The sequence below is a fragment of the Nicotiana tabacum genome, chromosome 16 (assembly GCF_000715075.1).
Source record: "Nicotiana tabacum cultivar K326 chromosome 16, ASM71507v2, whole genome shotgun sequence".
Classification (NCBI taxonomy): Eukaryota; Viridiplantae; Streptophyta; class Magnoliopsida; order Solanales; family Solanaceae; genus Nicotiana; species Nicotiana tabacum.
Window position 1 is genome coordinate 145,864,083 of NC_134095.1, and position 72,089 is coordinate 145,936,171.

A 72,089-nucleotide genomic window follows, 5' to 3' on the forward strand; every position below is an offset into this window, starting at 1 on the left:
TACGGGCATTATGAGTTCTTGGTTATGTCATTCGGGTTGACAAATGCCCCCGCAACTTTTATGGATTTGATGAACCGAGTGTTCAGGACTTATTTGGATTTGTTCGTGATAGTCTTTATTGATGATATTTTGATATATTTCTGCACCCTAGAGGAGCACGAGCAGCATCTTAGAGTGGTTCTTCTGACCTTGATGGATAGTCAGTTATATGCTAAATTCTCGAAGTGTGAATTTTGGTTGAGTTCAGTTGCATTCCTGGGTCATGTTGTGTCAGCAGAGGGTATTCAGGTTGATCCGAAGAAGATTGAGGCAATCAAGAACTAGCCTAGACCGGCATCAGCTACAGAGATTTGGAGTTTCTTGGGATTGGCAGGCTACTATCGTCGGTTCGTGGAGGGGTTTTCATCTATCACAACCCCGATGACCAGGTTGACCCAGAAGGGTGCCCAGTTTAGATGGTCGGACGAGTATGAGGCGAGCTTTCAGAAGCTCAAGACAGTTTTGACTACGACACCGGTGTTGGTATTGCCCACAGGATCAAGGCCTTATAGAGTTTATTGTGATGCTTCCCGTATTAGGCTTGGTGCAGTGTTGATGCAGGATGGCAAGGTCATTGCCTATGCTTCACGGCAGTTGAAGATTCATGAGAAGAACTATCCAGTTCATGATTTAGAGTTGGCAGCCATAGTTCACGCATTGAAGATTTGGAGGCATTATCTGTATGGCGTGGCATGTGAGGTGTTCACGGATCACAAGAGTCTTCAGTATTTGTTCAAGCAAAAAGAGCTAAATTTGAGGAAGAGGAGGTGGTTGGAGTTGTTGAAGGATTATGATATCACTATCTTATATCACCCGGGAAATGCCAATGTGGTGGCCGATGCCTTGAGTAGGAAGTCAGCCAGTATGGGCAGCCTTGCTTATATTCCAATCGGTGAGAGGCCGCTTGCTTTGGATGTTCAGGCCTTGGCCAATCAGTTTGTGAGGTTGGATATTTCTGAGCCTAATCATGTATTGCCTGCACAGTCGCTCGTTCTTCTTTATTGGAGCGTATCTGTGATCAGCAGTATGATGATCCCCATTTGTGTGTCCTTAGAAACACGGTGCAGCGCGGAAGTGCCAAGCAGGTTACCTTAGATGATGATGGAGTTTTGAGATTGCATGGTCGAGTCTGTGTGCCTAATGTGGATGGGCTCCGAGAGTTAATCTTAGAGGAGACCCATAGCTCCTGGTACTCTATTCATTCGGGCGCCGCGAAGATGTATCAGGATTTGCGACATCATTATTGGTGGCGGAGAATGAAGAAGGATATCGTTGCATATGTAACTCGGTGTTTGAATTGTCAGTAGGTTAAGTACGAGCATCAGAGGCCTGGTGGTTTATTTCAGAGGAATGATCTTCCCGAGTGGAAGTGGGAGCGGATCATTATGGATTTCGTTGTTGGACTCCCGCAGACTAGGAGGAAGTTCGACGCAGTATGGGTCATTGTTGGTAGGCTGACAAAGTCATCGCATTTCATTCCTGTGGCAGTCCCCTATTCATCCTAGAGGTTAACTGAGATCTATATCCGTGAGATTGTCCGTCTTCATGGCATGCATGTGTCTATTATTTTGGACCGAGGTACGCAGTTTACCTCGCGTTTCTAGAGAGCAGTTCAGCGAGGGTTTGGTACTCAGGTTGAGTTGAGTACAACATTTCATCCTCAGACGGACGGGCACTCCGAGTGAACTATTCAGATTTTGGAAGATATGCTCCGAGCTTGTGTCATTGACTTTGGAGGCTCGTGGGATCAGCTTTTGCCTTTAGCAAAATTTTCCTACAACAACAGTTACCAGTCGAGTATCTAGATGGCCCCTTGTGAGGCTTTATATGGTAGGCAGTGTCAATCTCCGGTTGGATGGTTTGAGCCGGGAGAGGCTCGATTGTTGGGTACGGATCTGGTTCAGGAGGCTTTAGACAAGGTCAAGATTATTCAGGACAGGCTTCATACAGCTCAGTCCAGGCAAAAGAGTTATGCAGACCGCAAGGTTCGAGATTTGGCATTCATGGTAGATGAGCGGGTATTACTTCGAGTGTCGCCTATGAATGGTGTGATGAGATTTGGGAAGAAGTGAAAGCTTAGCCCTAGGTTCATTGGCCCGTTTGAGATTCTTGATTGAGTGGGAGAGGTGGCTTATAGACTTGCATTGTCGTCGAGCTTATCAGTCGTGCATCCAGTGTTTCATGTGTCCATGCTTCGGAAATATCACGGCAATCCATCCCACGTGTTAGATTTCAGCACTGTCCAGTTGGACAAGGACTTGTCTTATAAGTAAGAGTCGGTAGCTATTCTAGACCGGCAGGTTTGTTAGTTGAGGTCGAAAAGTTTTCATAATGTTTGTTTTCAGTGGAGAGATCAGCCTCCTAAGGCATCAACCTGGGAGTCCGAGTCCGATATGCGAAGCCGTTATCCCCATCTTTTTCCCGACTTAGGTACTTCCTTCTTCTGCCCATTCGAGGACGAACGATTGTTTTAGAGGTGGAGAATGTGATGACCTTTTTAGGTCATCACTTGTTTTAAAACAAAATTTCCGTGTTCTCAGGCCTTGAAAGCCTCATTTAGAGCCACCTCAGTTTGCGTGCGCAGTCTGAGTGCATAGCCGGAAAGCTTAAATATGATAATCTAAGAAAAATGGTAAGTTTTGATTATAAAATGAGCTAATTTGACTCCGATCAACGTTTTGGGTAAACGGATCCGGACCCATGATTTGACGGTCCCCGAGGGTCCGAAGGATAATATGGGACTCGGGCGTATGTCCGGAGTCGAATTCCGAGGTCCCAAGCCCGAGAAATGAATTTTTAAAGGAAATTGTTTTCTGGAATTGTTTGAAGAAATTTGAAATGAAATTTGATTAGAACATGATGGTATCGGGCCCGTATTTTGGTTCTGGCGCCCGGCATAGGTCTTATATATGATTTAAGATATTTTTGTGGAATTTGGTGAAAAACGGATGTCACATGACGTGATTCGGACTTAAATTGCAAATTTTATGTTTAAAGAAGTTTTGAGAAAATTTCATTGATCTCAAGATTTAATTTGATGTTCATGAGGTTATTTTGATAATTTGATTACACGAGTGAGTCCATATGATATTTTTGAGTTAGTATGACATTTGGTTTGGAACCCCGAGGGCTTGAGTGAGTTTCAGGATATTTTTACACTTAGGAAAAAGTTGCAAATTCGGAGAAGTTGCAGGTCAAAGAAGCCAGGTCTCGCGGTCCGCGGTGGAAGCTTCGCGGCCGCGGTGGGGACTCTGCAACTGCGGTGGGATTTGTGCGGTCCGCGGTGAGCAAGGTCAATCCTTTGCGGCCGCGCTCGAGTTCTTGTGGTCCGCGGTGGAGCTCCGCGGTCGCAGTCTTTTTTATGCGGTCCGCGGAAGGGTCTTAGAGGAGTATATTTAAACAGACTTTTCAGTTATTTTTCATTTTTCAAAACCGCAAAAAAATATAAGAGGCGATTTTTCAAACAAAATTTCTTCTCCAAATCAATTGTAAGTCATTTTTAACTAGTTTCATTCAATCATTAGCATCTTTTAACATGATTTCAACTTAAAATCAAAGATTTTCATTGGGAAAATTGGGTGTTTTGGGTAGAACCTAGGTTTTTCAAAAATTGGGGATTTGGAACTCGATTTGAGGTCCGATTTCAAAACAAATCATATATTTGGGTTCGTGGGGGAATGGGTAATCGGGTTTTGGTTCGAATCTCGGATTTTGACCATTTGGGTTCAAAACTCATTTTCATGCATTGGGGTTGATTCATTTAGTATTTATTGATGTAATTAAGTAATTTTTGACTAGATACGAGCGAGTTGGCGGTGGAATCAAGGGGTAAAGCTATAATTGAACCTTGAGTTGTGTTTATGGCATCGAGGTAAGTGTTTGTCTAATCTTAGCTTGAGGGATTAGGAGTTGTGTCATATTTGCTATTTGTTTCTTGTTGAGTACGACGTATAGGCATGTTGACGAGTATCTATGCGTTGGTGTCAAGCATGACCGTGAGTCTTATATTGTGATTTTCATGATCTCGTTGTATTATTCATGCCTTGGCGAAGATTTCTATTTGTTATGTAAAGTTGTGGAAAGAATTGTGACCTACTAACATTGAGGAGCATTGGCTCCAGTTGTATAACGAATTGTGAAAGTATAAGTGATAATCGAAACTCTAAAGCTTTGGCTCGAGTTTTGAAGTGAATTGTGAAGTAAAAGAGAGAAAGAGAAGAGATCATTATGTTGCCCCTTACCGAGCTATTGTTGAGTTGAGGTTCCCTTGTATTGTGTTCTTAATTGATATTACGGACGCTTAGGTTGATAATTCTTCGTGTTAGGTGTTGTAACAAGTTTGGTTATAGCTGGGTAGTTAGGTGTTGTAACAAGTTTAGTTATAGCTGAGGTAGTTAGATGTTGAAACTTGTTGAGTTATAGTTGAGATAGTTAGATGTTAGAACAAGTTTGGTTATGGTTGTTTCTCCCTTGCCGGGACGTATATACTTGTACTGTTGAGTTCCCTTGCCGGGATAGTGTAGTCTATTGTTGATCCCTTGCCGGGACGGTTAATTATGATTATTGTTGACTGTATATTTGGAACGGGTTGCACACCGCAACAAATATTATATTTGATCGGGTTGCACGCCACAACAGTTATATATGTGGATCGGATTGCACGCCGCAACAATTATATATGTGGATCGGGTTGCACGCCGCAACAATGTTAAATGATAAGGGATCGGATAGCACGCCGCAATAGTATTGTCATTGTATTGGTTGTAGACATCAAGTGTTCTTTCTTACTTTATTAAGTTTCTGATAGAATTGATATGTTTCCCCGAAGCATGTTTCCCCCTCCCTTTTAAACTGTTATTACCTGTTTATATTTCTGTTGTATATTATATAACTGCACAGGTTTATCTGGAGTCTGGTCCTAGCCTCGTCACTATCTCGCCGGGGTTAGGCCATACACTTACCTGCACATGGGGTCGGTTGTGCTGATGCTACACTCTGCACTTATGTGCAGATACATGAGCGGCGTTTGGTCAGCAGCATTAGAGGAGCCAACCTTCAGTCCATCGAGACACCGAGGTAGCCTTGCAGTATGTTCTGTTATCTCATGTAACCGAGACAAACAGTGTTATTCTTCTTTCAAACTGTTGTATGTAGTACTCTTAGTAGTCTGTGGATATTGTGACACCAGTTTCTGGGTAGAGGCATGTGTTGACTTTCGAAACATTTTGATTTTATATTTATTTAAGGCTTCCGCTTAAATCTCGTATTCTGCTGTCATTTAGATGTTCATCACTTGTTAATATAAGTTGTAAAAAGGATTAAAACAGAAAAATTAAAGATTTCTACATTCGTGGCTTGCCTAGCTTCTACGAGTAGGCGCCATCACGACTCCCGAAGGTGGGAATTCCGGGTCGTGACATACACATGTGCATCGAACTCCAGTATATTATGTTGGACCGGTCTCTGTTATAGCAAAATAGTGGCTATTTTTTATTGACTTCGTAAACGCTAGCTATTTTTGAATGACCAGTCTAAAAACTGGCTATACCGTGCTATTTTTACAAATATTTGGGATCCTATCATGTGTTAACCTTGAAAGTGCACATTAACGAAAACTATTGTTAGACGACTAAGAAAATAACTATCATGTGTTACTAAAAAATTCTCCCATTAGAATATTTTAATAGATCATATATTTTGTCAATTTTTTCAATATTTACTAAGTATATATTCACTTATCAAAGCTTTATTTATAACTTTAACAAAGTAAGATTGAAATAATATTCATGTAACAAAAAACTTGAAAACCCGACAAAACCGAATCAATCCAAACCGATATAGTTAGTTTGATTTGATTTTGATAAAAATTGAACCAATCTGGTCCATGTACACCCCTACATTAGAGCCAATGGCCAAATCATATACTTCAAATTTGAGATCCAACTCTAATCATTATAAACATACTTGATTTTAGTCTTTGAAATATAAACTAATTTACGTTAAAACACCTTTGTCCTTAGTCGGGTAGTATAACCTTCACCTACATGATTGGGGGATTTGTATTTATACCCGCTTTTTGGGTCACGTTTTAACTTGTGCCCGCTTTGCAAAAAAAATGCAAGTGTACCTACTTTTTTCGCGTAACTTCAGCATACGGGGCTGAAGTAGCAAAGGCAGTCACGCAAAACTTCAGCATTCTAGTAGACGAGGTTGAAGTAACAAGTGTGCTGAACCAAGTGTGCTGAAGTTTTTGTTTGTAATTGCTGAACTTAAACATAGTAGCTGAAGTTTTGTTCTCTATTTGCTGAAGTTTTTGTTTGTAATTGCTGAAGTTTTTGTTTTTGTAACTGGCAAACTTCAGCTTTAGAGGTGAAGTTTTTGTTTTGTAATTGGCAAACTTCAGCTCTATAGCTGAAGTTTTTGTTTTTGTAACTGGCGAACTTCAGCTCTAGAGCTAAAGTTTTTGTTTGTAACTGGCGAACTTCTAATATGATTTTTTTTATCTAACTTGGTTTTGGTTTTTCTTGTTTCCTCAAGATTTTAATGATTCGTTTTTGTCTCAAAACACCATACCAAAATCAATACCAAAACAAAATCTAAAAAGCCATTTACTATTTCAAGGATCTCACTCGTTATAAATTTCCAATTCCTTGTAGAAAAGGAAAATTTCACTCCCCTGGGTAGTAGGAGTCGGAGTATAAGAATTAGTACTAGTATTAATAGTTCATGCAAGTATTACGAAGTTGTCTGCTTTTGCTAAGTGGTGAAAAGGTTATGGAAATTAAGATGGCGAGTTTGTCAAGCAGGAGAAGGGGGAGGAGAAAAGGGGATGGAATTGTTTAAAAAGTGGGTACAAGTTAAAACAGTTAAAAATGGGTATAGGCTAAATGGGGGTGACCAAATAGGGCGCCCCGTGCAATTTTTACTGCATGATCCTTCAGAAATCAAAAAACCATGGAATAAACTGAAATTGATATATATTCCTTAGTAATGTTATATGTCACGACCCAAACCGATGGGCCACGACGTACGCCTGTCTCCTACCTATCAAATACCCCTAAGCATGTGTTTAAGCTATAAACCTGATTAACATCTGTTGAATTACGAAAATAACATACATGAAGGAAACCTGACCAAAAGATACACACACACACAGGTATATATATATATATATATGCAGAATATAGTGGGCGAGCCGGCAAGGCCGCTATAGACAACTATATACCCATAACTGAAAGCCGATAAGGCTATATATTATCTAACTATACATAACTGTCTACAGACCTCTAATCGAAATACAATTGTACAAAGACGGGACTGAGCCACGTCATACACATGTATGTATACAAGCATATCGTACCAAAATAAAAAGCAGCTCCGGATCAAGTGGAGTACGCCAACTCTCGCTGATCAAGGATCCTAAGAAGGGGGACCGTCAACTTGCCTACCTGCACCTGCGGGCATGAACACATGCCCCGTGAAATAGGGCTTCAGTACGAAAAATGTACTGAGTATGTAAGGCATGAAAATCTGTACATAAAAGACATAGATGAAACCTGGAATAAAGAAATTCATCTGTCAATCTGAATAACTTCATAAATTCTGAAACATTTATAATGTCATGTCATGCATATGTATAGGTGTACATAATATCATCAAGCCTCTAAGGGCATCCCATCATATCGTCTCGGCCACTGTGAGCAACATCATCAACATATACCAACTGATCAAGTAGTGGTGCATATATAACGCCGTAACCTTTTCCCATATCCCATATATATATATATATATATATATATATATATATATATATATATATATATATATATATATATACGCGTATATAACGCCATCTAGTCATGGGTTAATGTACATGCATAAATGAATAAAACACATAAAAATATGTTAAAATCTCAATATTCTTTTCGGATAAACTTTATCAACTACGTATTATTTTGAGACCCATGAACAGAAGATATAACAATATGTCACATGGGGAATCAAGGACAAAGAGACCCCTAGTATTTATATGAATAGAGTCGTTTATGAAAACTGTGTGTTTGCTCATTTCTTCTGTATAATTTGGATCATGCCTAAAAGAAAGAAGGGACGGCCTTAACATACCTGGAGTAGGGAAAAATCCATATAATGTTCTTGGAAAAAGTTGCACCGTACTTCTTTAGAACAACAAAATTTCTCCGTTGCTAAAACTCTAAAAATTCTCGCTAGAATTGTTGGAATTGTATAAGTCACGTTGATAAGGTATAAATCTGATCTTAAATAATTTTGAGAATGGAAGGTTGAAGGAATTATAAGGATGGATAACGTTCTTTTCACCTTTTAATTGAAAGACTTTGATATACAAAGTCTTGGAAATGAAAAGAATAGGTAAGCTTATGACACCTAATTAAGGAATGACATTTAGTCATTTCCTTATAGTGTGGCTAGCTGCCACGTGGGGAGGGGGTGGGATATTTAATTTTTATCCACTTATTAGTTAATTAGGTAATGTCCTGTTACCCAGTAATTAATCAATTACACGCAAAATTAAGAATTGTCTCAAATTACTTAAAATTCTACTTATTTTAATATACTTTATACATTATATTATCACGATCATATGGTTCCTTGTATGGTACTAGTCCATAACTATCGGATATTATAGCCTGGACCGTATTTAATCCCAAATCGACAACCTTCAACGAAGCTTATTTTCTTTAATTCGTGTACTATTTCCTTTATGGCACTTATTTATTACTTATTATAAATATCATAAATATGTTAACATCAAGATAATCTCATCCCCGAGTTTATGTCAATTTATTGAAGACGAAACTTTAACGTACGAAAAACGCGAGATGTAACATCATATTCATTTCAAACTTGATATTCCTATTTCCTAGATACTCCTATAATTGGAGGTGTCAAATAAAAGGGTTGGGTTAATTTTGGGTGGCTTAAAATGGACTGAGTCAATAAATAACTTGCCCAAATATTATTTGGACTGAGATAAGCTGGGTCAAGATAGGCTAAAATTTGGTTCATAAGCCCAACCAACCCAACTATTACCAAGTTTTAATTAATGTGTTTTGTTTTCTTATTAATTATTTTATTATAAAATAAGGTTTTTCTTTTATTATGGCATTTATACATGTCAAACAAAAAAGAATTATTTTAAAGATATTTTAACAAAGTTGTTCTTAAATCAATTTGGACTAAAATTAGCTCAAAAGTTAGGCTGAGATGAGCTAGGCTAAGATGGATGATAATAGGCTATATAGACGATAGCTACACCCTAAATGTACCATGCTTTATTGTTGTTTTAAAGGCTAAATGATAACAAAATACTCTAATTGGTGTTCTTTTGCTTCGCATGGACTAATCCAAGTTAGGAAGAGACTATGGAGTGTTTTGGAGTCAATAATGTGGATAAAAGGTTAATCAAGAAGAACCCGAGCAAAAATAAGCAAGAAAGAGTCAAAGGAGGACTGGGCTAAAAGCCACCGCGACCGCGGTCGACCGCGGCTAGACCGTGGTAGGCCAAGAAAGCGAGGCAGAATGTTTATGTTTCACCGCAGTCGCGTCACGTTCTGCCGTGGCCGCGGTCGACTGTGTAACTGCCACAAATTGTGGGACTAAAGTGTAAATCGGAGGAAACTTATCCTAACCCCTTATAAACTCAACAAACTCGCCCAAGAAAAGGTTAATCTTATTTTTAGACTGATTTGGAGGCAAGAACAAGTGTGAGAAGAGCAACATACCATTAGAGTTTTTCTATCTTCTCTTTGTTATTTCAATTGCACATTATAAATACTTTTGTAGTTTTATCTTGCTTTGCTATGAGTAGCTAAACATTTAATCTAGGGTTGATGGAACCAATTGTTAGATGAAGTTTTGACTCAATTTTGTCATAATCGGGCCGTGTTTATTATATGATTGTTCAACTATGTGTTGTATGGTGATTAATTGAATGAGAACTTGATTAATCGTGTCTAATTGCGTTGTGTTGCTTGAGAAAGAATACTAGGTTAGACTGCTGTTGAACAACACCACTTTTGGGTAATTGAAGAGAATCATTACTTGAACTTAAAAGTGAGGTTAGAGATAACGAAATGATGGTGGGATAATTTAGAGCTGCATAAATTATCAGCTAGAGTAGTTCGAGAGAATGCTCTAGTAAATTATCGTAGTTGATCGAGAGATAATTGCGATAACCCATAGCTCATAATCCTCATAGATTATTACGGCGAGATTATAGTAAAAGAGTTAAGACTTAAACTAGCAATTGGGGAAATCAATACCCTAGACCTTTTTACCATTGAATTATCTTTGATTTATAATATTGTTAGTTTTAATATCATTTTGAATTAGTTAAACAAAAACCCAATATTATTTGATAAAAATCTTATATCTGGAAATTATTTGAGCTGGTAATAGCATCACCAATAGTTGTAATAGATAGGTTAGTTCCTTGAGGATTCGACTCCGGACTTGAAAACTGGATTGTATTTGTAACGACCGCTTTGTCTTTTATAAGGCATAGTTGTGCGTGATCAAATTTTGGTGCCATTGCCTGGAAATTAACGATGTTATTTATTATAACTTAGAAGTAGTGCTAGAATTATTAGCTTAGATCAATTTTCTACGGTGTTAAATAATTATTTTCATTGAAATTCTCACGTGTGAACTCTTGTGTGATTCAGGTGTATGCCTAGAGATTCTTCGAAGACTGGTGAATTGCTTGAAGGACTCTCAGACCCCGAGAAAATATTCAGGGCGTTAAACCATGCCAATAAGAAGAACAAACAATCACAACAAACACACCAACTTGAAATTGAAATGGGTGACATATATAGCGTCAACGGAAACATCAGGGATGATCAAGTTGACCCAAACGTCAGAGTGGTGGCACCTCTTGTGCTAGAAGCTGCACTTTATGATTGGGCACAACCAACAGCTGAAAACCTGGCCACAACCATTGTTGTGCCCCCAATACAAGTAGAGACATTCCAGATCACCAATAACATGCTGCATCTTCTGCAGAATAAGGGATTATTCTCCGGGTCACACATTGAGGACCCTCAAAAACACTTGAAAAATTTTCTGTTGATTGTGTGACCCAAAGGCAGCCAAATGTGACCCCAGAAGCCATCAAACCGTTACTGTTCCCATTAAACCGGGGAAGCCCAAACTTGGCTGAATTCACTTCCAATAAATTCCATTGTCACTTGGGAAGAATTAGTCAAGCAGTTCCTGAACAAGTTTTACCCGCCCAACAAGACTGCAAGATAGATTGATGAGATATTGCAGTACAAGCAGTAGCCTACTGAGATCTTGCAGGAAACTTGGGAAAGATTTAAAGGGATGCTAGTGAAGTGTCCTCATCATGGTATTCCAGACCAGATGCTCGGCCAGAGATTCTACATGGGGTTAGCAGATAATTTAAAAGCCAATGTAGATGCTTCAGCTGGGGGTGCATTTTTGAGCAAGACATTCACAGAATGTAAAATCCTTCTTGACAAGATGTCCCAGAATTTGGGGTGGATGGCGAGAGGTATGACCCTGACACCAATAGTGCATTCAGTTCCTCTTGACCCAGATAATTCGCATGCAGAGAACATAGCCACACTCATGACTCAGATGAGTATATTGACAAAGAAGATTGATGAGATGGGTACAAAGCAAGTGCATATCATTGACACAACAAATGGAGGACTGTCTACACCTTGCATTAATCAGTCTTATGTGTGTTCATAGAGTAGAGAAGGTGCCAACCAAGGGTTAAGGGAGGATATGAATTATTCAGTGGAGACCAGCACCCAATAAGCAGTACAAACCAAACATGCCACAACCTGGAGGTATGCAGCCCCAAAGCCAAATGGTGTCATATCAAAGCCAACATGGATATCCACAACAGAACCAACAATAGTTAACATATCAGCCACCTCCTCAGCAACAGGATGGCAACATGGTAGAAATCAGGGGTATGCTTCAACAACTCATTGGAACAAATGGTAAGATACGGGAAAAGTTGGCAGTGCATGACTCACCAATAAAGAATATTGAAACTCAATTGGGGCAGCTGTCCGTGGCTTTAAATAACCGTCCCTAGGAAACATTGCCAGCTAACACGAACATTAACCCCAAAGAGCAAAACCCGAATCAGCTGATGGCAGTAAGTCTTCGGAATGGAGAAATTTAGGCAGGGAGCAAGAAGTTGCGCAATCCAGCAGGGAGACTACGCCAGCCACTCCAGTTCCATTGGAGGTAGATGAATCAGTAGAACTTACTAAAGTGGTGGTTGAACGGGTTCAGGATGATAAGGGTAAGCCTAAAGAGAGTGAACAAGCTGCAGAATAGGTGGTACCTCTTGTGCCACAAAACCCCAACAAAGAGAAGCCAACAAGCAGTGCACAAAGGGTGATACCTGCACCATTCCTTCAGAGACTGGCAAAACAAAAGAAAGAAGATCAATACAGGAAATTCATGGAGATGCTTCGTCAAATTCAATTGAATATTCCTCTAATATGCTTTGAGGGAAATTCCAGGCTATGCAAAGATGATGAAAGACCTAATGTCACGAAAATTTGACTTTCAGGACCTATCCACAGTAACTCTGACATAGACATGCAGTGCAGTAGTGACAAAATCCATGGCTTAAAAGATGTCTGACCCAGGTAGCTTCACTATTCTGTGTACTATTGGGAGTTATCCCTTTGCAAAAGCATTGTGTGACTTAGGAGCCAGCATAAACTTGATGCCTTTGGCAATATATACAAAACTAGGCATTGGCAGAGCTAGACCGACTTCGATGCTGTTGCAACTAACTGACCGCATGGTTAAAAGGCCGACAGGGATTCTTGATGATGTGCTGGTACAAGTGGGAAAGTTTGTATTCCCTGCAGACTTTGTTATTCTGGATAGCCAGGTAGATGAGGAGATACCCATCATTCTAGGGAGGCCATTCTTAGCCAATGGGAGAGCATTGATTGATTGTGAAACTGGGGAATTAAAAAATGAGGTTGAACGATGAATAGGTTATATTCAACATTCAGCAATTCATGAGGAGACCCAGTGAATATGCTAATTGCTCCCTAGTGGAGGCAGTGGATGTGATCCTGCATGAAAATGATGAGATCCTGAATGCTAAAGATCCATTGGGAGCTTGCTTGACAAATTTAGAGGAGATGGATGGTGAAGGGTTGGCCAGAGTGGGTCATGGAACTTGAAGGCCAAGGATTCTAGAAGAGGGAACCTTAGTTCGAGTACCTTGAGTTAGAAAAGAGAGCTACACTACCGGCAAAACCATCAGTAGAGGAAACACCCCGATTGGAGCTAAAATCGCTTCTAGCTCACCTCAGTTACGCTTTCTTAGGGCCTAATTCTACTTTAACTGTTATTATATCATCTGGTTTGCTAGTTGTGCAGGTAGAGCAACTCCTACAGGTGTTACAGGAATGTAAGACTGCCATTAGTTAGACCATGGCGGATATAAAGGGTATCAGTCTAGCATTTTGTATGCACAAGATTTTCTTGGAAAAAAGGCACAAACCTTCCAGAGAACATCAATAAAGGCTGAACCTGAATATGAAAGAGGTGGTGAAGAAGGAAGTGATCAAATGGTTAGATGCGAGTATCATCTTCCCCCATCTCCGATGGTAATTGGGTCAGCCCTATACCAAAAGGGAGGAATGATGGTCGTACAAAATGAGAATAACGAGTTGATCTCGACTCGTATAGTCACGGGATGGCGAATTTGCATGGATTACCGGAAATTGAACACAACCACTCGGAAGGACCATTTTCCCTTACCATTCATTGACCAAATGTTGGACAGGTTGGTTGGGCAATCTCACTTCTGTTTCTTGGATGGATATTCGGGGTACAATCAGATCTCAATAGCCCCCAAAAACAGAGAGAAAATATCCTTCACCTGTCTGTATGGCATCTTTGCCTTTCGGAGAATGTCTTTTGGGCTTTGTAATGCACCGACTACATTCTAACGGTGTATGTTAGCCATTTTCACGGACATGGTTGAAGACAATGTGGAGGTATTTATGGATGATTTCTCCGTGGTGGGGGATTCATTCGAGGACTGTCTTCAACAATTTAAGAAGAGTGCTCAGAAGATGTGTGGAGACAAATTTAGTGTTGAATTGGGAAAAGTGCCATTTTATGGTACAAGAAGGGATAGTCTTGGGGCATCGAGTGTCTAGTAAAGGAATCGAGGTTGACCATGCTAAGGTTGGCGTGATTGAAAAGTTGCCACCGCCTACTTCAGTCAAGGCAATGAGAAGTTTCCTTGGGAACGCCGGGTTCTACAAGCGATTCATAAAAGATTTCTCTAAAATTGCTAACCCTTTATGTAAACTCCTTGAAAAGGATCAACGCTTTGTGTTTTCTAATAATTGCAGGTTGGCATTTGAGGAGCTGTAGAAGAAATTGGTGACTGCACCCATCATTGTTGCACCCAACTGGGAGCAACCATTCGAGCTCATGTGCGACGCAAGTGACTATGCTATAGGATCAGTCTTGGGGCAGCGAAAGGATAAACTGATGCACCCAATTTACTATGCAAGCAGAACGCTAAGTGGTGCACAACTCAATTACACCATGACAGAAAAAGAGATGTTAGCTGTCGCTTTTGCATTTGACAAATTCAGGTCATACTTGATTGGTTCAAAAGTTATTATTTATACTGACCATGCAGCAATTAGGTACTTGATAGAAAAGGAGTCAAAGCCACGCTTGATTTGCTGGGTTCTTTTGCTACAAGAATTCGATCTAGAGATCCGTGATAGAAAAGGGACAGAGAACCAAGTAGCCGACCACCTCTTAAGGTTGGAAGGAGCTGAAAGGAAGGTAGAGGTTGAGGATATAACAGAGACATTCCCGGAAGAACAGTTACTACCAGTGCCAATGGAGGAGACGTCGTGGTTTGCTGATATTGCTAATTATTTAGCAAGCAGTATTGTACCTTATGAACTCTCTTCAATTCAAAAGAAAAATTTCTTTCGCGATTATTGGTCTTATTATTGGGATGAACCTCTACTGTTTAAAATATGTGTAGATAACATGATCCGAAGGTGTATCCCTGAGAAAGATCAACATTCTGTTTTGTAGGCTTGCCATGCTTCACCATATGGTGGACACTTTGGAGGAATTCGGACAACAGCTAAGGTGTTGGAATTGGGTTTGTATTGGCCAACTCTGTTCAAGGATACCTATGCTTGGGTCAAAAGTTGCGATAAATGCCAAAGGACAGGCAACATATCTCGCCATCACGAGATGCCAATGACCACAGTTCAAGAGGTGGAGGTTTTTGACATGTGGGGGATTGACTTTATGGGGCCGTTTGTCAGCTCGTATGGTAACAATTCCATATTGGTAGCGGTTGACTATGTCTCCAAGTAAGTCGAAGCGGTGGCTCTCCCAACCAATGATGCAAAATGGGTAACAAGCTTTTTAAAGAAAAACATCTTCACACGTTTTGGCACCTCGAGAGCTATAATCGGTGATGGTGGAACCCATTTTTGCAATAGAGCATTCGCACGGCTGTTGGAAAAGTATGGAGTTCATCATAAAGTGACCACCCATTATCACCCACAGTCCAGCGGGCAAGTTGAAGTGTCAAATAGGGAAATTAAAAGTGTCCTTACAAAAACGGTGAATGCAACAAGAACTGATTGGGTGAAGAAGTTGGATGATGCATTGCGGGCATACCGCACAACTTTCAAAACTCCAATTGGTATGTCACCGTACAAGTTAGTGTTTGAAAAGGCATGCCACCTTCCGGTAGAGCTTGAACATAAAGCACTTTGGGCATTGTGGCAGTTGAATTTGGATATGGAGACAGCATCCACCAGTAGAATCACTGGGTTACATGAGCTCGAGGAATTCATGTTCCATGCATTTGAGAGTGCTAGATTATACAAAGAAATGATGAAAATAATGCATGATAAGCATATCTTGGATCGGAACTTCAAATCCGGAGATCTAGTGTTATTATACAACTCGATATTGAGATTGTTTCCCAGTAAGTTGAAGTCCCGATGGTTAGGACCCTTCAGAGTGGTGAAAATGTTCTTAAGTGGAGCTGTAAAGATTAAATCAGAAGATGGGACGAATAAGTTCACAGTGAATGGGCAAAGGTTGAAACATTACCTTGGAATGGCTGAAGAAAAAGGGGATAGAGAGATAATAACTTTGGAAGAGCCCCAGTATGCGAATGAGGAGTGATTGTCAAAGCCTGCGTCATGCTGCGACGTTAAATCAGGCGCTTTGTGGGAGGCAACCCATGAATGTTGTTGTTTTTGTTTTCTTATGTAACCTTCTTATGAAAAAAACTCGTGACCGTGACCGCGGCTCGACCGCAACAAAAGAGGAGTATTCTGCCTCAGGCTTACGTGATCCACCGCGACCGCGGTAAAATGTAAGTATTCTGCCTCAAGCTCTTTTACTCACCGCGGCCGCGATGGGACCACGGTCGACCGCGGTGAGACGCGACGTTCTATCGCCCAGGTAAGTTAGATTTTTTTAGTTATTTATTTTCCCTTCTTGTCTACCCCCCCCCCCCCCTTAATAAAATTAAAATACTGCCCCCTCCTTTACCCATCTTCTCTCTAACCCTAACGCCTCTCTCCTCTCTTATTCTTCTTCTTCTTCACCTCTCTCACACATAAACCCATCTCCCCCAACCTCCATTCCTCTCACCCTCTCCTACATCCAGGCATGGCAAGCTTCTCTCTCTCTTCTCTTGTATTTTTGTTTTGGTTCTATGTTAGTTCATGCTTTAATTATGTAGTATTTCTAGTAGATTTTTCTTTTTGATTTTCTTTTCTGCTTTTTAATGGGTTATGTACACAATGTTGTAGAGAAGTGTGTGCACAATGTTGTAGAGAAGTGTGTGCTTGTGTGTGTAAGACTAATTGTTATGGGGTGGAATAGTGAAGTACAAATTATTGATTTGGGGGAAGAATTGATGTTTCCATGAGGGCTAATGTGTTAGGATAGTGCCTTGCTCACAAGGTGTTTGTGGAATTGCCCCAATGGAGTTCTAAGGGCTTATACGACCATGGTAGTGGTGAAGTCTGAGTAACCACCCAGGGTTCACACAACTCAAACCCTTACTGATAGGAGACTCTGTTTTTTTGGCAGGTACCATGCATCCATCGAGGAAAAGACGTACCACAGGGTCCTCCGCTAGTGGACTGGGCAGTTCTTCGAGAGCTCGGGGTCAAGCTAGTGCGGAATAGTTTGACCGCGCTAGGTTTGTCTCCAAACCAACTGAGGACATGTATAATGCCAAGGCGTCCAAGAAATTGTTACCTAAAGTGCATATTGATCGGGAAGCCTTGCAAGTGGAATGCCCAAATATCTTTGCTGAGTTGAGAAGGTGTCAGTTGGACATCTTCTTTGAGGAACCGAAGGAGGCGGTTAGGAAGTTCTATGCTAACTGCCTGGAGCATGAGAATGGGGTGGTCACAGTACGAAACACCCGGGTAAATGCATCCCTTGAGGCCATCCGCCGAGTGTATCGGCTGCCAGTATTCACTGGGGATAGAGATACTTACATTGCTTCTCATCGCCCAACTATCTGGTGGGAACCAATTCTAGAAGCAATATGTGTGCCTGATAGGGACCATATATGGATAAAGCATCGGATCACATTGAACTTTCAGTCTCTCAATTGGGAGGCTAAGTGTTGGCTCACAATTATCAACAGTCGGTTACTACCCTCCAGCAATACTACCAATGTCAATGGGCCACGAACAACAGTTATCTACTCTTTTATGACCCACCAGGATTTTGATGTCGCCAAGCTCCTCCATGATGAGATGTTCATTCGCTCCCCAGAGGTACTCAAAAGATTTTACTTCCCCTTTCTGTTGACCAAGTTGTGTCGTGCTGCAAGAGTTCCGAAAAATCCCAAAGTTGATGGGAAATTGCCATTGAAAACCCCATTCCGGGCTAGCAAAATCACAATTGGGAGAGAGCTGGTAGTGATGGTTGAGGATGATGATGAATCTGATAAGGATGCTGAGGATGCTGCTGTTCCACCACCTCCGAGAGCTGATGAGGAGGGCCCACCACAGGCCCACCTGAAGTACCCACATGACAGCCATGGAGCAAGAAATGGCTGGTCTCCGCACTTCTGTCACTGGCCTGGGTACCAGAGTTGACACTTTGACCACTCAACAGGCCAAGTCGGAGAAAAAGATCATGGGATGGCTCCGGGCTCTAGGACGAGGGTGTCACCTCGATCCTAGCATCGTCTCTGATCAGGAATGAGCACCAGGAAAGTCCCCTTCCCTTACTGTGCTTTATATTTGTTAACATGGGGACATGCCAAAGTTATAAGTGTGGGGTGGGGGATGGCTGTTGTTGTAAAAAAAAATTGTATGGTGTTGTTTTCTTTTTGTTTGTTTGGTATTGTTGGGTCATGTTAGTTAACTTTGACTTGGCCCGAAGACGGACACCTCTCGATAGGTTTCTTGAGGGATAAAAGTTGAACAAAAAAAATCAGGAATATGGGGACTCTTCCTGATGACGGATCTTTTAGACAGTTTCCTTGAGGGAAATAAGTCTAAAGAAAATACAAAAAAGATTTTTTTGTTTTAGGTAGTGTAGTAATTCCCTCTTGGTTTTTCTTTGGGCCACGGTTCTTTTTCAAGGGTTTAGCTTGAACCGGGTATAGGTAGTTTTTTTTGTTTATTTTGTTTTTATTTTTTAGTTAGTATTGATGGGCTACGAGCTGAAATAGAAAGAGAAACCCTTGGCATTGATACACCTGAACACAGTAGATACTAGAGTGTAATACTTAGTCTCAGTGGTTGACTCTTGCTAAAGTGCCTTAAATTGTATGTTTGTAACTGACTTAAGCACTCAAAAGAGAGTGTCTTGATAAGCCAATCTGGAGTAAGTCATGTGCCATGTGTGTGTGAGTTGTACTGAATTCTATGCTTTACATTTGATGCCTAGAACTTGCCCCGTGTGTTTGCAAAGCGAAATAGTAGCTTCATTCAGTCTTAGAAGTGATATAGGCATTTCTTTGTTAAGCCAGATATATAAATAGACCCACCTAAATGTAATACATCGTAGTCAACCCCGTTGAGCCTATAAAGCCTCTTTCTTTGGCAACCATATTGCGAACCTTACCCAATTGTTTGAATGGCCCATCTGTTTGAACCCCTTTTACCTCCCATGAGCACTTAAATGGCCTTGAAATATGCAAAAGCTAAAGTGTGGGGGGGTTTGATTTTTTAGTGGAACCAATAAAATATAGGAAAGGTGCAGTTTTTGGAAAAGTAAAAGAATAGGCACCACATAAAAAAAAAGAATGAGTAAATATAGTAGTTGATAAGTGGTGACTTGATACAATTGCACCTAATGGAGTGGGATGTTATAAATAAAAATGTGGTGGAATGTCTGGTTGACATAAGTATGATTTTGAAGGTTAATGTGATTGTATTAAAAGTGCTTAGGGAGGTTAGTCACTATATCCAAATATATCCTACCCGTCCCTTAGCCTACATTACAACCAAGTGAAGTCCTAATTGATCTTAGACTGAATAGGCTCGATTAGTAGAGTAGTACACTACGGGCAAGCCTATGGTGCATCTTTGTGGCATGTGAATGTTCTTTTTGAGAGTGAGCGAGTTTTGTCCATCTGAGTTCCTAATTGTTCTTACTAATATTAACTGTGAAACTACTCTTTTGTGTGATGAGAGGGCATGTGATTCACGAAGGAAAGGTAAGTCTTGACTTCTGTATAGAGTAGTTTGAGTAAGTACGAATATCGCACGGCACGTGAGATTTGATTTTTGAGGCAAAGGTTATTCACTACTAGGCGCAACTTTGGTGAGTTGTTCTTGGTGTGATACGTTAGGGGAAAAGCTTAGGGAAGGAACTCTTATAGAGTGTGGTGGATTGCTCGAGGGCTAACAATGATTTAAGTGTGTGGTGTTGATAATAAGCTATATAGACGATAGTTACACCCTAAATGTACCATGCTTTATTGTTTTTTTAAAGACTAAATGATAACAAAATACTCTAATTGGTGTTCTTTTGCTTCACAGGGACTAATCCAAGTTAGGAAGAGACTATGGAGTATTTTGGAGTTAATAATATGGATAAAATGCCAATCAAGAAGAACCCGAGTGAAAATAAGCAAGAAAGAGGCAAAGGAGGACTGGGCTGAAGGCCACCGCGACCGCGGTCGACCGCAACTGGACCGCGCTAGGCCAAGAAAGCGAGGCAGAATGTTTGTGTTTCACCGTGGTCGTGTCGCGTTCTGCCGTGGCCGCGATCGACTGTGTAACTGCCAGAAATTGTGGGACTAAAATGTAAATTGGGGAAAACTTATCCTAACCCCTTATAAACTCAACAAATTCGCCAAAGAAAAGGTTAAGCTTGTTTTTAGACTGATTTGGAGGCAAGAACAAGTGTGAGAAGAGCAACATACCATTAGAATTTTTCTATCTTCTCTTTGTTATTTCAATTGCACATTATGAATACTTTTGTAATTTTATCTTGCTTTGCTATGAGTAGCTAAACATTTAATCTAGGGTTAATGGAACCAATTGTTAGATGAAGTTTTGACTCAATTTTGTCATAATCGAGTCGGGTTTATTATATGATTGTTCAACTATGTGTTGTATGGTAATTAATTGAATGGGCCCTTGATTAATCGTGTCTAATTGCCTTGTGTTGCTTGAGAAAGATACTAGGTTAGACTGCTGTTGAACAACACCACTTTTGGGTAATTGAAGAGATTCATTACTTGAACTTAAAAGTGGGGTTAGAGATAACGAAACGTTGGTGGGATAATTCAGAGCTGCATAAATTATTAGCTAGAGTAGTTCGAGAGAATGCTCTAGTAAATTATCGTAGTTGATCGAGAGATAATTGCGATAACCCATAGTTCATAATCCTCATAGAGTATTACAGCGAGATTATAGCAAAAGAATTAAGATTTAAACTAGCAATTGGGGAAATCAATACCCTAGACCTTTTTACCATTGAATTATCTTTGATTCAGAATATTGTTAGTTTTAATATCATTTTGAATTAGTTAAACAAAAACCCAATATTATTTGATAAAAATCTTGCATCTGGAAATTGTTTGAGCTGATAATAGCATCACCAAGAGTTGTAATAGATAGGCTAGTTCCCTGAGGATTCGATTCCGAACTTGAAAACCGGATTATATTTGCAACGACCGCTTTGTCTTTTATAAGGCATAGTTGGGCGTGATCATAAGCTCAATAATAGGCGGGTCAACGAACAGCTCAAACTTGAGAAACATATCCAGAAGCTAGGTATCCATTAAATGCATGGGAGTAGCAATTGTTTCCATGTTACAGCATGTTAATGATTTCTTTAGAATTTGTTTCTATTATAAGTGGAATGCCATTTGTGTTGTAAAGCAATGCCAGACGTAATCCCTGTTCAGTTCTAAGACTTTGAGATTAAGCAAGTTAGTACTTTATATTATATGAAAGAAATGAGGTGTGCATGTGTGAAAAGACACATTCTTTTTGTTCACTTTATTTGATCAATCGGTCGAGCATTGTAGTAATTCAGTTATTTTAGTGGTGCAAGAATATTAAAAATTAAAGGGACAAAAAAATATTAAAGAGCACTAAGATCTCAGAAAATCTCTTAAACAAAACTCAGCCAAACAAGCCAGTGAGTTGGTTTGAGACATGCATTGGCATGACAATCCTACTTAAATATAAATGGACGGATAGGATATTTTCACAATTAATTAGAGGTCTCGTATTTGAGTTATGATAATGAAAAAAATCTTAATAGGAAGCATTTTTCCATTTAGTAGGCCTTATGCAGAGGTGTATCCAGATTGAGGGTTATGGGTTCACGTGAACCCATGTTCAAAGACTCTTATGGTGCAATTATTATTAAGTGTATCTTTACAAGTGAAAATGGAGGTTCAAATCCTACTCCGATCGAACGGTCTTGTTTTCGGCATGGAATATAGATATATATGTGAAAATTATTGAAATTTCAAAAAGAATATAATTTTGAACATATAATTTTAAAAGTGTAATGGGTTCATGGTAAAAGACTAAACTTAAACCCGTCAAATGTAAATTGTAGTGCACCCATTCTCTTGAAATCCTGGATCCGCCTCTAACCTTATGTAGCGCAAATCCAAATTAGTTAGGGCTCCAAAACGGATATCGGACACCGATTGAGAAACCAAAAGAACATGATTTAAGAAGAATATATGGTCACCTTTTGCAGCCTATAAGTGCAAAGAGGCCATTCACCATTCCTTGCATGTACAACTCCTCTTACACCTTTTACGCTATTTTCTTGTCACCTTTTAATTATATAGCTATGGCTTACGCATCCATTTGTATTCTGCTATTTCTTTCATTCATGCAGTGTGAAGCGCAGTTAACTCCTACATTTTATGAAAATACATGTCCTAAGGCGCTTAGCACGATTCAGAAGGCTGTGAGTCAAGCAGTATCGCGTGAACGTCGCATGGCAGCTTCACTGATTCGCCTTCATTTCCACGATTGCTTTGTCCAAGTAACATATATAGTATATATTAATTCAGTATTTATTTGTCATATATTAGAAGCGGATTCCGAATTTTAAAATTTTGTGATGTTTAGTATCGTCACATCTTTATTTATTTGTTTTGACAATAGAACTTAATTAAAAAAAATTATCAACTATACGTATATAGACAGTGGCAAATCTGTCTTATGTTTTATAGGTGCTCAAGCACCCATTACTTTTGGAGCCACGTACTAATACTTATATAGAAAAACTAGTAATTCATACAAATATATTAATTAGGCACCCAGTCTTAGTAGTAATTTCTAGATTAAAAATATTTAAATATCTATGATTTAAAAATCTTAAATATATATATAAAGAGAGAGCCAATAACGGACGTGAAAAATATAGAACCATGCTAACTTGTAGTATGCAAAGGCAGATCCAGGATTTGAAGTTTATGGGTTCTGAACTTGTCATCGAACCTATTGCACGTCTTAGTTACTGGGTTCACACAATTAAATAGTTATACACATTTAGTGAATTCTCTAATATAAATACAGGGGCTAAGCAAAAGCTACTAGGTTCGTCCGAACCCATAAGTAGTACTCTACCTCCGCCCCTGATAGTATGTATGCATACCTTACCCCTATCTTATGGAGATAAAGAAGCTCTAAGTATTTCTTTTAATTTTTTCATTCTATTTTAGGGGTGTGATGCATCAATCTTACTTGACGAGACTTCAAATATCACAAGTGAGAAGACAGCAGTACCTAATCAAGGATCTGTAAGAGGTTTTGATGTTGTTGAGGCCGCGAAGAGGGAGCTCGAAAAAATCTGCCCTGGAGTAGTATCTTGTGCGGACATTTTGACCGTTGCAGCACGAGATGCTTCTGTCGCTGTAAGTCCACTAAAATTTCAATAAATATTAGATCTGAACTCATATATTTAAAAGGTAAACACATTAAATATTTAAATCTTGAATCCATCTCTTCTGTGACTATATAATGACCTACAGGTTTGCGGTCCATCATGGAAGGTTAAACTTGGAAGAAGAGACTCTAGGACAGCAAATCGTACTCTAGCAAACATTGATATTCCTAGTCCCTTTGATAATCTTGACACTCTTATTTCTAGATTTGCTAAGAAAGGACTTAGCGCAAAGGACATGGTTGTCCTGTCAGGTATCTTGAGAAAATCTAAACAGTTTATTTATGTTGAATTTAACTTCTATGCACTACAATTAGATCATTTATATGGTAATTACAAATATATTAATTGATAAGCTAATAAAAATGGCTGATAGATTAAATTACATTACTGATAATGTAAGAAATCTTATATATGTTGTCAGACATAATTTGTTAATCAAGGGCATATTTAGGGGGTTCTTGGGTTCACCAAAGCCATGTTCCCCTGCATAGATTATGTATAGTCAGAGGCAGACCTATACATTGCGGTTGTGGTCACGGGACCCTATTAGATTCGGCAAAAACTTTATATATATATGGAACCTGTTAAATATTTTAGTTGTGCTCCAAACACAATAAAAGCAGGTGAGAGGAATGGTTTATGTGGAGCGCTTTAGTACATGGGTTTGAAACTCATCTATAGCTTTTCTCCTCCTTTCTATTTTGTAATTCTTTGAATTCAATTATAGTTTGGTATTCATGTGAACTTAATTTATTTTATTCCTTTTTAAATCCCTCTCTTAAAATTAAAAGCCTCAAATTACAGCTCATCGTTCCACAAATAGAAAAATATAAATTCTTCTTTAACAATCACTTTGACAAAGTAGCGATATTCGTCTAATTTCGACCCCGTCAATGGCAACTAAGAGTTTGATACTCTTCTTTAGTTCTTTCACTATTAATATGCCCATTTTAATTTGAGAAAAAAATTTAAATTTTAAAGTTTGAAATAGGTTTAAATCAAACACCTTCCCTTCTTATTGCATCCATTTAGCGAAAAAATCTCTCTCTGTTAAGTGTTTTCCCTTTCTTTAGAACTTCTTTTTGTTTATACTTAGATGATAATGCATCACAATCATTAAGATTTCAAAGTGTTGCACGCCAATTTTTTTCTCTAGTAATTAGTGTACAATGGTGTCCCCGTTGTGCTAAAATCCTTGGTCCGCTTCTGTGTATAGTAATATAATATATTTTTCAAACAAAAAAAAATGCTATACGTGTGTGTGCGTGCACGCGCTCGCACACCCAAGCTCGCGCGCGCACACTCAAGCTCAAAGAGTCTTGTGGTGCAGTAATAATTATTGGGTTCAAATTCCACGTTTATCTTGCTGTTTTTTCTTTCTTGTTTTAGAATTGAGCTTGAAGTGTAAATTCATGATAAGAACCTAAAGATTAAAACAATCAAATATAAATGTTAGTTCCACCTCTTTAATAGCATATGGTCCACTCATATTCGTAAAATCTTGGATATGCCTCTGCCGTTAATGCTGGAATATATGCAGGGCCGACTCTAATGGTCTAGCTACTAAGGCTTGTGCCTTAGGCCCCCAAATTTGGAGGGCCCCGTTTTTAAAAATAATAGGTTTATAGGTAAATAAAATAAAATGTATAATACTTTTAGTTACAAAAGTAGATTTTTTATATAAAAGGAAAAAAGGATTTTTAGATATGTAAATAAAGTAACCATTTTACTTACTTAAAAATGGATACTATGAATATTTTTCCAATGTGTGAATCAAAATTAATTTGATAAGGAAAACAGTACAAGTAGAAGATACTATATACTCAATCAAATAAAAAGGCTTGATTCTTTTTCAAATACTTATATTGTTTTCAAAATAATGTTAACATTTGCTATAACAGTTATCTCAACAGAAACAATTTTTTTAAATTTAAAATTGATAAATCTTAGTAAAGATCAATAATGTCTCAAGAAAAATTAAATGAGTGAAAACATTTTGAATGGAGGAATTTAGGTAAAATCACATTAGGGTTTTAAGCCATGTGAAGAGAACATTTTTCTTCTCTGTATGTAACGAAAATGAGGGCACAATATCTGATGGATCTTTCTAGATCCATTACTATATATTTATACAATGTGCCACATCAATCCGGGTGCCCAATACCCAAGAGACCAACTAACATACTAACTAAGAAGGCTAAGCAGTATTACAAAAATAGCTAGAGAAAAATAAATACAACTATTACACATCTAATCACTAATGTTACTATTTTTTATGTTTAGGACTAGAGACTAAATACTCCATCATGCCAACAATGGTTTGGTTATATTATCAATTAAAAAGAAATTATTAAACGAAATCGATTATATCTTCTTGTAATAACTTTGCTTCTCAAAAAGCTAGAATGATAGACTTCAAATAAAAATATATATTATAATATTTTAAAAAAAGGTAAGTGTTTGACTCAAAAGATATCGAAACCTTTTTGAACAAATCAATCAAAGGAGATGAAGGGGTAAATCTTAGTCAGACATAATTAATTTCAGATCAAAGAGCTAATAGTATGGATCACATATAGGATAAAAGAGATGTAAATGATTTTATTGATACTCAATATTGTGTCTCCCATCGATCGATGGGGAGATAGCTTTACATATTCTTCTATAGATTACGTCTTTCCTATCAAGAATACAAGAAGAGAGCTTTGGAGAGAGAAAGAAGGGAGCAGCCCACCTAATCGAAGGTTTTCCCTTACTATATATAATCAAGTCACCTTTGTCCTTTACTTGGGCCGACACCCTCTTACCTCCAATATGTCTCGATCGTCCCTTTAGGCGTTGCTTCTTTCCGACTCGACGGATGTCGGGAAAGGGATGCAAAGTGGGCTATGCTATCTTTCACTGTCCAGTCACCTAGGCGGGACGTTGGTTAGTTCGATCGTGACAGTCAGATTTTGACCAATACAGTAGGCCTCACATTAAACTTTGGCTTTAGGCCTCACATGTGATTGAGCCGCCCTTGAACATATGCATCCAGTGTCGACATATCTCATTTTCCAAACAACAATCTCATTACTTGCCATGAATCAAACTCAATTATATGCAGGGGCACACACCATTGGCCAATCACAGTGCTCTTCATTTAGGAACAGAATATACAATGCATCAGATATAGATGCAAGTTTTGCGAGCATTACAAGACGTCAATGTCCTAAAAATGGAGGGAATGGAACTTTGGCCCCACTCGATTTGGTCACAGACAAAATTTTTGACAACAATTATTTCAAGAACCTAATGCAGAAGAAAGGTCTACTCCAATCTGATCAAGTTCTTTTCAGTGGAGGATTAACAGATAGTATTGTTTCAAAATATAGCAAAAATAATAGTGTGTTTTTTGTGGATTTTGCTAAAGCTATGATTAAAATGGCAGATATTCAACCTCTAACTGGTCGAAATGGGATCATAAGGAGGGTCTGTAACACTGTCAACTAATATTTTCACAACCATCTATGTGTGGTTTGTGCCATTATCTTATGTGGTTTCTCTTGATTGTTGTTTTGATCTGCACTTATGAAAGAGTTGTCTTTATATTTGATTAATGCTTCAATTGTTTGTTGACATTTCTTTAAGGAGAATGAATATTTCTTTAAGGAATAAGTTTAGTTTCTACTTTTGTATGTCTTCTTCTTTTTCACTTCTTTGTCTTTTATGAAAGACAAAGGTCCCTCATCCCTTGTGAAAGTTTCTTTTTTTTTTTTTATTTTTTTATATTGAGTTTTTCTTTATTGGGTTAGAATTAAAGAGCTAGCAAAATGGAGTGACCCCGTGCACATGAGAAGTTGGCCCTCAAGGCAAAACATGTCGATTTGCCTCATCCTACGTGCGAGATATGCGTGAGCCCTAATCCATATTTAGTTTTGCTAAAATTATTTTTATATTTTTGAGCTTACCAAAAAAGTATCCAAATACGTACATTACAAGAGCACGACCAGATTCGGAAAAAAATACCTTCTTCTCTTCTTCTTCCGTCATCTCTAGGCAATTATTTTGTGCAAACTCCAAACTTTCAGCAACATATGCACGTGTTTGGAAGTGTTGTGGAACCTTGGGAAGCGATCAACTTTAACGATTTTTGCCCTAGTCGGGCCTAAATCGCTTTTAAGGCAGTGGCTTGCCACGACACACAATATTTATTCGATAAGTTATTTTTATTCTCTTCTTATTCTTGATCAATATTAACAACTATTTTTTTCTAATAGAACAACTTAGTCCCAATAACAGACATTCGAATGGAGCATAATGCATATAGATGATTCATATAATCAATTCAAGTAATTTGGAATTGATCAATGATTGTCATTTTCATGTACCTAGAAGCACTTCGTAACTAAAACAACCTTCCTCTCATAATTGTATGAGTCAAAATCTAGCGTTAGAATATTCTCGCTAAGATAATACTGATGAGAGAGTTCCCAAGTCGTCGTTCGTTGGAATGGCTCAAAGAAGCAACAATGTTTGTGAGCGAAGAGTCAACAAGGGTCGTAGTCAATGCGTCAACAAGAGACGAGGTCGAGGTCGTATACGTTCGGCAGAGCTGTAACGGCTAGTTTCAAAATATGATACTAGAGAGAATATTCTATTGGATGTTCTTTGTACTTGTGCTTTTAGGGTTTCTTAGAAACATGTCCCATATAAAGAGAAAAGAGAAACAATGATAGAGGCGGGTAATATTCACATGTAAGAACTCACTTTGACAAAAACTCTCTTGCTAAGATACAAACACCACCTTTCACTAAGATTCTTTTTTATAACATTTCATACTTTTCCATCAGATTCTTTATTGAATAACTCGAATATTCAAGGATTTGTCTGTCATTCATCATTGTTAGGAGGAACATCTATCTATTTCATCCTTTATATGGTGAATCATTCCTCTTATTTACTTAAATGTCATTTACTAATATTCATTGCTATTGAATGATACATTATTGCTCATGCTTTTAAAAACAGTTATTGCATGTTGTTATTACTACCTGACCGAACGCATGTATTGTTTATTGTACCCTTGAAATTAAATTTTATCTAGAAATTTTATTGTTAATTAAGTTTAATTCCTAATTACATAAATTTAATTATTTGAATAAGATACATATTGTTTTGTCAAACAATAACCATTTACACTTGTAGAAACTATAGATATAAACGCTGCATATGATCTGGTAATTGGATTTTTTGACTTATATTGAAATTGAAAATCTTAAAATTGAGTAATTATTGAATAATTCTCAAATCGTATGATCTCTACGTTTATATAAAGGCTAATCTCTCATTTAATCTGCAAAGCAAAAGCAAACTGTCCCAACGTACTAACTAGGAGTGGATATCGGTTGATTCATCAGTTCGATCGTAAATATTATCGGTTCGACAAATCGGTTATCGATTTATAAATATGTGAAAACCAATAACCAGACCGATAAAATATCAATTATGGGATATTCGTTAGCCGGTTACCCATTCTTATCGGTTCGATTATTAATTTACCTGATAAGAATAGAAAATATCCAAAATTCCATATTTTTATTATAAAAATCATGATCATATATTTAAGAGAGAAATAAACTAAATTTTTATTCTTAAGAAAAAGGAGATTAAATTTCAACTTTAAAAAATAAAACTTCGTCCAACAAATGATTTTAATTCTCAAAGTAACTAATAAGACATTCAATAATCTAATCTTATTATCTTAGTACGGGTGGGCATAATTCACAAGATAAATAATAAATCCTAATCTCTTAAATGCTAAAGAACCAGTGCTACCAAAAGAATAAAAACTCTGAATAATTATTTTTTAAAAGCTTAAAACTATAGATCTTAACCGAATAATGAAGATGAGAAGTTTAGAAAAGTTTAAAACTTATCCTAAGGAGTATAGTGAAGATGAAGAGTGACGACTGAGAGAATTGAGATAATGAGAGAATGAAGCCTAAGTTGTCGTTATTACTTAGTGGATAAATTTATAATTAATTTTGACAAAGCTTATTATTGGGTAAACCAAGACCCGAATCGATAATCAAATAATAAAAAATCATTATTGAACCATTTACCTGATGTATTATTTTTCTCTGGTTCGATTGTTAGTCCTAGAGCTGGGTAAATGTCAAATAAAATAGATAGTCCAAACCGAAATTAGGCATTAAACACCCATGTCATACCTCCTTCTTCGCCATCGCGGTCACCAACTTCGCGATCGTGGTTCACAAAATATCCAACATAATTTTACCCTTCGCGATTTCGGCCAAGGATTTTTGCTCAAATTTACAACTAAGAGCACTTATTTCAAACTTTTAATGGAAAATAAAATTATTTCATTTTGAATAGTTCAAGGACAAAAACTTTTCCCCTTGTTCTAGAGCAACCCTTAGTAAGGTCTTGGTTGAGAGAGTCGAGAGTCTATCGGAAACAACATCTCTATCTTCTTAAGGTAAAGGTAAGGTCGGCAAATACACTACCTTCCCAAACCTCACTTGTAAGATTATACTAGTTCAAAACTTATAAATTTATTTGAAATCCCACTTGCAATTCATGTCAGACACCTAGGTAACAACTGATTAAAAATTATAGGTTTGTTGTTGTTGTTGAGCTACTTGGTGGAGAGTGAAAATATTTTACTGGTAAAAAATGATGTATTATTTTTCTCGTTCTAATGGCCCCGACTCCAGTAACCAAGGCGAGAACGAGTAATATTTTTTTACCAGTAATCGCGAAGTTGGTGACCGCGACGACGAAGAAGGAGGTATGACATGGGTGTTTAATGCCTAATTTCGGTTTGGACTATCTATTTTACCTGATATATACCCAGTCCTAGAACTAACAATCAAACCAGAGAAAAATAATACATAAGAGAAGTTTGTTAAAATTAAAATGGGAATACATCAACTAGACTAGATTTTAAACCACATAAATCGATTTGATAAATGAGTACTTAAGAAAGTAAGATATTTTAAGTGCTCGATCTAGTGTCAAGGTAATAACATTAGCAATCTCCATTTTAACTTGATCATATTAAAATCTCATTAATTTTTAACTTATAGTTTTAAGTTGAAAACCAACTAAGAATCAAAGTCTTTTCAGATTTGTAACTTAACTTTACTCTATTTGAAAATAGCTGAGTAAAAGAGTCGATTTTTGAAATAATAAATTAATTAGAGACTCTTCTAATGGTTAGAATTTGTAGGTTATTAGGAAATTACTTGAAAATATGAACTTTTAATATTATAGTAAATAATTAAGGGAACATGAAGACCTGCCCTGTTATTTTTGGTTGGTTTATAGAAAGAAAACCATAGAGAATGAGAAGAGTAAAAAGGTGCATATAAATCTTTCTCAAGTACATCATATTTTAAAAAAAGCAATTGAAAAAAAAAATAGTACTGCCCATATCCCACTTTATATGGCAATATTTGACTACATAAGAAGTTTAAGAATTTTCTTTAACATATATATTGGATAATAGTCATTAAGAAGATTTCTAAACTTTGACCAGTTATATGAATTTGAATTCCAAAAGGTTGCCAAAATTTATATAAGATAATATTATTAGTGAAATGATGTTAAATATTTTGCAACATCCTAAACCTAAAATAACTTCAAAAAGTTGTATAATTTGGAGCAAAAATAGTACAATGATATTTTAGAAATTAGAAATAACTAAAATGGAAGGTGCATTCTACGAAAGAGAAATGAACTTAAATAGCCATTTACTTAAAAAATCGCTAGCAATATAATATCAATATAATATATTATATATAATTAGTGTATAATTAGTGTATAATTTATATATATTGAATAGGGAATGTAGATATTTGTTGTTGAGCTGCTAAATGTGTAATTTCCTAAAAGGAAAACTACCTAAATTGTCTGTCATGACCCGCCACATCATCATGCCACGTAGGTGCCACTTGACATATATTTTTGCCATATGGAAGGGCTACATAAGTTAGGGAAAAGATTTTGGTGGAATATTCTAGAACTATGGAGAATTTCTAGATATTCTTGGACGTTAAATATTTTGCAACATCCTAAACCTAAAATAACTTCAAAAAGTTGTATAATTTGGAGCAAAAATAGTACAATGATATTTTAGAAATTAGAAATAACTAAAATGGAAGGTGCATTCTACGAAAGAGAAATGAACTTAAATAGCCATTTACTTAAAAAATCGCTAGCAATATAATATATTATATATAATTAGTGTATAATTAGTGTATAATTTATATATATTGAATAGGGAATGTAGATATTTGTTGTTGAGCTGCTAAATGTGTAATTTCCTAAAAGGAAAACTACCTAAATTGTCTGTCATGACCCGCCACATCATCATGCCACGTAGGTGCCACTTGACATATATTTTTGCCATATGGAAGGGCTGCATAAGTTAGGGAAAATATCTTGGAGAATTTCTAGAACTATGGAGAATTTCCTTAGAAAAGTTCTAGATATTTATGCTTTTGTATGAAGGTTCTAGAGAAATATAGAGGTTTCCTTAGGAAGACCTTAGAACCCTATAGAATTGTTAGGAAAGTCCTTAGATTAATCTAGCTGTATAGAATATTCTAAAGAAATGACTTAGTTGTAAATATGGAAGGACTTGTAGAACAATTATTATTTACATATTAGCCCCCTAGGTGATTAGTATAAATAGGGGTATTCATTTGTAATTCATCAACTAAGCAAATAATTCAAGTTCTCTCTAATACAAAGCTTCCTTTAACAATTCTCTTGTGTTCTTTCTTACATTCTCTTAGCGATCTTGAGTGTAGTAAGGCTGACTTGACATAGCAAGAACCTGAGCAGGGTGTCCAAGATCGTGAGCGAGTTGTCAAGTGCCGTACGTGCACTTAGTTTAAGACTAAGGACGTGACAACGTGGTATCAGAGCAAAGGTTATGACTAAGGAATGTTAGAAAGAATACAAGAGATTGCTAGAAGGAAGTTTTGTAGGGAACCATGGCCGGAATTACCAAGGGCTTAGTACTTGCAGAAGGGATCAACGCGAAGGTCCTTAAGCGAAAGCAGTATGGTGGTGCACGGGACGCACGCAAGGTGGCAGACTGGGGGAAGCTAAGGGAGCTCCGACAGAGGCCACAATTCGGGAGTATGTGCGCGAGTTCACTACCTTAATACTGCAAATCGCGTCGTTGTATGGGGAAGGCTTCCTCTTCTACTTCATGGATGAGTTGCGAAATTGGGCAAACCGGAAGTTAAGAAGACATCAAGTAGCCAACGTGAATGGGGCCATCAGAGTAGCCTAGTCACTTGTTGACTTCAAGATGGAGCCTGCCAAGTCCAAAGAAGGCAACGTCGAGAGGGATGAGGGAGATCATGATGAGGACAACGGGAAATGCATAGCCAAGGTATACAAGGGTAATGGCAAGGGGACATCTCATAACGGACATGGGTCCAAGAGAAACGGCAAGGGGCCGGAAAATGGTAAGGAGTACGTGCCTAAAGGAGGGTGCTACTTCTGTGAAGGATCACATCGGGCAAGTGAATGCTCAGAGCTGGGGAAGCTTGCAGCAATGATAGGGAACTTTGCTCAAGCACATAAGGATGACATAGGGGGAACTGCCTGTATTGGAGGGATGCGCTTGGAATCTAAGCTGAAAGTAGGGGATTTCAAAGCCTATCTTGGCACCATGCAAATGAAGCATGGTGGCAGCAAGAAAAGTTGGACGGACATAGTTGAAGAGGATGGCGAGTTATCAAGTGATGGAATGCTATCGAACTCAGACGATGCACCAAGCAGAAGGTTCAAGTTTGCCATTAAGGCTGGACCACGGAGGGCAGCTAAATAGGGAGTGGAAGCATGGACTCGATGCTTGAGAAGCTGCTAGACTTGATTGAGTCATGGGAAGATTCGAGTCAAGATCAAGGAGGGGCATCCGATGGGCAGAGGATGGAGGCCATCATTGCTAGCCGTCCAAAGTACAAACGGCGTAAGAAGAAAGGTAGCCAGTACCTTGTGAAACAGGAAGGAGAATCGCTTCATAGGGCATCATGGCTAATGGACAAAGATCTTTGGCGACGCTAAGGCGAGGTGCGCACATATGTGTCGATGCTTTGTGCCGAGGGCGGCACAAAATTAGGTGGGGGAGAGTGTCATGACCGCCACATCATCATGCCACGTAAGTGCCACTTGGCATATATTTTTGCCATATGGAAGGGCTACATAAGTTAGGGAAAAGATCTTGGTGGAATATTCTAGAACTATGGAGAATTTCCTTAGAAAAGTTCTAGATATTTATGCTTTTGTAGGAAGATTCTAGAGAAATATAGAGGTTTCCTTAGGAAGACCCTAGAACCCTATAGAATTGTTAGGAAAGTCCTCAGAAGAATCTAGCTGTGTAGAATATTCTAGAGAATGGACTTAGTTGTAAATATGGAAAGACTTGTAGAACAATTATTATTTACATACTAGCCCCTAGGTGATTAGTATAAATAGGGGGTATTCATTTGTAATTCATCAACCAAGCAAACAATTCAAGTTCTCTCTAATACAAAGCTTCCTTTAACAATTCTCTTATGTTCTTTCTTTCATTCTCTTAGCGTTCTTGAGTGTAGTAAGACTAACTTGACATAGCAAGAACGTGAGCAAGTTATGCAAGATCGTGAGCGAGTTGTCAAGTGCTGCACGTGTACTTAGTTAACAACTAAAGACGTGACACTGTCAGTCCATAAACAATTTTGACCAAATGCCAAAACAAAATATCTACCCAAAAGGGCCTAAATGGCATTTTAATCCAAAAAGTTTTCAGTTAATGTCAGTTTCTTTTCAACGCTCCTTTTTTACTCTAAGATCATCTTTATTGGTAGATTACAACCTCTAAATTATTTCAATCTGCTCGTGCATCAGTGCATGAAGAGAACCTTAATTCAAATATGGCTAATAACATTTCAGTCTGCAAGCTAATGATAGAAATCTGAATACAAAAAAGTTAGAAAAGAGATCATTGAAAATCATAAAGGCAAGTATGTTGATACAGTAACTTAGTAAAATAATTAGAAACGTGAAGAAGATGAGCTAAAACTCTATTGAAAGTCTTTAAAACTCGCTTAAGCTTGAGTTTGAAAATTCAGGTTCCCGAAATTGAAATTTATTATGAGTGGGTGTTGTTGAAATAAGTTGGGTACATCTCAAGGAGTTTGAAACTCGATTTTGGGATGAATTAGTGTAGTTTTAAGGTGGTTTCAATTCAAATTTGAGCAATTTCGAAGTAAAAGACGAACATAGGAGAAGATGAAATGTGAATCACAGCGTGTATCTTCAGTTTATTACTTGTGTATCACTAATGTATCATGTGTATTCGCTATGTATCTCTTGTATACCATGTATAACCGTATTTGAGATACATGCATGATACATGTGTCGCATATGAACTTTTTGTACTCGAATTTAACTCCGAGTTTTAATACCAAACCAGTCCAAATCACAGATATTCTTCCTCAAATTTTATATATTGCCTCATCGATTTGTTTTCAACGAATTCCAACCATATCCATGGAAAAAAAAATTCTTTTATGACTTTTCTTTTAAAAATATTTTTAATATTATATATTTTGTGTAACGAATTTTGACTCCTAACTAGTTTAATTCACCTTCAATCTTCTTCAAATTTGTATATTACCGCATCTATGTGGTTTCAATGAATTCTAACAATATCCATTGAAGAAAATCTTTTTTTGCCTATGTTTTCTGAATGTTTATATCATTAGTAATTTTTTTGGCTATTTTTGATAACATGACTAATTGTTAGTAAGTAGTGTCTTTTTGTGGTACATCTGTAGGTAATTATACGGCCCAAATTCTTAGCCCATTATGAACTTCCGGCCCAATGGCCCATTAATACCCATCGGCCTTCCGTTCACTCTCACAGTTTCCCTCCTCCTTTTCCCGCCAAACGCTGAAAAACGTCAAATTCTTTAATTTCGCCTTTACCTATTCAACCAGAAATGAAAAAAATCATCACTTTAAAAACTTTCTGAATCTCAAAGAGTGCTTTAAAACGAGAAAATGGAAAAATCCGGCAACGGCGGCGGCGGTGGTTCAGCGCCTACAGGTTGCTACAAGTGCGGTCGCCCAGGTCACTGGTCAAGAGATTGCCCTTCCAATCCAAACAGTACCGATAAAACTAATTCCAATACCACGACGGCGTATGCTTCAAAATCTGGCGCCGATGCCGGACCCGGATCCGTTTCCGGTGCCGGAGCTTCTGCCTCTAAGCCGAAGAAAGTTCCTAGGTCAATGCCTAAGCTAACTCCGGATATCCTTCTCTCTGATAAAGGACTTGGCTACGTTCTCCGTCATTTTCCCCGTGCTTTCAAATATCGAGGCCGCGGTCATGAGGTACAGAGGCCGATCCACACTGACTAGTTCTATATGCACTAACTTTTGCTCAGACCTTGTGTATGTACTAAAAAATTCACTAAATACATATATAGTGAATACAAATTTGTAGAAAGACAATTTTGTTTTTCGAGGGTTTTAATTTTGTTTTATTATCTGTTTGGACATAGATTCCCAATTTTTTTTTAGAAAAAGCTTATTTGGGTGAAGTTACATGTGAAATTGAAAATGTGCTTGGACATAAATTTTGGGCCAAGTTTTGACATGTTAAAAAGTCATTTTTTTCAAGCTAATCTTAAGCCCTATTTGGGATTTGAAATTTTGGTTTTCAAAATCTCACAAAAGCTAGATTAATTCTATAAACAAACACATATTTGATTTTTTTTTTGAAAAAAAACTTCCAAAACTTATGGCCAAACACCTACTTAATTTGATCCAGAATAACATACACTTTTTAAGCACTTAACATGTCAGTACTAATAGTTTTATTTTATAAACATTTTGTGGCAGTAAGCAGACTTGCTGCTCCCTATTTAATTTGTGCAAGTGGAAAAGAAAAGTAACAATCATTCATCTTGTGTCTTATTTAGATTGGTAAGTTAGAATGCTTAGTCCATCATTTTGGTTATGTGATACGCTATCCTTTTAGTTGCATTCTTGCTATAAAATGAACAATATGGAAGCATATGTACTTATACTAGTGGTACTCCATCATCGAGTAATTTGTTCATAGTGCAATCTTAATAAGTTGCAGGTTGCTGATTTGGGATACCTACTTGGCTTATATGCTGAATGGCACTCAGGGTTACTTCCTTATTACTCATTTGATCAGTTCATACATAAGGTGGAAAGACTTGGTGGCTCAAAGAGAGTTAAGGTAACTGCTTTCACTTCCCCAGCTTTGATATTCCAATTTTGTTAGATACACTTGTGATGAAATGTGTATCATATTTCATTTGAATTTATTGTTTACTTGGCTTTCACTAGAGCTGCGTGCCTGCATCATTAACTGGAATATATGGAAAAGAAAGCTTTTGGAAAATAGAGGCCCTTTAATCATGTCTAAACAGAATACTCAGTCTTGGGAAAAAAATACTGACAGTGCTTTTTAACTTAAGTCAGCAAGTTACTAGAAGTGTAGAACTATTTTGTTGTACTCTTATGATGTTTTAAGAAGTAGATGCATCTCATCTAGTAAATTCGACAGAATTTGTGACCTAGAAGTTATCCATATTTTGATTTTCTCTTGATTGTGTTAGTTTGATAGTTGCGAATATATAGCTCATAACTTAATCATCTGCATCGCTCATTAACTTAATCATGTGCATCCTGCCATATAGAACTAAGAGGTCGTTATTCTTGTAGGTGGACCACCCTTCTTTAGATTAAATACCGATTTTATACGTGGATGAAAAATCGTGTTGTCATTTGCTTCTAGGTGTTCTCTTAATATTAAGAGGCTGAGCACATTAAATTTCAAGCCCACCAGTTTTTCTCCTTTCTTCATTTACTTACTCATGATCAAACATGGTAATGACCTCTCCCCTTCACTAAACTCCTCTTCCTTCTTTTCACCTTTCGTACTTTTGAATGAAAAGTAGTACAAGGGTGAGATAAGAAGATATTTCATCTTTCAACAAGGCATTCTTTCTCCTAGTGAATGTTCTATGGAAATCCTTCACCTAGATGTTGTGTTTAGGTAATTATGTCCAAATTTATTGCCATAATGCATCATTAGTTGCTAAATAGCATTCCGTTGTGGAAAGCCTGTTATATGAGCTTAATATTCACTTAACACATATTACATAGCTGACTTTTAACCAGATAAATCTCACTCCAGGCAAGAGGCTGTGTACCCCAATATATAATGATTGAAAGATAGTTTCTTGTATGACCTTCACTGAACACATAACAAGTATTAAAGATTCCATGTTTTCATTAACAAGCTTACAAAGTTTCTTTTATCTTTGAACAGCTATGCATGAAAGGACTACGAGACAGGGTTGCCGATGGAGTGGATCCTGCAAAACTGTATGAGCCACAAGTTCAAGAACAAGAAACAAATCAACAGGGTATATCTCTATTAGTTTCTATACTCATTAAGTATTCTTGTTTTCTAATCATGAATTACTTCCAGCTGTGAAAAGCAGCAATATGGTGACTAACGAATTACTGGTAAAATGAACTTCCGTTATTTTTTTTTTAATATCACTTGCTTTACTTTTCTCCTAAAGCATATACTAAAGTTTGAAAGTACTATGATTTCAGTATCTCAGATACTAAACTTTAATTTTTGAAATTTTGGTAAACTATTGAGATATTGGTTCGAGTAGTATTTCAAGTGAATAGTGTTTTTTATTCACAATGTTTCAACTTTTATAAACTATTTTCCCAAGTGAAGTTATGTCCAAACACAACCTCAACTTCAAATTACTTTTTTTCAAATTCAAACTTACAAATACTCTTTTGTCAACTTCATATAATTATTGTCCAAATGCCTACCTACTTAAATCAGGAAAACAAAATGCGGCTGTTCGGTAATTATAGGAGACATTAGATTAATTTTTGTCAAATGTGAATTCTAATTCGTTCATTTGCAGAGTGCTTCAAACTTGACTCTTACTCACTCATAATAGTTTTATGTATTGATTCTCAACAAAACCTGTTCTCTATGTTTACCCTAGGAAAATAACCTAATTCTAATCTTACGGGCTTATACTTTATTCTTCAATTTTCCTATCTATATTCGGTGAATTATGTAAGATTTCATACCAGTTTGAGGTTGGAACATTTAGGCTAAGAGTTAAACTTGATAATTAGGAGCTGTCTTGTTATATTTCACTAACAAATTGTTATTTAGGGTATGCAGTTTCAAGGCTAGCTTGATATTCTAGTGTTTTAAAATTGAATGTCTAAATGTATACACATATTAGCCCCTCCCTTCTTTTTAAGCATTGAAGAACTACTATGATGAACAAGTAACGTTATTGACTATGCAGAGTTCAAAGAAGATGTGCATTTTTGCTTTGAAAAACTAAATATTGTTTTTCTACAGAAAGTGATATGCCTATGTATGCTAGTGGTCATTTGCAATCATGATGGTCACTTCCAAGTAAACATTTTGTTGATTCTATAAATAGCAAAGAAGGAGAATTCATGTTATGTTTCTCCCATGAATAAGTTTGCTCTTCTACTTGTGAATGCTTGGATTTGAAATCAGAAATTGCATTTCTGCTGTATATTGAATGCAGAACTCAAGGACTCAGAACCAACTGACTATCCAGAAGATACCACACAAAATCCAAATCCTAAAGATTTTCAGGAAATCATGCTTAATGATGTGTGGGAGAAGGCAATTGGGGTAAGCATAATGGAACTTCCAACTGATTTCTATGTCAATGTTTGTTTCATTTCCAAAAATAACTATCAAGTGTTTACTTTTATCTGGCATATATAAGCCCAAATTTTACATCTAATCAGTGATCATTATTCCCTACTTAGAAGCATACAATAACATTCTGTTTTCTTTCATTTTGTATGCCAAAATGTCGTTGGTCACAAGTATTTACACAGTTATTCCCTTGTGTTTGGAATACCAATTTACCATCTGTCACCCAAGAAAAGAAAAAGAAAAAGAAAATGATTCTTTAAGATTTTGAGAGAGTGAAACAGTTGTCAATTTGCATTTGATGTGCTTGGGCTACATCTATTTCAAGTGAGACAAGATGAACTACACATTGGAAAGTATATACACTTGTGCTTTGAAAGTGATTAGCAAGTACCGTGATTCTGATAACTTTTACCGGGTTCATATAAATGGCCTTGGAACTATAGGGGGGATGAAACTCTCATCTTAACACCCAAAATAGGGCCCAACAGCCCTTTCTATTGAATCACCTCTAGAGTAAGAAATTAAGGCTATTCCTAGTCTATTTTTCCCCTGTTTCTGTGTTATGATATTTTATGCAGTTTGCTACAGCACACTTCCACAATGGTACAACTAGAATGTGAGTTGGTTATGCTGAAAAAAAATCAGGCCAGTCCTTGGATAATTTGTCAATCCCTTGTTCGCCTCTCCATGTGCCACCTCAGAGATTCATATATAGATCGTTAAAGGTTGTGCAACAGAAGACTAGCGGATTCAATCAATTCAGTCTAGTATTTCTTATATGTACCAATCTCGAACTATCTGAATACCACAGTAGATTAGGGTTATATTTCTGGCTAGCTTAAGAAAAATATCAAGCTTGGTCCACAGAAACTAGGAAATCATTTGTGCTTCTAGTCCAAAAGGAGTGCTCTTAGAACGTGAAGTTCGTACTTTACTCTTAGAAGCTTGAGGAGATTTGCTAGAGAAAGATTAGTGTGTGCTATATTTGGCGTTAGGATAGTTTTTTGAACGCAACTCTTGGAGAATTGTTCTGAAGTTTTTTGAAGAACTTTCAGTCAAATTCTCATATGAAGAGAACTTGCCTGATCAGCGATTATTTGTTAACCAAGGATGTCATAGTTACCTATCTGGCCAGTGACTTATCCTCACGTATGTTTTGATCTCGCGTGCCACATTGGTAGTATATTTGGCATGGACTTCTGTTACAATGATTGTTAGCATCCTTTACTTACCTACCGTTGCTGATTCTTTGACCATATTGCATTGCACACTTCGCAGGAGCCATCTCAACTATCCCCTCAAAAGATTGTTGCTGTTGATACATCTTCTGCAGGGAAAGATACAGTAAATCAGGCTCCGGATAATGTAGCACGAAGTTCTATCCAGATCTCTGAAGAACAAAGAGCTCGGATGGAGGCTAATAAGTTGAAGGCATTGCAGAGAGCTGCTGCTCGAACCTCTCATATCAAGTCTACGTGATGGTTTTTACATAGAGCTCCATAGAGGTTTCTAACTTTTTATATCCTTTCTTATTGTAAATGCTTCAGATTACCTTCATCTTGAACGTCCAGAGATTTGTCGAAGTGATTAATCTTTTCACTCTTTCACCCAAATTGTTGGATGTCATTTTCATTAATTGACAATTTAAACAAACATAGGAGATGATTAAGAGCTTGTTTAATTAATCCTTTAGCACTAAAAGTTCTATTTTGGTCGTATATTGTACAATTCTTAGTGTAAAAAAGAAAAACTAACTTAATCCATTGGATCTTACTAATAGAAATGCTTCACAAATGAAGAAACATGTTTATTTTTGGTAGTATAGTAATTCAATAACAATCCAGTGAAATTTGTATTTGGTAAGAAACTTCGTACGAATTATAATACTACGTAATTGAAAAATCTGAAACACAATTTTGCAATAAGGGTTAGTTACATGTTTTTGCGCTTTATTACACCAAAGTTGTTAAATTATATTTGGTAATAAAAAATTGCTCAACTTGATTTACTTAAGTGTTATAAAAGTTACTAAAATACTTTTTTTAGCAAAAAAGTCACTTAACTTTGTCCAAGTATATCGTAAAAACTTTGTCCAAGTATATCCTAAAGTAACTTTTTGTCATATGTAGGCAAAGTTGGACTTGTTCTTTGTTACAAAAAAATAATTTCATAATTTTAGGGCAATAAAGAAAAAAATCGAGTGATCATTGATAATGCACAATTAACATAAGAATTTGTTGTATTATTCAATATCTGGTGATAGTTTTATCAACACAACTTAATTAAGTGCAGATGGCCCTAAATTTTTTACACAATTATCTGATACTACTTCCTTGATTTCTGTTAGTATATATTCTTAACTTTCGAAGTAAAGAGGTTTTAAATGAAAAAAATCTTGTGATTTATATGTTATCTTTAATTTAGATAAATTAGAATAATGATATAATCATTTTTTTTGTCCATAAAACAAATCTGATGTTGGCATTTGATAAATGATGAAAAGTGCATATTTTTTAGTATATGTTTGCATATTAATTCTTGTGTGAGTTGCGAGAGATTACGTGCTTTTTGAAGTGAAATATGCTCATTATGTGTTTCTTATGTGTAGGAACAAGTTTGGATAATAAATGATCAAAAGATGACAATTTGACACAAAAAGGAAGAGATGGAAAGAATTGGGAAATTGTCCAATCTCGTGCATGGCACGCGAAAAAGGAGAAAACTGAAGGCACAAAACAGCAAAGTGAAGCAAAGTCATGGATTGCTTCGCGAACTGGAAAATTGCAAAAGCCCCACGTCCTTGGGCGCGCGATGCGCGAAGGCAGACACAGATTCTAGCTCTCCTATCCGAGATTAGATTGTATTGGACGGCCTTCCACCCTACTTAGGTCATATAAATACACGCTAAACATGATTTTTAGAAAATTTTGGAGGAGGAGACACTACTTTAGGGTTACACAATACCTTTTGAGGCAAGAATACATTAGGAGCAAGGAGGAAGATTCAACCCGAGTTTTTTCTTTCTTCTTCCTGTTTTCTATTGTTGGTTATGAATTTTAGTATTGTATTTTCACATACTACTATGAGTAGCTTGTTTATTATTTAAGATTTTGATGAAACCTTTTGGAGGATGAATTCTTGTTAAGTTTGAATATAATTTAGTCTTTGAATTTCTTTACTTGCTCAACTACATGCTTATTTGTGTTGATTGAATGACCATCAACTGACTGTGCCTATTATGTAGTGCTTGGTACAGGGTATATATTTAGGTAGTTGTTGAACAACGTCACTCCTAACGTATATGAGGAATCAATACGGCAGGTTTAAAGGTGGGTTTAAGAATAACAAAGCCTTGACGGTCATAGTGAGAAGGTTGTACCAGCTAGCGTAGTTCGGGAGAATATGTCTAATAAATTGTTGTAGTTGCTCGGGAGAGAATTGCGACACTTGAAGTGCTCACGATCAATAGAAAATAATTAGGCAAAATTATAGGAGATATAGCAGAAAGGATTCCAATAATTGGGGAAATCATAACTCTAGACCTCCTTAATCTTGTCTCCAACCCTTAGTATCTTTAGTTGTTAATTTACTATTTTAATTTATTAGTTAATTAGTTTAGACATAAGAATCTTAATGTTTATAACTTATGAATTGTTCAACTTTGTCTTCTTGGTGATAGTGAACAATTGTAGCTAAACCTTAGTTCTCTGTGGAATTCGACTTCGAAATTTTAGACCGAGTTATATTTACAGCGACACTTATCCTTTTTAGGACTAGAGTTGGGCGTGATCAAATTTTGGCGCTGTTGCCGGGGAACTAATGGTGTAGCTATAGGTGTACGTATAGCTAGGTTTCATGTTTGAACTTTTATTTTGTTTTTTAGTATTTGATTTTTTGTTTTTAAATTTTTGTTTTACTTTTTGATTTGAGAAACATGACATGCTGGAATTATGAGAGTTTTGATGTTGGTACTTCTACTGTTGATCCTCCTTATGCATATTGTGGAGGAAAATTATCAAAATCTTTCTGAGAGTGAGTTATGTGCACCAACTCAATCTTATGTGTGGAATGTGTGTGATATGTATGATAATCAAGATGGTCACTTTCATGGTTGTGCTTATACTTCTTATCCTCCCCCAACCCCTTACTATGATGGTTCTACTTTTTCTTGTGAGGTTAACAGGAACAAAGAACCCGGGGATGACAACCTGAAAGAGATCAAGGATATGCTAAGGTGCCATGTGGGAAAAAAATTATGAGACACAACTACAGATAGAAAGGCAAGATGCAACTATTTGCAACTTGAAGGCTCAAGTAAGCCAACTAGTTGAAACTTTTAATGCTCAACATGTTAATATTATGGATAGTAGCTAGGAGCTGTGTGCATTAGAGAGAGAAATTAAGGTGTCAATGAAGGGGTCCAAAGTAGGACACCAATACTCTAACCAGCTAAAATTTGAAGATGTCGATGTTGTAGAAAAGATACTCGAGTCAACCAAGGACATTGAGGACACATATTTAGTTGACTCTAGTGTCATTGGTATTGAGGAAGTTGAAAATCCCAAGGTTCATGTAGTTGAGCGCATTGGTCCACACTCCAAGCATTTTTTCACATTGTGTTTGGATGATGATATGAAAATAGAGTCATCAGAGCCAATTGAGGAGTCAAGGAATGAGGAACAAGGTGCTTATATTCTTTAATTCTTCTTGCCAGAAGTCAGGATTACATACCTCATGCAAAGTCTAAGAAGAGCAGAATACTACATTATTCTTTTGGGGCAGTTAGATTTGTTCCACCACCCTTGGAGCATAACCTAAAACTTGAAGCAAAACTTAAGGTTCAATTCATAAGCTCAAGGTGGAGGTAAAAAGTGAATCTCGTCGTGCCACAACGTTAAATCAAGAGCTTGTTGGGAGACAATCCAGTTTGGTTATTTTTTAATATTTTTTTTTTGTGGTGTCGCCTTTTTATTTTCTAGGAGCATGAGAACCAAATCCATTGGAAGAAAACAAAGCAAGTGAGATGGTGAGAACTAAGTGTGGGGTGCCGCACAAAGAATCTAGTATGGAAGAAGTCTGAATAACCCATGAGTTGCTAATGCTTCGACCTATGGCCTACCAGGGAGTTTCTTTTACCCTCTTGTATTTATGGGTGTGCATTGGGAACAATGCACAATTTTAAGTGTGGGTGAAAAGACTGTTTGGGTGGATTCTTATGCTAGTTTAGTTGTGTTATTTTATATGTGTTGAAAAAAATAATTAGGTAAACATTATCCTCTTGGTTTTTCTTATGACCACGGTTCTTTTCCAAGGGATGACTCTTTGAGCTGGCTAGTAGTTTTTTTTAGTAGAATTTTCAAAATATTTTGGACTTTTCCCAATGATGGACTTCTTAGACAGTTTTCTTGAGGGTATAAAATCTAAAGAAAAACACAAAAAGATTTATTTTTTCTTTATCTTGTTTGTTTTGAACTGATAATGGAATGGAAAGAACTTGAGTATCTATGCTTTTGACATATTTTATATCGGGGCTTAGAGTTGACGCATATGTGCTGAGTACTTTCTTCTTGATTCTTGTGACTATATGCCTTGAGAGTATTTGTGACTTATTTTTGTCACGACCCAAACCGATGGGCCGCGACGAGCACCCGATGCCATACTCGGCCCGAACATACCACTCTGTAATTGTGAACTCTGGAGGGGTAACCCTTAACTTAGGCCGATGAGGCCATACTCTAAATCATCTTAAAATATCATCTCTCTCATCTAAGGGGTAAACATACCCAAAAGCTCATATATACATATATAACTGTGCATGCTGATGAGGCTGCCATGAACGTCTACTGATAAACCAAAATATACAGGACTCGTCTACAAGCCTCTATAGATAGTTGAAATTATACTGTGATCGGGACAGGGCCCCGACCTACTCATAACATATATATACAAAGATGTACGTAAAGCTCTAGACCCGGCAACTCTGAAGGGTATGGAGCTTACCGATCAAGCTGAACTCGGGCAACATCTAATGAGTTCTACCCGTTTGTCTGTCTAAACCTGCACGCATGAAATGCAGCGCCCCCAGAAAAGCGATGTTAGTACGAAATAATGTACTGAGTATGTAAGGCAATATACTGAAAACTGAAACTGAACTAATAATATATAACTGAAAGCTGAAACTGAACTAATAATATATAACTGAAAACAACTGGGGGTCAAAGATAATCTGAAGATATGCTCGGCCATACTAGACTCTGTATCTCGGCCAACTGGGCTCGCTCATATGTGCTCGGCCACAGTAGGCTCGGTGTATAACTTACCATCTGATCAAAGATTGCCCAATAGGGGCCTGCCCATCGATTATAGCTTGATGGTAATGAAAATACTATGATACTGTATATATATATATAGACTCTCTGCTCTCTTGACTGGAAGAAGGAAATACTCAAATGAATATGAAGTCCCGATAAAGAAAATATTGTAACTTGCGAGACTAGCAAAATATACGTAAATTTCGGGATATAAATTTTTATTTATGCCTCGTTATCAAACTTGTGCAATAACGAGATCATGCAAAATGAAGGAAGATCTTAGCCTTAACATACATGCATGATCTCTTCATTATTACTTAACCAAGCTTAACACAACTTCTTCCATCTACAACAAGTGAAATGATATTGCCGTTAACATATAGTGTTGTACCATCGTATTTGGCTAGTTGTATGACTTAAGGAAAATCGGACAAAAAATCCCCTATTTTAATACATCCCAAAGATCACTAAGGTTCATAAATATCCCAACAACAACAAATATAACCAACACTAGCAACAACAACAATATAATCCAATATGAGTTTCTTCGATTATCTTAACAATCATATTGAGCGGCAAGGTCGTTTTTTACTCATAACAAGCTATAATTTGAATCCAACTCTTATTCCATAAATTAGTTTACAACCTTTAGAACATCATACTTATATGTACCATATTATTTGTAGTTTAAAACCTTCACAAAATGTCTTCCAAAACAGCCACATACGTCTAGCACCTTAATTTTTATCGTCAATCACTTGTTTTTCATATTTTCTTCTTCAATCAACTTAATTAACACCTAGAAAAGTTTAACAACCATATCCACAACATTATCAAATTATTTCTCACAATTTTTGGCCACCGCAAACTATATTTTTAACCACAAAAGAGTCCAACCAAAAAGACAACTGTATCCCATGTTCCTTCAAGTGCATCTTATGGTTTTTCACTCAAACAACACAACAAATACAAGATTAACCTTAGGCACAATCAAGAAGATGCTATACATACCTTGGACAACAACTAAAAATCGAAATCCCATCCCAACTTAAATTACAATAGCCCTCAGTCACACCACAACATCATATAAGTATTCTTTTGTAGTCTTTAACACCTTTGATGAGGATTTGTGTTGATTCCTCTTGAGTTTAGTTTTTGGAACCTTGGACAAGTTCTTGGAGAGTTTGAGAGTGTTTTGTAGTAATTGATCTCTGGATATTGACGAAATATAATGGATAAAGACAACTTATAAGCCCACCGCCTCAATTCTCCAAGCAGGTGGGTAAGCTGCCTGCTTGGCAACTTGAGCAGTGCCACTTCGGACACTTGTATCTCTCTACTCCGATATCGTATTGATAAACAGTTTGTAGTGTTGGAAACTAGATACATATTTCTTTAATTCAATATAATTATATTCATGTAACTCTCAATATATTGGGAGAAAACCGCCTCGCAACTTGGCCTATAAACCTGCCAGTTTCTCTGAAGTGCGGCAACGTGACTTGGTGACCCTTGCTTTAAAAATTCATATTTTTCTACCCCGATGTCATATGAATAAATGGTTTAGACTATTGGAAACTAGGTTCCAATAACTTCATTTTGGTATGATATATGTCCCAAAATGACATCATAAAGCTTACAAATTTAATTTCTCAATATGGCTCGTTACAAGGCAAATCTTAACTCTATTTTTCCGTAAGTTAAATCCAATTTTTCCAAAACATTATATTTTATGTCCAAACATCATATATAGTCATATTATGACTTTACACTCATTCAATCATGCTTAAAAAGTCTCATATTCATTATACGTCATCTTATAATGCACAGGATGTAACACCAAACTTGTCGACTTTCGACAAAACTTATCTTCTTCAATTCGTTTAGATTCTAAGCCTTCCAACCATCTTGATACTTGTTATTCATGATCATAAATATTATTAACTCCCACGGTAACTTAATTAACTTACTTTATAAAATTTTCAAAGATGATTTCATTTCTGAGCTTATATCAATTGACTTACGATGTACTCTTAATATGAAAATATGGTATCAACTCCCTAGTTATCAACTCCCCCAAACTTAAGATTTTGCTTGTCCTCAAGCAAACAAAATAAGGCCCACCCCTCAAGAGTAAATCCAAAAATATTCAGCTGACCTAAAGTGACATCATCTAGCATCAATTGGGACTAACAGTTGCCCTCAATTCAAATGAATCATTAACAACATTTACACTTTTAAGCACCATGGATTTAGTGCAACACAAGAGCATCAAGAGTTGACTCAACACATCAAAGAAACTCTTTCTGTTACTTTGGTCATTGTAGAACCCAAACTCACACACCCTCAACTCTCCATAAGCAAACCTCACCTTTAGGATTGTAGCACTCAGAACGAGGTTAATGGAAATACACTCATCTCTCTCAAAGAAAAGTCTCAAGTCCGGCTCTAAGTACCATATGCTTGCCTCTTATGTGAGTCACCACTAATGTAAGCTTCATTCAACTCAAGATCATATAGGGCTTTTGTGGAGATATAGTGAAGGCTTTTGGTTCAGGGTAGGAAATGTTTGGTCTAGTTAGGTTCCATCTTCCCTTTAGAACTTCTTTTGCTTCATTTTCCCACATATTCTCTTGACTTTTTAAGTCATTTAACTTCTTTCTAAAGGATTAGAGAGACACACTGTCACTCTTTCTTGTTCATTTCGATTCTTTTCTCTTTTCTCAACTTTACCTTTCATCTCTTTACTTTTATTGAATCCCTTCTTTCTTTTCTACATTGAACATTCTTTTTGTCTTTTTGATTTTCTTTCTTTTTCATTGCCATTCCTTTTCTTCATTATTGTAACTTTTACAACTTTGTTGCATTCCTCGTCTCTCCCCCCAAACTTATGCTTTTGCTTTGTGCTAAGGAAAGATCGGGTTCCAAGAGAGGGTATTTTTAGAACGGGTAAAGGCTTGTATTGTGGTTTTTGAAAGAAAAAAGATCTATGGCTCAAAAGGGTTGACTAGGGATATTATCATTGGTAGGCTATGGAAGTGTTCAAGACATCATTCGGATCAAGGAGAGCCTATAATCACATCTCAAGTCAAATACACTTAGGATTTCGCCTAGACAAACATTCAGGGCAAGTTCTAGGCTAATGGCGGGGCAAGTTCTAGACTAATGGCTTGGACTTGGACTTGCAATTCAAATTCTTACCACACGAGCTATGGGATTGCTAAAGAAACAAAGTCGGGGGCCCACAAAAACCTTAGTTAATATTTGAGCAACAAAATGGTCCCGAAAAACTACTTGATGATTATCGGCCAACACAAGAGTCTCAAGGTCAAAACTTTCACCATCCTATACACAACAATTTATTTTTGACCATAGGATCAAAGACAAATATGTTAGGCCCAAGTGAAGCTTTGCTTGAGGTACCCTTACCAGCTAGCTACTAAAAAGAAAAAAGAAAACAGACTTAAACCCTTAAGAAGGTTGTCATGCCATCCATCATCGGGAAGAGCCACCCGGTTCACACAAATTCCACCTTTGGAAAGAACCGTGACATTAAGAAAACCAAAAGCTTATTGCAAAAACATAAAACAAGAAGCTACAAAAATAAAATAAGAGGCTATGAAAGGAAAAATGCGGAAAGTAAAATGAATATATACAAGAGGGGAATTAGTCGAATATACAATATGGGGAATGAATATATACAGTAGAGTGTAACTTTATAAACAGACCAAAAGTAAAAAGTACAAAAAGTGCAATAAAATGATAAAGTTATATACATACCAAAGGTAAAAAGAAAGCATAAAAAAATACTGTCATATATAAAGTCATCCAAATAGGGCTACCCCTTCAAATGAAAGCTAGCATTGTCCTCAATGCTAACTAACCAAAATAAGCACAAAATAAGAAAAAGAGGAAAAAGAAACTCCCTATTGGCCCTCCGTCTGCATAGGGCCTTGAGTCTGGGTCCCTAGGTCCTCAGTCTGCTCGGGAACCTATGACTGGCTCCCTGTACTCTGTGTCTCCACTGAGACCTGGTCCTAGACTGAGTCCTAGGCCTATACTGGAATCTGGGCTGGCTAGAGGATCCTCCCTGCGGGTCCTCCAACTCTATAACAACATCATCAGTACGAGGAATCACCCTCTTCCTCTTGGGTGGCCTCTCTGACTTCTGCTCTGGCTGGGGCTGCGCTGCTGGAGCTGGGTCATGTAATAACAGATCCAGAGGCAGGTGATCCGCCTTCAACCTCTCTACCTCCACCCTTAGCCTCTTCACCGACTCTTTTGAAGCCCGAGTCTTTCTCATTTTCTTCGCCTCCCTAGCAAGATCCTTCAATGCCTTTCCATGAGAATCAATAGCATCTATGAGCTTCTTCTGGTTATCCAGAAGCTCCTTTAGAGTGTCCTCCACTGACTGTGGAACCTGTGGTGGAGGAGGTGCTGACTGGGCTGCCACCGAAGTAGATAATACAGATAGCTTAGAAGTGGTTGTCTGCATCCAGTTGTTGATGCTGGCGAGGGTCTGGTATTAGCTTCCTCTAGGGCCACCACTCTTTGAACTTGTGGTAGGCCACCTCACTCACAAATCTGTCCTGCCATGCCTCCGGATATTTGATTCTCTCTACCCCTCCTACTTGGGGCTCACCCCCTCTGACTTCTTCACCTTTTTCTTCTACAGGCCCCTCCTCGGATAGTGAAGCTGTAAGTGAGGTGGAATATTCATTGCCACTGCCTACAGCTCAGCCCTTAAATGACTTAGAAGATATGTGCACTGATGCTTGGGCAGTGGGAGAGACCGGAGCTATATCCCTCAATCTGTTCCTCTTCGGCTAGTCAAGAAAATACTCTGGCACGGAGTCTGAGTTAGATGCCTCTTAGGAAGGCTCATATTCACTTCCGAATTTGTAAATAGCTCTATCAACAGCCTTTATGAGCCTCATGGTGTTTTTGATGTTTTGGCTCGCTTGCGGGGTCAATCTTATCATACCTCATCCCCTACCCCGAGAGGACTCTCCTTTCCATGATTGTTTATCACCTTTGCCTCGTGATTTCACTATGATCTGCAAAGAGAATACAATTAAACTTTGTTAGTATCAGTAGAGTAGTGAAACATTGCAGAAAAATTGCAGACATTTAGAAGTTGCAGACTGCAGACCGCACAAAATGAAGTGCGGCCGCAAAGAAGCTACCGCGGAACGCACAAAATGCACTGCGGTCCGCACTGCGGTGGGGTTCAGACTACCCATTCTTTGATTAAAAGCATTGCGGACCGCACAAAATGCTTTGCGGTCCGCATTGAGGCACCGCGGACAGCACAAAATCCATTGCAGCCACGGTCCTCAATTGTCAACTTTCAGAACTTTTTCCACTGCGGTCCGCACAAAATAGCACTGCGGACCGCACAAAATCCACCGCGGTTCGCAGTGAGTACCCAATAGCAATACCAACCTAGGGTTCAAGCTTTTTACATTTTTAGTCCAAATTTTCACCTATTATTGATTCCCTAGGTGTTGGATCAGTGTTTTCACTAATTAGTCCTAATTAAGACAGGAATAAACTAACCTATGCTACAAAATTGACAGAAAAACGGGAAGAAAAGGAAGAACAACTAAGAAAAATAAAAGTTAAAATAAAATCACAAAATTAAACAACTAAGAAGGGATCAAAGTTACCAGAAGTGAGATGCAAGCTTGATTAATGAGCCTTAGTAGTTAAATTCACGCAATTAGAGGGATGAACAATAATTTTTTATCTTTTGAATGCAAATGGTCGAAAAGTTTAAACTGAGGGCCTCAGGTCCTATTTATAGAAAAAGAACTTGGGGCCTATCTCACCTACCCACCGCGAACCGCATAAAATGGCACCGCGGTCCGCGGTGCTCAGAAACATGAAGCACTGGGAGGATAGCCACTACGGACCACAAGAAATGCAATGCGGCCGCAGTGGTCCACCGCAGACCGCACAAAATATAATGCGGCCACGATGAAAAACTTCAGAGACTCCTCACTTTTGACAAATCACTCTGCGGTCCGCATCGAATTCTTGCTCCCGCACAAAGGCCTTTGCGGCCGCACAAAATGAAGTGTGGTCTGTATTGCAAACTTCAGAGAGTGATCATTTTTCCAAACTTGGTCCGGTACTGCATTAAAACAATCCTACAACATCTTACAACTAGTTAGTCCAAAAATAAATCCTACACTACAAAGAGAATCAAAGAAAAACAAAAAGAAAGACACATGGGTTGCCTCCCAAGAAGCGTCTGATTTAACGTTGCGGCACGATGCAGGTTACCATCAAATCACTTTAGATGAAGAAGTGCCACCACGTGGCTGTCATCAATCTTGCCCAGGTTGTGCTTGACCCTGTGCCCATTAACTCTGAAAACCTCCCCATTTTTGTTCTTCAAGTCAAGTGCACCAAATGGAGTCACAAACACCACTTCAAAAGGTATAATCCATTTCGACTTAAGCTTTCCCAGAAACAGACGTAACCGAGAGTTGAAAAAGAGAACCAAATTACCCACTTTGAACTCCTTGCCACGAGCATATTTATCCTAAAGGTACTTCATCTTGTCCTTGTACAAGGACAAACTGGAGTAGGCATGGAATCGAAATTCATAAAGTTCATTAAGCTGCTCCACACGAAGATTTGCTGCCACATCCCATTCAAGATTCAGCTTCCTCAAAGCCCACATGGCCTTGTGCTCTAACTCAACTAGTAGATGGCAAGCTTTCCCAAACACCAACCGATACAAAGACATACCGATCGGAGTCTTGTAAGCAGTCTTATAAGCCCAAAGAGCATCATCCAACTTCTTTGACCAATCGGTCCTATTTGCATTGGCCGTCTTTGACAATATACTCTTGATTTCCCTGTTTGAGACTTCAACTTGGCCACTCGCTTGAGGATGATAAGGAGTAGAAACTTTGTGATTGACACCATACTTTGCAAGTAAAATGTCAAAAGCTCTATTGCAGAAATGAGACCCCCCATCACTTATGATTACACGAGGAGTGCCAAACCTTGTAAAAATGCTCTTCTTGAGAAACACAACAACACTCTGGGCCTCATTGTTGGGTAAAGCCACAACTTCAACCCACTTTAAACATAGTCAACCGCCACAAGAATGTATGTGTTCCCATACGAGCTAACAAACGGGCACATAAAATCAATGCCCCATACATCAAAAATATCAACTTCAAGGATGGTATTGAGAGGCATCTCATCTTTCTTCGAAATTCCACCCGTTCTTTGACATTCGTCACACCTCTTCACAAGTTCACTTGCATCTTTGTACAAAGTTGGCCAATAAAACCCACAACTAAGAACTTTTGAAGCCGTCCTCGCCCCGCCATGATGGCCACCATAGGGAGAGTAATGACGAGCCTCTAAGACACTCAATTGCTCCTCCTCTAGGACATACATTCAGATCACACCATCCATGCAAATCTTGAACAAGTACGACTCACCTCAATAGAAATCCAAACTATCCCATTTGAGCTTCTTCCTTTGGTTAGAAGAAAGCTCATACGGGATTATACCAGTCACATAGCAATGTCCGCAAACCATGGCATACCATTCACCGACACCGAAAAGAGTTATTCATCGGGAAATGAATCGTTGATATCTAGGCCATCACGAGGCCTCCCCTCCTCCTCCAAGTGGGACAAGTGGTCCGCCACTTGGTTTTCACTACCCTTCCGGTCTACAATCTCCAAATCAAACTCTTGAAGTAACAAGACCCATCACATCTGTCTAGATTTGGAATCCTTATTCGTCATCATGTATCAGAGTGCGACATGATCGGTATGGACTATGACCTTGGCACCCAAAAGATATGGCCGAAATTTCTTTATTGCGAACACAATAGCCAAAAGCTCTTTGTTGGTCACCGTATAGTTCACTTGAGCATTATTCATTGTCTTGCTCGCATAGTACACCGGATGAAATATTTTGTTCACTCTTTGACCCAAAAACGCCCCAACCGCAACATCACTCGCATCACACATGAGCTCAAAAGGAAAGATCCAATTAGGTGCGGTAATAATAGTAGTGGTGGTCAACTTGTGCTTGAGAAGTTCAAAAGCTTGCATACATCTCTCATCGAACAGGAACTTGGAAACTTTTTCCAATAACTTGCATAAGGGATTAACTACCTTCGAAAAGTCTTTGATAAATCTCCAGAAGAACCCCGCATGCCCAAGAAAACTTCGAACTCCCTTGACAGAGGTAGGGGGAGAGAGCCTTGAAATCACATCAATTTTTGCTTTGTCCACCTCTATACCATGCTTTGAAATTTATGCCTAAGAACTATGCCCTCTTCCACCATGAAGTGTCATTCCTCCCAATTAAGAACAAGATTGATTTCTTCACAACGGGCCAATACTCTATCAAGATTTTTCAAACATTCCTTAAATGAATCACCCACAACACTAAAGTCGTCCATGAACACCTCCAAAATATCTTCCACCATATCGGTGAAAATGACCATCATACACCGTTGAAATGTAGCCAGTGCATTACACAACCCAAAAGGCATCCGAGAAAAGGCAAAGGTGCCATATGGACAAGTGAATGTCGTCTTCTCCTGATCTTCCGGAGCAATCAAGATTTGGTTGTATCCAGAATACCCATCCAAGAAACAGTAGAAGCACGCCCAACAAGTTGATCTAACATCTGATCAAGAAAAGGCAATGGAAAGTGATCCATGCGGGTCACTTTATTCAACTTGCGGTAGTCCATGCATATCCTCCACCCGATGACAGTCCTGGTAGGAATAAAATCATTTTGTGAATTTACAACCACGGTCATGCCACCCTTCTTCGGTTCACATTGCACCGGTGAATCCAAAAGCTATCAGAGATGGGGTACACAACCCCGGCATCCAACCACTTGATCACCTCCTTCTTCACAACTTCTTGCATTGCCTCGTTCAACCTCCTTTGATGTTCCAAGGAGGGCTTTGCATCATCTTTCAGAATAATCTTGTGCATACAGAATGCTGGGCTTATCCCCCGAATATTAGCTAAAGTCCATCCAATTGCCTTTTTCCGCTTTTGAAGCACTACCAATGTGGCATCAACCTGCATATTAGTAAGACAAGAAGAAAGAATAACTGAAAAAGTTGAACTAAGGCCTAAGAACTCATACTTGAGGTGTGAAGGCAACGACTTCAACTCCAACACCGGAGATTCCTCAATTGAAGGTTTTGTTGGTGGAGTTTTCCTATTCTCAAGATCCAAAGAGAGTGTCGCGCCCCCTTTTTTCCTTTTTTGACGGGGAAGTTCGGGTTTCGACATTCATGGGGTGTAATGACTCATCTCCTTTTAGGAATTGGGTATTTGAAGAGTTGCCACCTAACGGATTATGGTGCATTAGGGAACCTAGAGCGATTAACTCTTGAGTTGGTTTGCATTACCAGAGATTAGGGTAAAGGCTCGAAGTAACGTCGAGGGGAAGGTGTTAGGAACCCCTATTGATTCGCAACTATGGGTCCTGACCGAACTTATATTCACAAATTAGTCCATTACAAGCAAGCAATTGAATCAAATAGGTCGCAAGCAAAGCACGTTGGGGTAACTCAAGTAACAAAGATTTGGACAAGTTGTAAAACAAAGGTTTAAATAAAAAGGAATTTGGTAAAGAGGGGTCCTAGGTTGGTTATCCTATAGGATCACCCCACACAATGTCCGGTAAACACTACTCAATGAGGGGCTACACGTGATATTAGCGCGTAGTCATCATATCCCATATCTACCCTTCCCATCCCCTTATTGGTCATGCAAAGCGAGTGTTTGGTCAACGATTTTTATTGCGTGTTGTTAATCGTCCCTTCTCAATGGTCCTGGATGGAGTTAGGACCTCTACCTATAGTTGGTTCTAGACGTACCCCTAAGGTTTTAAAAGGAAAAAATTCTAAGGCGACAATCAAAAACACTTAGGACTTTCAACACATAAAGGGAGAAATTAGAGTCTCAGAGTTTCCTCCTCAAACAAACACATAAGCAGCATGACTCAAGCACAATTAAGGTCTTTTATTAGACAATGTCCTAAAGCAGGATATCTAGGTGAATATGCAGAAGACAAATAACCTCTTTTAGACTCAGAAGTTATAACCTTAGCAGTTGCCTATGGATTTTTAAAGCCTGTTAGGATCAGAAAACATTAAGCAATAGAGACAGTTTTAGAGATGCATTTTTGAAAACGCCCTAAGGGCTTGCCTATATGCGGAGTACTGATGTCTATATTAATACAGAAACAAAGAGGGTTTTGAAACGGACTCCTTTAGTACCTATAGGCATGATATCTAATGAGATTGAGGCAGTTTGAAAGAACTTGTTTCAGGAAATACTTAATACTTCATAAAACCAATTCAGAAATGAACTAGGTGTGATCAAGTTGACTTATTTAGACTAAATTAGATTGAAAGGTAGAATTTTGAATATGATTCCTTATAGGCATGATATCTAAGTGTAATACTAATTTTAACGATTTGCAGGCATGGAAACATACATAACACTCGTTGCACCAGAATCCAAATTAAGTCCTATATGCATGGCATCTATAAGTTAATCTGATTTTTTAAGACATTGAAAGCATGATTCTTATTACGAAATTATCCGAATCCTATGGGCATGGTTTCTAGATGTGACAAGATGTAGAACTTTATAAACATGATTTCTACTTAGTAGAACAAACAAATTTAAAAGTAAAATCCTAGGAGCACGATTTCTACCCGTGTTACCCCATAAAAGATGTATCTACCCACCATTTTCACTAAATACCCCAATATCTGTTTACAAGTTATTACAGACCAATGAATGAATTACACAAGTAAATAAAAAATTAAGAAGCTATTCTATAGGGAGTCTTCAATTAGGCCCAGATTCCCCAAAGCCTCCAATGACCTCATATGCCTCAATTCCACAGACAATGACATAGTCTTGGTTCATCAAAGTTCCCCAAGTATCTCAAGGATCCCGAGCAGTGCTTACACCTAGACTTGGTAACCAAAACTGAACAAGTGCAGTGTGGAAGGGCCAACCTTAGTATGCCAGAGTTCAAAGGGTTCTCAAGAGGATCCCAGGGCAGTACACATACTGGAGGGGGCCGAACTTATTGACTAAGGGTAGAGTGAAAGTGATTTACACAAGTTGGAAGGTTTTAGTAAAAAACTGTATTAAAATAAAAGTATTTTTGAAAGTAATTTAGTAAAGCAACAGAGACTGTTTGAAAAAGAGATTGGAGTAGTTAACAAAGTCCAAACACCTTAGGATAAGTTCATACATAGCTAGGAGTCACAACATCAAGGCAGGTTTGGTAGTCACAAACAGGGGTAAAGAGGGTTTGGGAATACATAGGACATATAATTAAGTAAAGAAATAGGAATTAGAATAGTCATGCCCAGAAGTAGCTAACTAGACATATTCACAAAATCACACATAAAGAACAGACTCACATGAAGGGGGATAGGGATTTGGGGAATTCATGGTGGTAAACATATAACAAGTAAGAGATGATTGGTGTAGACATGCTTAGAAACAAACAGAAGGGGAAATATACTGATCTCAAGGGAGGGGAAGACATGACGACATGCTAATAATGTAACCCTCAACTACAAGTTTCACAACAAAACCACAAATAGAAGCAAACTAGAAACAAGATGAACTGAAACAATAAGAGAATCATATTGTTGTTGGAACTTTGAATTGAAAATAGGACATACCAGTAAAGTGGATAGTGAGCAGAATGAAAGAACAAGAGAACACAAATAGTTAGCCTTGGCTTGCAGTCGGCTAACTTAAAACAGTAGCAAGTAGCACAAGAGAGAGAGCACAAATTTTTAAGTATGAGAGATAGTTTGAACCAAGAGTTCGTGTCTGTGTGTGTTAATGAGAAAGCATATATATAGTTTGAAACTAGGCAGAATAATAAGGTAAGAATCAAAATCAAGCAGTAATTATGGAACTAGGTATCAATTAGTAGAAGTACTCCCTTAATTAAGGGAGTTAATTTCAAACGGTAAAGAGAAATAAGGAAAGAGATCACATAAGACTGGAATATAACACACAAGAAAATAGTTTCAGCATAGTGCAAGTATAGAACATGTAATTAAGGCTAAGTACATAATATCCCAATTAAGGAAATAACATAAGAGTCGATTGACAACATAGTCGACCATAAAATAAGGCAAGGAAAATAACTTAGAGATTGAAAATCAGTAGAGAATATTACAAGAGATTAGAAGGATATCAATCACAGGGAATCAATGATTCCGATGGACAATAGTACTGATTTGGGGGGGGGGGGAATTACTATAAATTTCTATGAACAAACAGAATAAACACACGATAGGCAAGAAGAGGCAAAAATCAGAAACCCTAATAGCACAGTAGGGTAAAAATCACACAAAATCAGGGATTCGCATGGAACATAGTACTGATTAGAGGAGTTTAACAGAATAAACATAGTAGAGGCGGAAGAAGCAAAAAAAAATTAGAAACCCTAATGATCATAGTAGGGTAAAATCACAGAAAACTCAGGGATTCATGAGAAACAAGCAAGCATATAGATTAAACGAACAAATCATAAAATACAGACTCAGAACCTAGGGTTACGACCAAGAACTAGGGTTTTCACATAGACGAGTTGAAAAAGGAGTAGAAATACAAAATCAGTCGAGATATGCAAAGGATAGAGGTTTAAACATAAAGAAAAATCGGTTTAAGCTAATGTAGAAGAAACTCCGAGAAACCCTAACTTTAAAGAAAGTAAAAACAGCTTGAAGTCGATGATTTTTTAAAAGAGGTTCGAGAATAGTGTAAAACATAAAAGGAACAGACTCAAATCATTTAAAAATGGCCAAGATCTAAGATATACAAATGAAAATTAGGGTTTCAAAAGAAACCTAAATAGAGATGGAAGAACCTGCTTAAAACTTTAAAGATCATAACAAATATAGTGTGACTTTGCCCAAAATCACACTGGAGAGGTCATGAACAGCCAAAACAACAACCCTAGATACAAGTCGGCATGGCCCAGGACCCTTGAAGGCCTCAGAGAGGATGAGCAATGCAATGGAGGAGCCATTGGAGGCTTGGGGTTGAAGAGTGATCGCTGGAGAAGACCGGAGAAGGGAGACAGTTGAAAAGGATTTAGGGTTAGATTGAGAGAAGAGAGGATACGAAAGGATTCAGAGGTGGCGGGCTATAAAGAATGACTAGGGTTAGGGGGGTATTAGGATTAAAAAAGGAAAGAATGGGTATAGACCGTTGATCTAGGAGATCAACGGCCAGGATTTGATCGGGTAGATGGGTTCTGGGTTTGGGTAAGTGTATATAGGGTCTGGGTCGGGTATTTTAATAAGAAATAGGTTTGTGGTTGGGTCCAATTTGGGCTGCAATTGAAATGCCAAATCCGGCTATAATTTAAATAGCCACTTTTCCCTAGTTAATTTATAACAAGTAATAAACAATTTCTGAAAAATATTTTTCTATACCAAAATGATTTAAAATATGTAATTATCATTTTAAAAATATAGGGACCAATTTTATGCATATAAAATGTAATTATACATTAAATGGGGTAACATTGCAATTATATGCAATTTAGCATAAAAAAATACCAAATGCAATTATAAAAATGCATAAAAAATATCTTAACCATATTTTGTTTTAAGTATAGAAATTAAATGAATAAATCAAGATAAAAATAATTTGGGGAATAATTATTGGTATTTTATGAGTAAAAGGGAAGGAAATAAATCAATTTAAATCCTTAAAATTATGGGAAAAATTATAAAAACCTTGTGCATGATTATATATGGATATATATGACATTTTAAAGGTATTTATACATATTTAAAAATATATAGGGAAACATTGGGTATCAACAATTGCCCCTCTTTACCCGAGAAGGATGAAAAAGTTTTCAGGTAAAGAAATAATGGCCAATTTTGACCGAATGGGATGTTTTGAAAGATAGAGGCCGAACTCTGGTTTTTGAGTTGCCTACATATCCATGGTTTTACATGAATTAGTCCATGTGTAGCTCTAGATTCACTCGTGGAGTAGGCCAATGAAATTATTGAAAGAAAGGACACGAGATGCGGAAGCGGATACGGTGAACGGTTAAGGCTTGCCAGTTCGAGGGAACTGGAGCGAGATTGCTCCTGCTAGGATAGCGGTTGCTTACTGGTTACCTGTAGATAAAAGATGCTACAAACATATTTGCGAAAATTTAAACATGACGTAGATTCCCTTCGGACCATAAAGGTTGTCTTCGGACGGTTAAAGATGACGTCCTGGGCCATGAATTGTTTAGTGAGGGATTCACAGGCCACGAAATGGTGTTCTCGAGCCATGAAAATGGTGCCTCTGAACCACGACGCCTTTGAATAATGATATGCAAGTTCGAGAGATCCTCAGGCCATGTCATGGTGTCTTCTGGCTATGAAAATGATGCCTTTAGACTATGATACTTTCGGATAGATTGGCGATATTTTAGCCTATGATATGCAATAATATGATATAAGAAGACAAAGCTTAGTCTTGTGAAATGGAGGGCAGAGCTTAGCCCGATTGAAAAACAAATAGATAGTAGTAGAAATAGAGTTGTATCTGTGCAAAAAGGGACAATGCTTAGTCCCGTGCAAGTGGGGAGGCAAGGATTAACCTTATGCAAATGGGGAGGCAAGGACTAGCCTCGTGCAAATATGGAGTCAAGGACTAGACTCATGCAAATATGGATTCGAGGACTAGACTCATGCAAATATAGAGGCAAGGATTAGCCTCATGCGAATATGGAGTCAGAGACTATACCTATGTGAATATGGAGGCAAGGGTTAGCCTCATGCAAATATGGAGTCAGGGATTAGACTCATGCAAGTATGGAGTCAAGGATTAGACTCATGCAAATGTGGAGTCAGAGATTAGACTCATGCAAATGGGAGGCAAGGGTTAGCCTTATACAAATATGGAGTCAGGGATTAGACTCATGCAGATATGGAGTCAAAGATTAGACTCATGCAAGCATAGAGTCAGAGATTAGACTCATGCAAATGGGAGGCAAGGGTTAGCCTTATGCAAATATGGAGTGAGGGATTAGACTCATGCAGATATGGAGCCCAGGATTAGACTCATGCAAGTATGGAGTCAAGGATTAGACTCATGCAAACATGGAGTCAGAGATTAGACTCATGCAAATGGGAGGCAAGGGTTAGCCTTATGCAAAATATGGAGTCAGGAATTAGACTCATGCAAATATGGAGCCCAGGATTAGACTCATGCAAATATGGGGGACAGGGATTAGTCCCATGCAAATGTAAAGTCCAGGATTAGACTTATACAAATATGGAGGACATGGATTAGTCCCATGCAAATGTGGGGGACAGGGATTAGTCCCATGTAAAGACCGAATAACAGATAAGGGTAGTGTATGTCTTAGCTGGAGATATGTTCAGTGTCTGATGGCCGGATGGATGGTTAATTTGTTTTGTGTATACATGTTTTGTGAATGCCACCGTTACGTCAAATGTGTCTGTGTTAAGAGAAAAATCATAAGTTTTATGAGGGGAGGTTGGTTCTTACTTCGTCCGCCGGCCTTGCTCTGCTCCGCTCTGAAAGCCCCCTTTGAGTTTCCCTAGGTAGCGCTTGACTGTTATAGAAATGGAATTTTTGAAAAATATGCAATCATTGATAAAAATCGAATTGTTTTGGAAGCGTATTGATATATCAAGTAATTTTTGATGAACTAGCGACTATGACACATTTCAAAGGCATTGCAGCTCTCTTATGGAACCTCAAAATTTTGCCCCAGTTTGGTAGATGATTTTTAACTATTTGCAGATGGCGGAACCTGCTGAATCTTCTTCAGAATTTTGAGAATCCTTCTCAAAATTCTGCCCCAATTCTTGACTAATTACTGACTTTTCTGACGCATGTCGAATCTTCTTCGGAATTTTGAGAATCCTTCTCAAAATTCTGCCCCAGTTCTTGACTAATTACTGACTTTTCTGACGCATGTCGGCGATGGCTGGACTTGCTCCGGAATTTTGAGGACCCTCCTCAAAATTCTTCCCCAGTTTCTGATTTTAGGGGAAATGAAAATTTTATTATGATATGACCGTAACCCATAAGGCTGCCTACGCGTCCCCTCGTAAACCGGAATCAGGTCAAGCGTAGTTCAATTACATCAGAAAAGAAATGTGAAATAATCTAGGCATAGTATCTCTTGACTGCGTCTGAATTGATTAGTTTTGGCCAGATTTCTCCATCCATTTCTGCAAGTATGAGTGCTCCTCCTGTCAGGACCTTGTGAACCATGTACGGTCCTTGCCAGTTGGGAGAGAATTTCCCTTTGGCTTCATCTTGATGCGGGAAGATTTTCTTCAATACCAGCTGCCCTGGTGCAAACTGTCTTGGTTTGACTCTTTTGTTGAAAGCTCTAGACATTCTGTTCTAGTAAAGTTGGCCATGACGTACTGTGTTCATCCTCTTTCCATCGATAAGGGCCAATTGTTCATAGCGACTCATTATCCACTCTGCATCGCTGAGTTCAACTTCCTGTATGATTTTCAAAGAAGGAATTTCCACCTCGGCTGAGATGACAGCCTCGGTACCATAAACCAGCATGTAAGGGGTTGCCCCGGTGGACGAGCGAACTATGGTGCGGTACCCTAACAGAGCAAAGGGTAACTTCTCATTCCACTGCTTGTGATTCTCTACCATCTTCCTCAGTATCTTCTTAATGTTTTTGTTGGCGGCTTCTACGACTCCATTCATCTGAGGTCTGTAGGCGGTGGAATTCTTGTGCTTGATTTTGAAAGTTTCACATATAGCTTTCCTCAGATCACTATTGAGGTTGGCGACATTGTCAGTAACAATGGACTCAGGAACTCCGAATCGGCAGATAATACGATCCTTGACAAAATCTGCGACGACTTTCTTGGTTACAGCTTTGTAAGATACAACTTCTACCCATTTTGTGAAGTAATCAATGGCTACTAGAATAAACCTGTGTCCTTTTGAAGCAGTGGGCTCAATCGGACCAACAACATCCATTCCCAGGCGGCGAATGGCCAAGGTGAGCTTGTTGCATTGAGCTCATTTGGAGACACTTTTATCATGTCGGCATGCACTTGACATTGAAAGCATTTGCGGATATGCTGAATGTAATCCGTCTCCATGGTCATCCAGAAGTAATCGGCCCTGAGTATCTTTTTAGCCAAGACGGAACCATTCATGTACGGACCACAGGTTCCAACATGTACTCTTCAAGTAATTTAGAAGCCTCTTTTGCGTCAACACATCTCAATAAACCCAAATCAGGAGTTCTTCTATACAAGTTCCCTCCGCTGTGGAAGAAGTGATTTGACAATCTTCGGAGTGTGCGTTTCTGAGTGTGATTTTCATGCTCCGGGTATTCTCCTTCTGATAAGTACTCATTGATGTCATGGAACCAAGGCTTTCCATCTGCTTCTTCCTCGACATGAGCACAATATGCCGGCTGATTATGGATCCTCACTGGAATGGGATCAATATAGTTCTCATCTGGATGCTGTATCATTGATGACAAAGTGGCTAATGCGTTGGCAAACTCATTCTGAATTCTGGGCACATGTCAGAATTCTATCTTTGTAAATCTCTTCCTCAATTCCTGCATGTGGTGTAGATATAGCAATATCTTAGAATTCTTGGTGGCCCAGTCTCCTTGTACTTGGTGCACAAGCAAATTTGAATCACCGATCACCAACAACTCCTAAATATTCATGTCGATTGCCATATTGAGCCCTAGTATACAGGCTTCGTACTCTGCCATGTTGTTGGTGCAGGGAAATTTGAGTTTAGCAGATACGGGATAATGTTGACCCATTTCGGATACCAAAATGACTCCAATGCTCACTTCTCTTAAATTTGCAGCTCCGTGAAAGAACATCCTCTAACTGTCTTATGCCTCGGTAATGTCTTCTCCTACAAATGATACTTCTTCATCAGGAAAATACGTTTTCAAGGGTTTGTATTCTACTCCCACTAGATTTTCAGTGAGGTGATCTGCTAATGCTTGTCCCTTGACCGCTTTTTGAGTTATATAGACAATATCGAACTCACTTAGAAGTATCTGCCATTTATCCAACTTCTCAGCAGGCATGGGTTTTTGAAATATGTACTTCAGAGGATCCATCATGGATATGAGGTATGTAGTGTAGGCATAGAAGTAATGCCTCAATTTCTGGGCTGTCCAGGTCAAAGCACATCAAGTGCGTTCAAGCAGAGAATACAATGATTTATAGGGTGTGAACTTCTTGCTCAAATAATATATGGCCTGCTCCTTTCTTCCTATCTCGTCATGTTGTCCCAAAACACATCCGAAGGCTCCATCTAACACGGATAGATAAAGTAGCAAAGGTCATCCTGGTTCTGGCAGGACTAGAAGTGGTGGCGTGGACAGGTATTCCTTGATCTTGTCAAAAGCTTTCTGACAATCCTCGGTCCAACTTGTCTCTGCATCTTTCCTCAGCATCTTGAAGATGGGTTCACATATGACTGTGGACTGTGCTATGAATCGACTGATGTAGTTGAGTCATCCTAGGAAGCTCATCACATCGTTTTTGCTTTTAGGTGGTGGTAACTCCTGAATAGCTTTGACTTTAGTCGGATCTAGTTCGATCCCTCGGCGACTGAAAATAAATCCCAATAGCTTTCCTGCGAGAACCCCGAACATACACTTTGCGGGGTTCAACTTCAAATTGTACCTCTTGAGCCTGTCGAAGAATTTCCTCAAGTCTGCTATGTGATCTGCGGCCCTTTTGGATTTGATAATGACATCATCCACATACACCTCTATTTCTTTGTGTATCATATCATGGAAGATGGTTGTCATGGCTCTCATGTAGGTGACCCAGTGTTCTTCAAACCGAATGGCATCATCTCATAATAATATACACCCTACGGTATAATGAAAGCTTTCTTCTCTGCATCTTCTTCATCCATCCATATCTGGTGATAACCCGCGAAGCAATCCACGAAGGATTGGAGTTCATGCTTGGCACAGTTATCGATCAGGATGTGTATATTTGGTAGTGGAAAATCGTCCTTGGGACTTGCTCTGTTTAAATCCCGATAATCAACACATACCCCGACCTTCCCGTCCTTCTTATGAACTGGCACGGTGTTAGCTAACCATATTGGATATTCGACTACCCTGAGAACTTTGGCTTTGATCTGCTTGGTAACTTCCTCCTTGATTTTCAGACTCATGTCTAGTTTGAATTTTCTAACTTTTTGCTTGACTAGCGGACACATGGGATTAGTAGACAACTTATGAGCCACTATAGATGTGCTCAAACCGGTCATATCGTCATACGACCATGCGTAGATGTCCTTATATTCCTTTAGAAAATGGATGTATTCTTCCTTATCTGTTGGTGACAAATGAATGCTGATGCGAGTCTCCTTGACGGTCTTGGCATCTCCTAAGTTTACTGCTTCTGTTTCGTCCAGTTGGACTTAGGCTTGTTCTCAAAATTCTCGACTTCTCTGACAATTTCCTCGGGTATTTCATATTCTTCCTCTGAGTCACTATTCTTATGTTGCGTTGCCTCATTACATGTCACAGTTACTGGTTCATTGGGAAAAGTAATATTAGCACTGTGGAAAGAAAAAGTGTAAAGACAGTAGTGAATAATAAAGAGCAAATGCATTTGATTAAAACTTGAGAAATTGTTCAGATAAAATAGGGCTCAATGAATCGAGCATTTATTTTGAAATAATTAAAGATTAGAATGAAACTACAGGAAATTTTAAATGCCTAAAACGGCTATAGAAGTAAATCCTGCCAAGCTACCCAGGGACTCAGCGGGCTCGGAATGGTGTGGCGGTCCAGTTTTTGAGAACAGCTCCCTTTGCCACAATCTGAATTGTGAGGCCTTCTTCCTCTTCCTCCTCAATTATGGCACAACAATCCATGTCCTCGTCTTCCAAGAACAAATCCTTCAGCCCAGCTAGTGCTTCTTCTTTTGTAGTTCCCCATATTGTGTCGGCCTGGTGGAAAGCTTATTCCAAACGTGGTACCGGTTGCTCAAGAGGGTAATATGGTCCACATTATGGAGGCGACCACTCCCTTTACTCTTGCCATGTATACTGGTATTCGATCCTAAATTGGTGGTACCATGATTTTCAGCTATGTCGGCTTGGTGATACCCTGGAGGTTCTTTCCCAACCTTTTGCCGGGTTCATATCTGGACCATGCTAGTATTCTTTCTATTTTGTTACTCCACCACTTATCCTTCTCGAGGGCATTGACCCGTTCGATGTGATGATAGCTTTCCCCTTCTAGCCTTCTTCTATGTCCAATGGCCCAGATGGTTTGACTAGTGTAGACGGGGTTACTCATATCTCCATGAATGATTACCTCCTGACGGTTCCATTTGAATTTTACAGCTTGATGTATGGAGGGCACGGCTCCAGCAGCATGGATCCATGGTCTGCCCAACAGAAGATTATATGAGGCTGGTATGTCAAGCACTTAGAATTCAACGTCGGTCCAAGTTGGCCCCATCTGCAAGAAAAGGTTGATTTCCCCGATCATGGACCTTTGGGACCCATCGAAAGCCTTCACATTCATACCGCCTGTCCGTATTTCATGGAAACCTTTGTCCAACCTTTTCAAGGTGTCCAATGGACAAATATTTAGACTCAAACCTCCATCAACCAGGACCTTGGCAATGAACTTGTCTTCAAATTGTACCGTAATATACAATGCTCGATTGTGATTCAGACCTTCGGGCGGCAGCTCATCTTCGTGGAAGATAATCTTATGGCTCTCCAGTACTTGACCGACCATGTTGGCCATTTCTCCACCAGTGATATTATTGGGTACATAAGCCTCGCTCAGTACTTTCATCAAGGTGTTCCTATGTGCCTCTGAATTCTGTAATAATAACAGGATAGATATCTGAGCAGGGACCTTGTTCAGATGGTCAACAACAGAATACTCTTTTGCTTGTACTTTCCTTCATAGATTATCTGGCCCGGTCTCAATGACAGGCTGCCTAGCAGTGGCATCCTTACTTGAACCTCCCAGGTGTATAGACTCTTCCAGTTCTAGTCATTCCTTGTGCGACATCAGATTCCTCTATCTTAGTCTTCCCTTTTCGCCGAGCCTCGGCAATATAATCCTAAGTTATTGCTTTTGAGTTGAATGAGGGTGTGGTTGACGCCGTCACAGTAAAAGATGTGACCACTTCTATTTCAAATGGAGCAGAGGTGGCTGCGGGCAGAGCTAATTCTACCTCGAATGGAGCTGATACAGTTACCTCAACATCAATAGGTGCCTGAGTCTGAACACGATAGGAGTAAGTGTGACTGCAACCTTAAAGTCATCACCTTCTCGAATGAGCCCGATTGACCCCTTAGGTCCTATTCTTCATTTTTTTCTATAACATGTACATCGTACCTCTATGATTAGGGTGGGGATTATTGCAGACATTAGGTGCGGCTTCCTTTGCTTGTATGACCTTGTTGTCAATGAGTGTATGGATCTTATCCTTCAATGTTAGGCACTTAGCGGTGGCGTGCCCTTTTATACCGGAATGGTACGCACAAGTTTTGTTTGGATTGACCCATTGGGATGGATTTTCTAATGCCAAAATGGGAACATGAGTGACGTAACGTGTAGCCTTTAACCTTTCATACAATTGGTCGATGGGCTCAGCAATGGTGGTGTATTGTCTGGGCGGATTGCGGTAGTTGGGTCTTGGTCTTGGATAATTTTGGTGAGTTGGTGATGATTGGAAGTGGGATGGTTGGGAATTATAGGTGTGATGGATAGTGGATAGTTGCAAATATCTGGGAGATGAAGGTTGATATGTAGGTGGTGATGCTTGGTATATGGATGGAGGTGTTTGATATGTGGGTGGAGGTGTTTGATATGTGGGTGGAGGTGTTTGATAGGTGGGTAGAGGTGTTTGATATGTGAGTGGAGTTTTGGGCCCTGGGCCACCATTACTGCCCCAACATCTCTCTTCTTTGATATGCCACCTGATTGTAGTGCCTTATTTATGGCCTGCAATGCCTCAAAATTCGTTACCATCCCACTTTTGATTCCTTCCTCGATCCTTTCCCCGAGCTTGATGATATCCGAGAATTTGTGATTTTCGATGACCATCAGTCTCTCATAATATTGTGGATCCTGTACCTTAACGAAGAATTTATTCATCTGTTCTTCATCTAAAACGGGCTTGACCTTGGCAGCTTCTGACCTCCAACGAGTAGCATATTCGCGGAAAGTCTCAGTAGTCTTCTTCTTGAGATTCTGAATGTAGAAGACATCCGGTGCATTCTTTGTGTTGAACCTGAACCGGTCCATGAAATCCGACGCCATGCTTACCCAATTGGACCATTTCTTGGGATTCTGGCTGATATACCAAGACAAAGCATCCCCAGTAAGGCTCCTCATAAAGAGCTTCATCCGAATCTTTTCATCTTTTCCAAACCCGACAAGCTTGTCACAATAGGTCCTTAGGTGAACCCTAGGATCACCTGTACCATCGAGCATTTTGAACTTGGGAGGTTTGTACCCCTCTGGAAATTCCACATCTGGCTGTATGCACAGATCTTCATAGTACAAACCTTCTATTCCTCTATCGCCTTCAACACCTTGAACTCGGCTTGTTAACTTTTTGACTTCTTCGGCCATGTACTTAATGAGCAGGTCCTTCTCGGAGGGCTCCGGTGCACAAGAGATTGGTTGGGTAGAATGTGGTATAGTTTTATGTATATGGGGTTGCTCTGATGGGTGCTAGGAGCTTGGGTATAGTGATGGTCATTGGTGGAGTTTTGTGGATTGGGAATGAGTGGTGGTGTATTTTGGGGAGTGTGGTAAGTAGTAGTTGGTAGGTACGGAATTGGTTGATGATGATGTTGTGGTGGAGTTGGTATTGGCAATGGATTGATATTTTGGGGTGGATTTGCGTATTGATTTGGTGCGGTAGGATTTTCTGGTTGTTGGTTTTGTGTGTTCTGAGGAGGTGTTGGGTTCTTTATGTTTTGTTGGTGGATATCAGGGACATTGAGGGTGAGCGACAAGTTTGTCAAATTGCAGACCTGCTCGAGTTCTCCTTGTAATTATAATATCTTTTGTTCCAGTCTTAGAACCAGGTCATTCGAGGCCGGAGTACTGCGACTGTCGAAAGTCTCTGCGTTCTCAACGTTTTCCTTTCGGATTCCACTTAAGTCGTCCATCTTTGATTTTCCTCTACCTTTTGTGTTGCTTGGAGAAGGAGGAGATGGAGGGCCTCTAGATCTGGTATGATATGCTGATGAGGCCAGTATGAGCGAACCAACCTAAGAGGATGTAATAATAATAAAGATAAGCAAAAACAAAAAGGAAACAAGTTAGTGAAAATTCTGAAATGTTTGCAATATTTAAACACATATTGCAAAATGTAAACTCGTATCCTAATTTGGGAGCCTCATTTTGCCTGAGGTAAGCCTAACGACAAATAAATTTGGAGAATTTCAAATGCCAATAAATGATTCATTTCAAAATATAAAAGTAGATGAATCCAAAAATGACACTAACATAATAATAAAATAAGTCGCTACTGGCACTTGGCCTTATTACATTTTAGGGAAATCAGGTAAATCTAATCTATTTGGTCCCAGAAGGACCTTCCTCAGGTTGAATGCTCTCGTTGATCAAATCCTCCAATTCGCATAGGTTCACCGGTAAAAATGCCTTTGCCAAATGTTCTCCTTCACTTCCCTCAGCGTTCTAGTAATCAGTGACTCTCTTCCTCACCTTTCCATCCAATTCCAACAGGCTGTATTCCAAATATTCCAGCTTTTCATTGGATTTGGCGGCCCTCTCTTTCCATTCGTTGATTTGGTTATTTGACGGAAGACTCCTCCACCAGTCTAGCAAGAGTGAGAGTGTGCTAACCATACTGAAGCTGGGGACCTCGTTCTTCATTTTCTGCAAAACAAAAGGGTTAAGACCATACCCCACCAGACTCGACTATTTATACATTTAAATGATCAACATATCAACATTTAGTTCTCCAAATTAATGCACAAAACGTGGTTGTGTCCGTTGGGATTATGAAAAACTCGATGGACTTTGGATAAGGCTTATCTTAAAGGATCATTATGAGGACAACATAACTGATCCAAATAGGTTTGACCATGATGCATGCACAAATTTAACCAGAGTAAGGTTTCTATGGGGTTTTAGACTGGTACCCTCAAGCAAACAACTTAAGGGGGAAGGCACAGAACTGTCGACTGCACCGCTGATCAACTGGTTTTACTGCAAATAAGCCTTTCCAAATTTAAGGGTAGTAAATAGGAAGAGCTTAACCACCCATTAAAGCATTGCTATAAGATTTGAGACGCACGAGTGGAATACAATGCGGAGCACGATTTATGTAGCAATTAATAACATGTAGTCAAGAATTTTCACATAGGAAAAATAAACACAGTATTTAAATAATTGAAAGACAGTTACAGGAAAAAGGAAATAAAGAGACAAGTTAGTTTCAGGGCAATAAAGTAATCATAAATGCTTGAAAAATAGACAGTTAAATTCAAAGAAGGGAGAAGGGTATGGGAAAAACATGCTTGGACTAATTTGTAAAAGATAAGTTCGTTATGGTAAGAGCCTAAAGGTATCCCCAGCAGAGTCGTCATGCTGTCGCACCCCCTTTTTTCCTCTTTTGACGGGGAAGTCCGGGTTTCGACATTCACGGGGTGTAATGACTCATCTCCTTTTGGGAATTGAGTATTTGAAGAGTCGCCACCTAATGGATTATGGTGCGTTAGGGCACCTAGAGCGATTAACTCTTGGGTTGGTTTGCATTACCAGAAATTAGGGTAAGAGCTCAAAGTAACCTCGACGGGAAGGTGTTAGGCACCCCTCTTGGTCCACAACTGTGGGTCTCGGCCGAACTTATTTTCACAAATTAGTCCATTACAAGCAAACAATTGAATCAAATAGGTCGCAAGCAAAGAACGTTGGGGTAACTCAAGTAGTAAAGATTTGGACAAGTTGTAAAAAAAGGTTTAAATAAAAAGGAATTTGGTAAAGAGGGGTCCAAGGTTGGTTATTGTCACACCTCCGTTTTCCTACCCCCGGAAGGGAGTATAAGGGAGTTTTTTTCCAATTTAAGTGACAATCGAAATAGGATTTATTTATTTATTCAGAGTCGCCACTTGGGATAATTTATGGTGTCCCAAGTCACCGGTTTAAATCCCGAATCGAGGAAAGATTGACTCTATTTACAGTCCACGAACACAGAAATCCGGGTAAGGAATTATGTTAACCCAGGAGAAGGTGTTAGGCATTCCCGGGTTCCGTAGTTCTAGCACGGTCGCTCAACTATTATTATTGGCCTATTATATGATTTTAATACATTTTAAACCTATGTGCATTTTTAACTTTCAAAACGCTTTTATTTAATTTTAGGAAGTTTCAACGTTGTCTAAAACATATCTTGAACCACGCCACATGAAATGCACCCGCGGGTCATGACACATTTTACTTAACGTTGTTGAGAATTGGAGTTGGGTCACATGAAATGCACACCCGAGTTTAAGGAAATTAATTTAAATAACGCGCCTAAAGCAACTACGCACTTTTGAATTATTTTCTTAATCTTTGAGATTGTTGCAACGCCATGAATTATTGAATTATTGTGAAAGAAATGATGTACTCTAGTCTAAGGAGTAGCATTAAGAATTTTTAAAGTGACTTGATCACAATTGCCACTCAAAATTACGGCTAAGTTCTACTAATATTTTTTATTCTTATTTTAATAAATATCGGATACATTTTCTGAACTTAACTCCTTGCGTATCAAACAAAATTCGAGATAAACAAATTGTCAAAAATAGTTTAAGCAGCAACGATTCCATTTAAATAAGAGAACAAATAACTACCATGATTAATAAAGCATTTCATCAAACAGTAATCATGCAAAATAAAGGAAAATGAACTATCACATAGCCTATATCATTAGAGACCATAAGATCAATTTATCCAAATAAAACATCCAGAGCTAAGTTTCAAACAAAGTGGATTTTCCAAATTTATTTAAATATTCTAGAGAAATAGATTAAGCATGATATTTATTATTGAATAAAAAAAACAAAAGAACTGAACCTTCAATTGAGCTTAAGGCCATTTCCTTTGGTATTGAGTTACGTGACTTTCAACATCGACTCGTTGTCAAAACAACAAGATTACAACTTGACTCGCCGGAAACTCGACCTCGATAGATCCTCAATTTCGACTGAAGAAACTAAGAACGAGCAGTGAAAGGGATTCACGAACAGATCTCGATAGACCGAAAACTTTGACTTAAAGCTTTGCTGCTTTGAGGACCTTTCACGTGCTTGTATGAGAAGTTCGAAGAGGTGTTTTGGCAGTCATTCGGTGCATGTTTTCAGATGGCTTAGTGGCTGTTTTTATAGCTATTTTTAAGGTAG

At 38.3% G+C, this 72,089-nt stretch overlaps 2 protein-coding genes and 1 long non-coding RNA gene across 4 annotated transcripts in view; 2 read left to right on the top strand and 1 right to left on the bottom strand.

Annotated features, from left to right (window-relative positions):
* The first annotated feature begins 22,345 nt into the window (after positions 1 to 22,345).
* LOC107766070 (lignin-forming anionic peroxidase-like) lies at positions 22,346 to 27,088 on the top strand. Its single transcript, XM_016584781.2, has 4 exons — positions 22,346 to 22,599; positions 23,282 to 23,473; positions 23,591 to 23,756; positions 26,612 to 27,088. The coding sequence occupies exons 1-4, from the start codon at positions 22,402 to 22,404 to the stop codon at positions 26,995 to 26,997; spliced, it is 942 nt and encodes a 313-aa protein (XP_016440267.1). The 5' UTR covers positions 22,346 to 22,401; the 3' UTR covers positions 26,998 to 27,088.
* An 8,360-nt stretch (positions 27,089 to 35,448) lies between these two features.
* LOC107780880 (uncharacterized) lies at positions 35,449 to 42,233 on the top strand. Of its 2 annotated transcripts, XM_075233432.1 has the most exons (6): positions 35,449 to 35,907; positions 36,662 to 36,784; positions 37,883 to 37,979; positions 39,159 to 39,268; positions 40,577 to 40,803; positions 41,907 to 42,233. In XM_075233432.1, exons 1-5 carry the CDS (start codon positions 35,575 to 35,577, stop codon positions 40,775 to 40,777), a joined length of 864 nt encoding a protein of 287 aa, XP_075089533.1. In that variant the 5' UTR covers positions 35,449 to 35,574; the 3' UTR covers positions 40,778 to 40,803; positions 41,907 to 42,233. The 2 variants fall into 2 exon arrangements, with proteins under 2 accessions (XP_075089533.1, XP_016456978.1); XM_016601492.2 differs by lacking the exon at positions 41,907 to 42,233 and having other exon boundaries at positions 40,577 to 40,980.
* Positions 42,234 to 69,166: 26,933 nt separating this feature from the next.
* LOC142170587 (uncharacterized) overlaps positions 69,167 to 72,089 on the bottom strand; it is a 3,263-nt gene continuing 340 nt past the window's right edge. Inside the window, exons 1-2 of the long non-coding RNA XR_012699849.1 lie at positions 71,764 to 72,089; positions 69,167 to 69,579 (exon numbers count right to left, since the gene is read on the bottom strand). The exon at positions 71,764 to 72,089 is cut by the window's right edge and continues 340 nt beyond it. This is a non-coding gene — a long non-coding RNA (uncharacterized LOC142170587). The remainder of the gene's footprint in view (positions 69,580 to 71,763) is intronic.

What these genes read in the sequence shown, in the direction of transcription:
- LOC107766070 (XM_016584781.2), top strand. Translation starts at nt 22,402, where the DNA reads ATGGCTTACGCATCCATTTGTATTCTGCTATTTCTTTCATTCATGCAG. An exon ending in TCCACGATTGCTTTGTCCAA is followed by an intron (nt 22,600 to 23,281) that starts GTAACATATATA and finishes ATTCTATTTTAG; the next exon opens with GGGTGTGATGCATCAATCTT. An exon ending in GGACATGGTTGTCCTGTCAG is followed by an intron (nt 23,757 to 26,611) that starts GTATCTTGAGAA and finishes AATTATATGCAG; the next exon opens with GGGCACACACCATTGGCCAA.
- LOC107780880 (XM_075233432.1), top strand. Translation starts at nt 35,575, where the DNA reads ATGGAAAAATCCGGCAACGGCGGCGGCGGTGGTTCAGCGCCTACAGGT. An exon ending in GTGGCTCAAAGAGAGTTAAG is followed by an intron (nt 36,785 to 37,882) that starts GTAACTGCTTTC and finishes ATCTTTGAACAG; the next exon opens with CTATGCATGAAAGGACTACG. An exon ending in ACAAGAAACAAATCAACAGG is followed by an intron (nt 37,980 to 39,158) that starts GTATATCTCTAT and finishes TATTGAATGCAG; the next exon opens with AACTCAAGGACTCAGAACCA.